We start from the raw sequence: 53,649 nt of genomic DNA, 5'->3' as shown, positions 1-53,649 counted from the left end.
GGGGGAGTGTGTGCATGGATATAGATACATATGTGTGTATACATATATGTGCCACTGGACAAATATGCCATATATATATATATATATGACTGTGTATATGTATGTATGTATATATATCCCTGGGCAGACTTACCCATGGATGCCTCATTTCCTGCAGTCCTTGCAGGCTTATAGGGTCGCGGTTACAGTGGGCATCCCATATGCAAGGTCAGAGCAGTGGTGATACTATCAAGCAGATAGTAGCTTGCTCTTGAATAAGGATTTGCAGTAAAGTACAAGTTGACTGTTTAATGTTAAACTGCTCCTGTAACAGGAAATCAGTGTAATGGCCCCATTCTAATGTTTGCAAACATATATATATATATATATGTCTAAAGTACCTATTGTTTTACTGAGGAGACAAGTTAGTCGCTGCTTAAAGGCAGCAAATGCTGCTTATTTAGAAGGAAACTGGCTGACAGAGTACTGCTGCAATAGTAGCATTTTGTGAACAAGGCAGGGGAAAGTCCAATTTGGGAAAGTCCAATCTAACTATAACACTAACGACTTGGTGCTTTTTCTCTCATGGGGAAAAAGCTGGCCTGATAGCTTTTTAAAATCTCTGGTCCATCGTCTAAAGATGTAAACTGCCTGCAGAGTAAGCAACTCGATCACTGCAAATACCTGGAGGGACTTTTTTCCCCATAAACTTTGTCCCCTCCTTAGACAAAGGATACGCCATGATCCCGTTGATTGATAGATTGGGAAGGCCTTTAAAGACTTTTGTTTCTAAAAATTCATAGATATGGTTACCATTCTTCTTTTTTTTTCCTCTCATAGTCCCCATGGAGAACTGCAGTTATTTTAGCTCTATCAGCAATCTCACTGTCTGTGCAGAGATAAGCATTGGGCAAAATTTAATAGACTGCAGCTTATAGTGTGTAATCTATTACTCAGAGATAAATTATAAAATAAGCAAAGTATTGACCAACTTCCACAACTTCTACATGTCAGCTATTATAGGACTTTTTGCTGTGGAATGCATTAAATCTTTCTATTAAAGTACTTCGTTACTGTTACAGTAGATAAGAGGATTCTGAAAATAATAATCTATTTCCCTGGAAACCATAGTCTTTCTGGGAGCTGCTGCCTTCAAGTACCATCCTAATCATCTTGTAAGAAAGAAGTGGGGAGGTAGAATTCAGCAGCAGGGAGGTGCTGAGACTCAGACTGAAGTACAAGTACTTCTTCATAGGTATGTTGGATCAAGAGGGCGTCTATAATATTCCTCTCCTGTCTTATAATGATTTGGAGTCATGTACAGAAAAAGGGTTTGCACACCATGAAGCAGGGTACCTCTCCTTCCTTTTCAGCCTTTTTGTAGCCATCCCTTCTTCTGCATACCTCAGCAGCCAGCCATCAATACCTTCTACTACTGAGCAGAAAGCTGGCTTTCTAGGGACAGATCTGATGATCAACTATGGTGTACACTTTGCTATCCTAAGTTGGGTGTCATATAGATATTTCAGATAAAAATGAGACTTACTCGGTAGCAGTCTTCAACATTTCATCAAACTTCTCACAAATCCTCTTGATACTATGCTTCATAGCATCTGGTTAACAGAATAAAATACCAGATAAAGACAGCAGTTATATTTGGTTATAAAGGGTAATGCTTCCATCGAAGCTGAAGGGGACCTCTAGAGATCAGGGAGTCCTAACACATTTTAGGGTGCAAACCGGAGAGCTTTCTGCACCATACAGGCAGGCAAAACAGAGACAGTCACAAATGTGGATCACTTCCATCTGGTTTCAGTCTATATTTTGTAGGTTTTAGAAGGAAAGTTCCTTCCTTTTGTATAGAGTTGTTGTTTGGATCCATTTTCATTGCAGTACTCAAAGTCCTAAATGTTGTTTTCCTGTTATCTTGCAACAGCATAAGGCATCGAGTAACCAGAATATTCACCCTGAGTGTAAATGCTAGAAAGTCTTTGGTGTCAGGCTGGATTTTCCAGAAGCCCTCCAACGAGACTGGCAGGCTTTGATTCTGCTACATGTGGGCCAAGGCCTAAACACCACAGTATAGTTCCCCCTACGTGATTTATCCTGTTGGCTTTGAAGGGATTTACATCATTAAAGCTATGATCTTGCTCAGTCAAGGGAATCCTGAAGATACTTGAGATAAACATCCCTGGACAGACAATTTATCCCTGCAACTTTAGTTATTCCACTAAACAAGCTTCTGTGCTATTACAGTGCATAGAGCGACATTTGTTAGTCGGAAACAATGTCTCTATAGATTTAAATTAAAAAAACAGTATTTTTTTAAAGACACCTAAGAACATCATGTGTTTCCTAAAGTACTCCTATGTAACGTCCTTCAGTACCTGTGAGTGACAAATACTTCTGTATTCCTAGAAAAACTCCTTTATATTCCTATAAATGAACAAAATGTTATGACTGCGGTGCATTTCTAATCTGTTAGTAGCTACCAGCAGTTAAATTTACATATATAAATGCCTACAGTTCTGCTTGCCTTTTAAAGCCGTTATGGTTCATTATTTATGAAAAGCATCTTTTATGAAAGCATATAATCAAAATCACTTTAAAAATGTCTTTGTTAAGAAATTACTTGCTGCAGAAGCTATTTTACACAGCTGAAAATTTTAGGAACTGCATTTGATACAAAGGAAAAAAATCAAATCAGGCTTTACACTTGCAGAAATATTCCCAGTAAGCTTTGATTTACTTGTTTTTGCACCAGTATCTTTAACTTTTAACTTTTTTGCTAGAAGAAATGTCACAGCTTGAGTAAATATGATAGACAATATTCAGTAATCTTTGCCATATGTATCACTTCATTTTTGTGAGTGATAAACTAAGCCTGCTTGTCTTTCTCACACATTCAGATCCACAAATCTAAGTACCTGAGTGAAATAATCGAGATTTGGACCTTTTTATATACTTGTACTCTATTACACGTGCTTTTTTAGTTCTTTGTGTTGCTCAGTAGTTGTTGAGAGAGGATTGTATAGGCACGGTGTTGATGCACAACAACTACATCTTCAGTGTAAAGCTCTCCTTTTGGCATATTGCATGATTAATTACAGGCTGGCACAGTTGCTTAATCAATTCATGTGCCTCAGTTTCCTCCCCCTAGAAATGGAGGTGTTACAATCCAATCCTGGAGTGATTGTAAGAGGTGCTTGGGCATAGTCACTTACTGTGTGATCATGGTGGATAGGAGTATTTAGACTGACTGTACCTCTGAGTTCCAAATGTAGTGAGACACTGAGGAATGGATATCTTTTTGATGAGAGATGTGCAAAGAAGTTTTTTATAGGATTTAGCCCTCAATAACAAATTGTTGTAGTTTAATCTCCTTTGCTGCTTTTTCATTCCGATGCCATTTTCAGATCCATTTTCACATGTAAGCTCATTTTCAGTGCTTAACACATTGCTTTCTACCACTGATTTTAAAATACATCAAGTGTTCTTCTAATTATTTGGCTACATATGACTGATTTTCAAAGCCACTGAAAAGATGGGAAAATCAAAGGGACTTCAAGGACCTGGAGTAATTTAAGGAAACTCTAATTTAGACATATTATTGCTAGAGAAGAAAGTTACCTACAAGCTGGAGAAAGTCTAGAGAAAAGCCAAGAGAATTCTTGAACGTTAGAAAACTTGACCACAAGGGAAGGTTGAAGTCATGGTATTTGCTCAATGTGGAAAAGAGTAGACTGGAGGCAGGAATGATATCAGTCTTCCAATTTATTTAAATAAATAAAATTTTTAAAAGGTTATTTTAAGGACAATGGTGATCCTTTTTCCATCTTTGCTGCTGGATGCAGGACATCAGCACAGCTGATCTTCAAAAGAAAGCCTAGAGTTGTTTGCTACTGGCCCGTGCAGTTCCATGACACTTAAGGTGTGAAAGACTATTAACTTGGTGTCCTCTTCCCTCCAGTTGTACCAGCTGAATTCAGCTACGTGCCGTATTCCTGGTGATTTTCATTAGTAGCTAGCCTCTGCCTCTTTCCTGTGGAAGAAGTTCCTTCCATCTTACATGCAATGATGAAGATTTCTGTTGAGCTGTTCACTGAAACATGGCTTCAGCCTCAGTGCAAACAGTTTGCTTCTGAAGAGTTGGAGAGGCCTCACAGCATAGGACTTGCTGATGAAGGTCACTCCAGCTTGTCTTTGCGGCTGCTGTTTTTCCAGCATGCCCTTGGTGACTACGTGAACAGGTCATATGGCCACAGCATTGCACTGTCATTTTATTTTGTCTCAATTCTGGAAGTGCTATTTTGTAAATTTCCTTACACTTACAGAGTTTGTGATATTTTTTCTTGCCTGCCATAAACCTCTCTCTGTATTGAAAATGTCCTTTGTCCAGATCCTGAGTTCTCTCTCCTTGTTAATTGTGCTCTTGCTCTGGTACATTCCTCTGACTTGGTGTTTGTCTAAGTAAGGACCATTGAAAGGCATCAGAATGCGACTCCAGATGTGCAGCGACCCCAGAAGAACATGGCGTCTCTCACAGTAAAGCAGTGCTTGCATGCCATTTTTTTCCCAGCATCAGCAGATAGGCTCCTTTTCCGGACATCTTTTTGCCTGGAAACTGTGACTGTTAGAGAGCTCTTAAATGTGTTGTTTTTAGAGAAGCACATTGAGTAGAACAGGACTGCTGTTTGCTCGGCAAAGAAGGGACTTCCCTGAAAAGTGGGCCCTACCTGTGTTCTGCATGCTGCTGATCTGAGCCACACCACATCTGTTTCCATGTTCAGCAGCTCTGAGCTGTGTCCAGAAAGGGCTAATTCTGGAGTCTCATCCCCAGGCCCTATGGAAGAGGATGAAGTCCTATTTGCCTGCAGCATCTCGTGCAATATCTAGGTGTCAAAGCTGGAGCACTGACACTACCACTGCTGGTTGTCCTTGCTGACCTCAGCTTCAGTTCAGAGGTTTTTTTCATTTTGTCCATCATCCTCAAGTCCTGTTTCATTTGAGTTGTTTCCCCCACTTCAGGTGTCTGCATGAATGTGGTTGGTTTTTCCTTGCTTTTGAAACAACTTCTAAATAATTTCTTTAATAACTAAAAGGCCATGACCTGGGGTTAGCGTGAAGAAATGATGCATGTAAACTCCTGAGAACAGGCAAGCTTATCCTTAGCAGCAATTAATGAGAAAAGTAGAAATATGCTATGTTAGCTGAGCAGCTTAAGAATACTTTAATGTTGTAAGGTTCTGTTTGACCTTCAGTAATGCAAAAATGCTGAATAATTCTAAAAAGCAATGAGAAGGAAAACTGGTAACTTTCTTCAGAAATATCTGACTAGCACATAATGCTAGCCATATTATGCTGGTTTAATATTCCTTTATAGAGCTGGTCTTGGGGAATTTGTGATTGTAACGAGATTATGCCTTCACAAATTCTTCCAATAAGTCCGAAATAAATCTCTTGTGGATCAGTAAATTTTTAAAAAGCTATCTTTAAAAAAGACAGACAGACCTGGGTGGTTTCAAAGATTTTCTGAGTTGTTAAATTAGTTGAATCAAGTGTATACACTCTGCCTAATTTTTCATAATGTTGGGAGATAATTTCCTCGATATTTTGAAACAAGCTTATTGATCATTCCATCTAGAGAGGAGTGAATTCACCTGGAAGTGTTATGTCAGTGTCACTGTCTTCCTCTGGATGAGGAGAGAGGAAAAAGATCTAGAGCACCCCAAAGGTGAAAAGTAGCTCATCAGCAAGTGTTGCCATGTCAGGCACATCCCTGGTATTCAGTGTGCAATATATTCATGATCTATGAAGAAACAGTAAATTCCTCCACAGATGAACATCAATCTGGAAAATGTTTTGCAAAGTACTAGACGAAGCTATCTTCTTGTTCTGCGTTGCTATGTGTGGCATGACATGAGACTGTCTTAACAGGTGGTGAAATATTCTGTTGGCAAGATATCAAACCATGCTGGAAACTTTCGGGTTTGTTTCCCCAGGGCTCCATTATCAGTCCTGTAATAAAGATTGCCCTGAGCCTGCAGAGAGAAATCCCATCCTTGCTGGACGTGAAGGAGCCTCAGGGTGGGCAGCACCCGCACCTCAGTGCATGCTGGACCAAATGTGGGCGTCTCTTTCTAGCCTCAGTCAACACCTTTCTCAAGAAATGTCTGTGGAAATGTCACAGCTCAGACTGGAGGAGGCAGACGAGATTAGGCATCTGTATTGCTACTTTGAGCATATGGATTAATTTAGAAGCCAAACTGATAAGACACAAAAACACTAGTAGCCTGTCTTGTAGATGTAATGGTGAAGTGGAAGGAAAGTAAATTCACCTGTTAACTCTTTGAGGCCATGGAATGAGAAATCTGTCAGCTCTGTTAATTACCCATGTCAGGAATGGCTGAACTCTTGTCTCTGTCATCATCTCTGCACGGTTACTGATGTAACTGCAATTTTGGGTCTAAGGATGTGGATTATAATCTCACAGAAAACCATAGAAAAACATATCAAATCAAAATATCTCTTCTAAATCAGATTTTTTATTCTCCCCAGGAATTCTGATTTTTTTTTTAACTTTTATCTGGTTCTTCCTCCAGGTTGAAGAAATTACTTTCATTTGTAAATTACCTTTTGTCTGCCTTTTGTGATGAGAAGTAACCTGGAGATACCTATAATGCTATCAAATGAGACTTATCAACTTCATATCATTCTATTTTGGGGACATTACATTTTACCACTAACACTTTATCTACTCTTTAATGGATAAAATCAATTTCTTTTATTATAAATTGGTTCAGTTTGAGTTTAATCAAGACCAATAGGAAATATTGTCACTGGATCTTGGAACTGAATACAGAAAATAGAGTACCGCAATGTGAATATAAAGGGAAATAGCCTGAAAAGCATCATTGCTTAAAGTGAAAGCCTGGTTTCCTTAAGTTCTTTGAGCCACTGAAAGCATATCATCAGAGCTAAATAAGGTAAACAAGAGTCTTCTATATATACCCTGTGGAACTAGACAGTAGGAGAATGCATGTGCGTTTTAAATTCAAGGTCTGTTATATTGAATGTGATCTTTTTTTTGGCCTTGTGACTGAAAAGCTTTTTGCTTGATTGTTTCTTATTTGACTCCCAGCTGACAGGAAGAACATCACATACTTGCTGTGATAAATCCAGAGAGACAGGCTGTAAAGGACAAAATTGTCTTTTTCCAGGTAGAATTTAAATGTTTAATTAAGAAAGTGAAACTATGGTAGCCACAGATAAATTCCAATTTTATATTTGATATCTCTCCTCTTGGCCCAGGAAAAGCTTGATTAATTTAGAGATAACAGATTGCCTGTCAGGTATCACTGCTGAGGACTTTGGTAGGATAAATTATGTTAGGTTCCTTATGCAAGGATGGGCTTTAGTGGCCCTTCTGCACGGGAGACAGATTTGTTTATTTCATTGTGACTGCTTCCAGCTTAAAAGGTTTTTGTGCTAAATGTCTTTGTAGTTGATTTTAATGTCCTATTTACAAGATCTCAGAAGTTAGTTTTGAAAAAAGTTCTGTATAGGCAATCTGCTCCGTTTTTTTTATAATTATCCAAATCTAATTTGAATAATTAAGGTTTTGTGAATGATAATTATGTTACAGTTAGTTCTATGCAAGTTTTTATGCATTGAAAATATGGTGAAAAAAGTTTTTCAAATGGCTGCTTTAACCTTTTTTTCCTAGTTTGTAAGGACTAGGAGTATCAAGTGAATAGACAGCAAAAGAACTAGCTGGTCACCGGGTGAATGTAAACATCAGAAGAGAAATTATTATTAATCATGTCTTCAAACAAATCAAGACGATGGTCCCCTTTTCTTTGGTGCTATACACATGTAAAGGATCAGATGGTCTCTCCTTTGAAAAGCTTGCAGCCCAAATAGGGCCGAAAGTGAATAGAAGATCAGGTAAATTAAGTTGTCACATGAACAGATTGAAACGTTATCAGGGCAGTAAACAACATATTTCTTCCATTGTTGTTATTTTTTGGAGGGAGCAGTATTAAGGAGTGTCTGCTCAACAGAAAGTGTAGAGAACAAACCAAAGGGGAGTAGGAGAGTGGAGAAACCGGTAAGAAAGAGGGAAATAAAGGGATGAGAAGAGTGTAAGTGAGCCTGGATGCACAGCCAGTTTCTACAAGTTTGAGATGCTCTGGTCACTACTAGAAAGATTTCCAGCTACTTTTCAGCTAGATGAGTAAGTTAAGTATAGGCAGAAGCAACAACAACTAAGAGGATTTTTTATTAATTCAGCAGAGTAGCTTTTTTCTTTATTTGGGATACAATAAAGGACACAGAAATTCAGCCAAGGGTATTATTGCTAATTGTGCAGGCAGTTAAATTTAGCTCTTGTTCAACCAAAAGAAGGAATCAATCTTTTCAAGAAGTGTGAGAGCAACAATAGCCAGAGAAGGGCAAACAGATTGTCTTTCCAGTTCTTTAAGATGCCTTTTTGTTCACTCTTCCTCTTCTGTATAGCCCTGATGCAGATAATCTGAACACAGCAGATTTCTGTACTATGAATCTCCTTTTCACAGGAGGATAGCCCAGAGGTTAAGATGCTGTCTAGAATAATCAGATTTGGTACCCTGCTTGTGATTAACTTCCTCTGAACTTGGTGTAGAAGTTACTTGCCTTTCCTGTGCCTTGTTTCCCCAATGGTAAAGTGAGCAAGGAAGGAACTATTATTGCATTAAGAGATTTTGTGAGGAAAAAGAATACTCAAAAGTTTGAGGATTGTAGATGTTGCTATGATATTAATAGCTCAATTCAGCTGCCCACACGTAGGCTGCTTGAGTTGTATCCTGCCTCGCCTCAAGCTGCTATTCCAGAAGACACTTCCATAGGTCCTGTGTCATGTTTGCCACCTGCACAGAGATGTTTGAGACACCCTGCGCCATCTGAGATGCCTACAGGAAGGCAAATGAATCAAACCCACAGTGTCTCAAAGTTGATTCTTTGATTTTAGCTTGGTCCCTATTCTCTCTTAGTGTTTTTTCTCCCTCTTAATTCTTTCTTTGGTTTCTCACACTTTTTTTTTTCTCTACATCTAAGCTTGGTCTATGTTGTTTCTTGTTTCTTTCCATTTTGTTTTCCTCTTTAAGTTACATCCCATGAAAATCACCTGCCATGCACCCTTCCAGCATCTCTACCTGGATGCCATCCTCTATTATACAGGCTAGTTATACAGAGCAGACTGGGGAAAGCTGGTCTACCGGCTTGCCTCTCTGTAGTTTATTTTTTTGAAGTATATGGCAGTTCTTTGAAGCTGTGCGAGGCTTTCACATCCACTAGGGATAAGCACCTTTCAGATTACATGTAGCGAGTGTCTGATGAGCCACCTTACCATGTGGGAGAGCTCCATAGCATTAAACCCTGTGAAGGTCACCAGAGACAAGCAGGAGAAGTCCCTAGCAGTACATTGTCATAGCTATTAGTATCCCTTCCCTTCTCACCAGCAAAGCAAGGCCTTGCAAACTCCAAAGCTCATCCTTTAGTCTCCTTAAATTCTACTGCCCAGCTAAGCTTTACTGCTGGACCTCTTAGGATCTCACTTTCACAGAATGAGAGCCAGCTACTGTTATGTTAAATTTTGCAAGGGTGCCTACTTCCAGTAGGCCAAATTTGCTGGATGTTACAAGGAAAGGGTGAGGAATGGTCTATGCATTGTAGTGCCCTGTGATGTGCAAGTCAGTGCTCTCTGTAAAGTACCTTCTGGTTTTAATCAAATGACCAAGGACTAATGTAGAAGTCTGTGGCTTCATTCTGAGAGGAATCATAATCTTGTTTATTTTGTGGATCTCTCTAGAGCATTTTTACATCATCTGGGCAATGATGTACAATTAGATTCTGTAATTTGCAGAAAGGTTATTATAATCATCTCTCATAGCATAATGTTCACATTTGTCATTTAGGCTGTGTAGAAAGACCACATTTCCCTCTTTCAATTTTGATTAAGAGAACATATCTTATCACAGTATTTTATGCTTGTCTGGATATTATTCAGTACTCTTCTCATTTGTTAGCAAACTGTTCCCATGCATCATGGTATTTTACAATACTCAAAGCACCAGCAAGCAAAAGCTGACAAAAAATTAACAAAAGAAAAGCAGCCATGAGAAAAGTGAACCTTCATGCTTCTTGAAAGAGCAATTACCTTACCAGAGCTTCACAACCAGCAGGACAATCCATCAATAAGAAAAATCCATCAATAAGAAAAATCCATCGGGGCTATAAAATGTAAAGAGACCACATCATGAATTCATTGAAATGCAGTTTGTTAGGGGTTGGGAGAGGGTTCTGCAGGAGTGTCACTGCACACTTGTCATGTATCTTCCCTAGGCATCTTCTCTGGGAGGGGGTGGAGAGAGGTTGGTGTGTTATATGGACAATTAATCTGACGTGTAGAGTCATTTTTATGCTCTTCCATACCAGAGAGTGCCTGGTACCTAGCAGCTGCCGTCTTCCATTGCTTGGGCCATACTTCATGCATTAATGCAGTTCAGGATATGACTTCTCTTTTACTTTGTGACTCTGTACGGCAGAAATTGTCATATATTAGGGTAGCAGTTGTGGACTTGCATTCCTCCACTAAATGGTACATTCCCAAATTGCAGTTTACCATGGTGGCCTTTCTCCTAGTATATGATCCAGTGTGTCAAACTTCAGCAATGAAATTCAACTATAAATGGTGGGCAAATGAGGATTATTTTGCCAAGTTTAAGAGAAGAGCTAAGTGGGAGGCTGGGGAAAAAATACCATTACAATAATAGAGATATAAGATACATTATGTGACAATGAAGATTGGCTGTAATTTACTGAATGCTCAGGAGTTCTCTGTATCATTAATACTGCAAGTGTGCACTGAAAAATGGGGTGGTAACTACAGATCACCTAATGTTGATCTGGAAACCTGAGCTAAGTTTAGTCATTTCCTAAGATCAGTAAGAGAAACAACAATCTTCAGATTCTGCTGAAGATGAGGAAGAAGAGAAAGCGGTCAGGGGAAGGTGAGAGCATAGGTGTTTCTTGCAAGTCTTCTGTTTCCTTCTGTGTCTGATTGAGCTCTTGTAAATTTATTGGCCATTTCCACAGCAATTCTTTCTTTAAAAAAAGTGTTATGTGTTCTGGGTTTGAGGCTCATTGTTTGCTCCCTAATGATTTAAAGCGTGTTTTCTTAAATTGTCATCTCTGTGTTTTATGCACCAGTGCATCTTCTTGAGACTTCAAAAACAGGCCACAGCATCACCCTTCTTGACTCAGCTCCCATCTCTGCCTGGTGGCCAGCTGCAGTCCTTGGGATGTCTGGAGTGGTTCTGCGATAAACCGGCACCCCACAAAGCAATTGCGTATCTGTGAAGAGCTTTATTGTAGTGTCTTTCTGCATTTTCTATAGCCTTCTTAGTAAAATGCTCAGTGTGCTGTTTTAAACAGGTTTTTAGGCTTTTGAATGTCTGTCAATGACAAAGGGATTTTGTTCCACAGCCCTCCAGCAGATATGAATGAGAGTGGAGGCTTGGGCAAACATTTGTCACTGTCAGCTGTTGTTTCTGCAGGAACGCAATGGTGGAATAGCAGCAGCAGCAGCAGCAGCAGTACAAAGGCAAGCTGAGTTCTTGGAAAGTGTGTAGTGTGGAAAGTGTAAAATTCAGTCAACCACTTGGAAAAGTGAAGCGATTGATCCTGTTGCATTGGAGCTATGTTGGGATCAAAATATTCATAGCAGAATTGAAACTGAGCAATATACTGTGCTATTTCAGACATGTGTATCTTAACTCCGTGATAAAATGGTAATTTATACTTCTTGGGTATGTTCTGGTTGCTGATCTACTTACTGTCAGGCTGTGGTAAGCTTGAGGTCATTATATGTTTGCTGTATGAGTTGTCATATACTATTTTGTAGTTGGGTAAGTTGAAATACAGTCATGTTTACTTCAAACTTATCTTATTGTGTTTCTTTTTTTTATCTCAGATAAGCGTTCTTGTCGTGCAACGTAAGAAGCTTCTTTCAAAGCTTCTATTTTATGTCGCGCAAATACTTCTTTCAGTTTTGTGAGCATTTGCTGAAATCCATGTAATATTTTGCACACAGATAACTCTAAAATGATTTCTCCTGAATGGTCTGCTTTCATTTTAACCGATTTCTGCCCAGAAGTACCATATTGAAACTCCTCTGGAAATCTGCACATATTACTCATGCAGCCCTAGTATTTCTTTTGGAGGTTGAAGAAGAGTACGGTATTAGAAAAACAGTATTGTGGAACAGTGCATGGGTTTACATCTGTTGAGATCCGGAGCACTTTGCTATTCTCAAAAGATTTTGGTCAGTGAGTCCATGACAACGGTTTTGGACTCTCACAAGTGTTTGTCTTGCTTTTCATACTGGGGTTATTCTGTAATACCCTTAAATAGGGCTACTTGTGGCAAGTTAGATTAGGTTCGGTTTTTCAGTGTTTCAGAGTGATAAACTCTTGCCCTGGGTAGTCCTGTCTGATCAGTCATGTCTTCCTGCCCTGAGCGACTTCGAACGTGTTGGATGTTCTTTAAGAATAGTGATGCATAACTGAGGATGATGCGTGTTGGGATGTCTGCTGAGGTTACTGTCAACTCCTGTCTACCCTGCTGCTGCTGTGCAGGGAGCTGAGCTGCTCTTGAGGCATCTCGTAGGTGGCCGCAGTTTACATCAGAGAATCAGTTTCTTTAGTTTCTTTTTTTTTCCCTGTTTTTTTGGTTTTTTGGGGTTTTTTGCCTTTTTTTTTTTCTTCCTCTAGAATCAGTTTCTTTAGTTTCTTTTTTTTTTCCTGTTTTTTTGGTTTTTTGGGTTTTTTTGCCTTTTTTTTTTTCTTCCTCCAATTGTCATTGTCTTGGGAACTTTTTTAGGGGAGGATGGGTAGGCCTGTCAGGGTGGTAGTCTCAGCAGCTATAACATTGTGATCCTTGCCACAAGACATGAGTTTTCAATATAGTCAAGCTTACTCAAGCTTATCTGTAATTTTTTCTGTTATATTCCTTTCCTCTATTTGGCACGTTGCAGACATTTAACAACATTTACTTCACAGTCATTGTACAACTGATCATTTTAATTCAAGATCAGCAAATTATTGACTTTTTCTTCCTAACACTTCAGATCCTCATAGAACTTAAATGTATTATTTGGTAAGTGAAGGTATTTAGATGACTTTAAAGGGGAACTGTGTAGTCTCATGTCTTCCAAAAGGGTTACTGAAGATACAACATCCCCAAATGGAAATATTCTTGCATTTTGTGTCTAGACATGTACTCTTGATGACATTTATGACTATCAGACATGCTTGATGTCCTCACTGAAATTTTATGTGCTTGTGTAGAATCTGTCATTTATTTATTTCAGTACCACGTTGCCAGACAATTAAACTATACATGTATTCACTCAACAGCATCTAGGTTTACCATCAGATCAAATTTAGCTTTTACTGCATTCTCAATGCTAATTGGATTTAATTATTTAGTTCATGTATTCCTAGTGACATGCTGGGTCAACACTGATATTAATTTTAGATCCTTAACGTAATTCAGTGCATTAAGCAAATCGTACGCTATCACATTTGGAGACCACAGTTAAATCAAGAAAAAAATAAAGCAGCTTTCAAATACTTGCCTCCTTTTTTTTTTTTTTTTGGTCTTTTTATGGCATTTTAAGAAAAGGCTTACTGGTAGTTGATTTAGTCTAATTGTATGAAATGGGACAGCTTTTTGCCTATTTCTTTTTTGGATAGGGTGATCATGTTCACCAACTATTTTATGCAGTCTTCAGAAGACTACAGAGTACTTGACTGTAGAATGTTTCTTGAGATTCGTTTCATGTCTGTTTCTTTAATTTTTTTAAAATTATTTTATTTTAAACGGTACAGGCTGTTGATACACATTGATAGATGTTCCTAACCCTAACCCCAACCCCAAATATTATTTCTCTGTGTGGGCATGCTAAGAAGAAAGAAAAAAAAAATGCTAGCTACCTGCCTTCTCTGAGTCCAGGCCTCGTTCTAGCCCTATGGGCCATTGAATGTTCAGCAACAGCTTTGGTTCCTCTGCTCTTTCTTTTCCTAATGCCTGAATCCAAATCCACAATATGGGTTACCTACCACATGGACCTAAAATAAAATATTAGCCACTTATCTGTCCAGAGCTCCTTTCTTTGGCACATTGTAGAGCACTCCAAGGGTGTTGTAAAAGACTGTCCATTTACCCTTCTTCTGTCCTGAGGGGCCACCAATGAACTGAGCTATTCCTGTTACTAAATCTGGTCCTTATCTAGAAGGGTGGCTGAACTGAGGCTTAAGGGGAAGGTTTGACACTTGCTGCTCCTGTGAACAGCCTTCATTTTACCTTTAAGGGCCATCAGATGCTTTCCAGTAACCTGGGCGTTTTAAGTCTACTTTCTCTTGACCAATATTTAAACCTAATAGCTAGTAGGCTGTCTACTTTCCTTTTCCTAATCCTAGCCCTAAACCAGACCCTGACTCTAATCTTGACCCAGGTACTCTCTATAACAAGATGAATAATGTGTCTAAAATTTATTTCAGCCTGTCCACAAAAGGGGTTGGAGTTAGAGGAACCCATGTGTAGCGTAGACAAGCCTTCATCTGGCCTAAAGCCTATCCCAAAGACACCCTATAGGTAGGAACCAACCTGAGCAAAAATAAACTACAAACTGTAGACTTTTGTTGACAAGAGACTTCCACTTTGAGATAAAGCGCACAAATAAGTGCTGAAAGGTAGATCAGTTTCTAAGACTTGCCCTCAGTCTAGTCACCTCTCTATTTAGACTACCAGTGGTAAAGTTATGCTTACAATTAGGAAAAGATTGGCTGTAAAAGGCTGTGCTACACGTTGAGTGGTCTGTGGGGCTATATGGATGGGATCAAAAGGGGCCTGTGAAGAATAGTTTATTCTAGCCCCAGTCTGCTCAGCTGTCTCTATGTAGGATTGTGGGGTTAGGATTAGGGTTAGGATTAAGATTGCATTTAGGAAAAGAGTGAGTGAACCTCAGTTATCTGTGTGTGTTCCATGGGACGCAGGACTTCCATGAGGGTGAGTATCATTAGCTGATGCCAAGCCTCTGGCTTGAAACTTATAGTTCCAAACAGATGGCATATCTATAATGAGTATTTACATTCTGGTTTAGGTTACAAGGGGAAGCTATGTTATTAATGGTTATTTAATGTAACCCTGGATTAAGATTAGGGTAGGTGTTTGCAGAGGCCAAGTTCTAACGCTGCATTTTAGTCTCAGTTCAGCTAACAACCTGTAGAGAAATGGAAAGTTGGAGATAGGATAAAAAAAACAAACCATAGGAAGTAAGTGCTGAGAGAAGTAGGTTGTTCCCCTCTGAGCCTTGTGCTATTGGACCTAAGTGCACATCTGGAGACACAGATATGTGCCATTAATATTTTGGGAAAGAGAGAAGAGTTTACAATTACAACCTTTCTTGCTGTGGCTTGTTACCTATGTTATGAATTGCTCAGACTCCAATTAACTATTGGAGTTTTTGTCTGCTACTTGTTCCTGTGAACAGGGCTTGAAGGTACTGCTGTGGTCAGGAGGCTTACCTGGCAGCCACCTCTTAGAAGAGGACATGTTGGATTTTCAGAGAGCCGCCTGGTGTGGATCAAAGTTCTGCCGCAGTCGGGGGCAGACTGTTGGGCTCATTGGTGACAAGGAGCAATGTGAAGGCCTGTGATGAGTCGAAATGTTAAATTAAATGATTCCTCTGTAAAACCATCTGTGATACTTTTTAATATTTGATATGAAGAGATTTAATATTTAATATGAAGAGATTGGTGATGAGAGGGTATGAGGTCTTTGGGAGTAGTCAGCAGGCTTAAAAGCAACCCAAAATGCCCAAATGAGCCAGGGGAACGAAAAGCTAAAACACAGCTATGGGCAGCAAAAGGCTGATCTTTGTCTTTTTTTCCTCTCTGATGTCATTCTTTCTGTCTTTCTGCTATAAATATGTCAAAACTTCCTTGAAGTTCCACATGCCAGGTCCACAGGTAGCATTGCATCACCTTCATGATGATCTTGACCCCCGGTTTCCACTGTGGCAATGCTCGCCCCACCTTTGTGCAGTCTGGTTTTATGGTGTGAGGCTGGCTGCGGTTGAGAGAGGCAGACGGTCGGAGAGAGAATATGCCAGGACGGTTTTGAGAAGAATAGGAGGGGGTGTTTATATGTTTATTCATAGTATCAGCTAATTGCTACTGATTCAATTTTGTGGGGTTTTTTCATTTGTTTTTGTTTTTTCCTGTGAAAATGGAAAGTTTGGACACTTTGTCATGGGAGAGCAATCCTAACATCGCTGTGTGAGATGGTTCATCCCACATACAGTACTCTATAAAGATTTGGGGGTTGCTTGACAAGAAGGGTGAAGCCTATTTGCAGCTAGTATAAGTCTTCAATATTAAAATGAATGGATAGTTCCGTGATTTAATAATAGAAGGCATTTATTGTAGTTAAACACAGTGTAAAGTGTAGCTGTGTCAAATAACTTTTGAGATTGCTATCACATGAATAGTCCTTATTGCTGACATATTGCAGTATATTTATTATCTAGTGGATGACAATCCACTGCTGAATTAATGAGGGGAGCAAATATGAACACCAATAGAAGTTTTAAATAAGCATCAGCTGTAACAATTTTTCATGCAGCCTTAGAGTTCTTTATTCTCACTGTGTAACTTGATGTTGAAAATCATGCAGATAAGGATAATGTTAATACCATTCGATGTAATGAGCCATAAACAGAAGAAAAACCTAATGAAATCTGATTTTTTTTTCTTTCTCTGTCTGAATGGGAGGACAACTTGCAGTGCCAGCAAATTTCTCATTTTTCCTTGCTTTGAAATCCTGGGATTCTTTGCAAAAAGAAAAGTTGCTTGGTTAAAAAAAACACATACCCCCCAAGGACTCCATACTTTGAAGTGTATTTCCACACACACATACACACACCATACTCCTGCTTTTATCCTTTTTTATTTTGACAAAATGGTTTCCTGTGTGAACTTCAGAAACAGTAGTGCACGCAACACCCACAAAAATAAAATGCTATTTAAACCCAACTGCAAGAACTGAAGTATTGAAAGTAGCAGCGGTTTTGTTTGTGACATAAATATTAAGTTATTCCTTTTTATTTTCAACATAGGTACTTCAAAAACTAGGAAAAGCAGATGAAACAAAAGATGAACAGTTTGAAGAATACGTTCAAAATTTCAAACGGCAAGAGGTCAGTTACTTTTTCTGTTTCTTTAATTGTCTCTTAAGAAGAATGCAGTGCATTTGAACTTGCCAGTCTTGAAGAAGATGTTACAGGGTAACAGGTAAAAAGATTTTTTTTTTGGGGGGGGGTAAGATTTTGTTCTGCTATGTTCAAACAGAAAGAACAGTTGAATTTGTGCATGTAGAGGGCTAAGAAATCATAATAAAAGGACATATTGTAATCATATATAACACCATCATTCTCGATCTGCTTGGGATCAGCGGAGAGGCGGCACATTTTCAACAGTGCAATTGAGAGCAGAATCCAACCCCGACTAAACACAGCTTTGTAGTTGCCTTCTTACAAAGAAGAGATGTATTTCCTTGGTTTCGTTTTGTGGATTGTTTTCATCAGTGGTATGTAATAATACCGGTTTTATACAAAGTGAATAGATGAATAGTTTCAGGCTGCTGTGTGTTGTTACGCTGCCTGTCGGTGCAGGGATGACAGGGCTGTGGCGGCAATGCTGATGAAGCACTATGGGGGAGCAGCGCTCAATTGCTCTTAGTGTTGTAAACACAAGACGTGAAAACGAAGGTGCTCTGAAGAGTTTATAATCTACTCCCAATGCAATCCTAAATTCTAACCTCAATTACTCCTTGCTTTGTTGGACAGACTTTTTGGCTCCGAGGTGATTAATTGCGATTGATTGTATAGTAGCTTTCTAGTACAAATTAATGCCTACCATGAGCTGCATTGATGCCACCAAGAAAATAGTCTTCTTATGTAAGTATGAACTGAGGTATCTGTCATCTTTGTGAGCTATCATTTAGAGCTCATATAGAAAGGCACTGGAGGGTGAGAGAACTACTCCCACACATTTTACACGATGTAAAAATTGGCTCATGTCAGTGTTTGCAATTTCTGCCCTGAATCACTTTTATCTGCCACATGCACTTCTGTCCTTTCCATGTAAACACAAACCCTGTATCCTGACTGCTGGAATGATTACTAACTCTTTGGCATCTTACGGTCGCTTAGCGTTTATTTTCCTCTTTCAGTGTAGAAAGGACAGAGGTTTCAGGAGCCACCGGCCTGTTGTGTAGATCTTTGCTGTTCTCCAAAGATGACAATGATGGGAAGTAAAAGAACCTGTTCTTCTGAGGAGGGTGGTTCCTCCCTCAAATTCTTGAGGTCAGGAAGATGGTGAGATTTAATAGGCCTGAAGAAGCACTCAGAAGCTTTGAAACTCTGCAGAGATGTTGTATTTTCCCTTTTCTTCCCCTTCCTCTTTTCCAAGTATACTGGGATATCAATGGAGCATTTCTTTCTTCTTGATTGACCTTATGTTGCTGCTTATCCTTGCTGTAGATATCCCAGCTGTTTGCACAGCTAGTAACTGTGTTACTAGAAATAAGGTGCATCTGTAAGGTTCTTACTGGGTGCAGAAGGAGCAGCTGGAGCATCCCCATGAAGAAACAGTTTTGTGGGATATTTTTTAGCTGAAAATTCTGAGTGAAATTAAAAAAGAGAGATGAAAGAGAAAAAAAAATTATTTTTAAGCAAAATTATGTCTCAAGTGTTTGGTTTTTTCTGTCATTTTCCAAGAATTTTCTGCAATGGTGATTTTCAGCTGAAAGTCTTGCTAAGGGCTAGGGAAGATCTTAGCATTTCTTCCTTTTTATTTCCTCCTCCTTTGATGTACAAAGAGGCAGTAATAAGCAGTCAAGGATTCTGCAGGAACTGCATAATGCTAAATCCGGATGCGAATGTGACTTGGGGCCGGGGGAGGAATTGGGTAGGGAGGAGTGAGTGCAGAGGGAACTACTACAACTCTTTTGAGGGGCACATGCAGATTAGGCTGGGTCCGCTGGCACACCAAATGAGAGAGACTGTATATTTATTAAACTAATTACATGTGCTTACTGTGCTCTGCTGGGCTCGCTCTCAGAGAGTCCTCTTGTGCTCAGTTCTTTAAGTACAAGGGGAAAAAATGCTGCAAAAGCACTGTTTCTGCTATGTTCACCAATAAGAAGTATATAAATTGCTTAAATTTTCTTAGTTTTGTCTGTGCTTTGATCTACAACTTACTAGCAACGCAAAGATACAAATCATTATAATGTTCATCTGAATTATCACTCTTACTGATTAATACCTTGCAGAACTGCTATCTTCTGTAGGCAGCCGTCTCTTTTTGGTTTACATTCAATCCTGCTTTCAAGATTATCTCTGCAACTCTAGAGACTTTAGAAGAAGAGAAATTAAATTCTAGGTCTTAAAGAACAAAAAGGCAGTTTGGGTGATTGGTCTTTGTGCTGAGGTCCACCGACCTGTTGGTGTGGGCCATTCAGGTGGCTTGCAAGCAGCACTGTCCCTGTTAGAGGCTGTCCCATCTTTTCCTGCAGGATTATTTGTCTCTATGGTGGTTGCTGACCTAACTGGTCCTTTCTATGGCAGAAGCAGTTTGAGAGAAGGTCCAAACTTTACTTTGTTTCTTGCAGTCTCATTTAGCAGTGATTTGGCTGTTTCCTGGCCATCTCATCTACTTACATTTGGTTTTGAGGAAGGCTGTCACTTTAGTTCTGTGTCTCTTTGTAAGTTAGTAGCAGCTGGTGCCAGTGTGGGCTCTGGGAATCCTGGTAAGCTGAAAGCTGTGAAAATGATCTGGTTTTCTTGTTTCCCTACCTTATTGAGCCTGCAACGCTTGAAAGGTAACTGGTCTTATGGATAGAATGATCTTTTTAATTAATACTCTCCAAAGATAATAAATGAAGACTCACAGTTCAGCTCAGGGAAAGGAAAGAGCATAGTGCTCATTCCCCAGGAAACAGATAATTGAAAAACTGAAATCTTAACATGCTATTCCTTGCCTGAATAGCGGATTGGATGGTGGGTATGTACCAAACTCAGCAGAAGGCTCTGTGTGAGGATATGTCCTGCAGACCTATCTGTAGGAAAAGCTCATTTAGGTTCCCCTGTGATCTGTTCCCATCTCTTTCTGAATACAGCTGGATAAGAGCCCCCTCTGGATTTGACAACCCAGAGTTGAATTACCCAGATGAATCACCATGGAGAAACTGAGTCATCTGGAGAGAACAGAGCACAGTGGCTTTGCAGAGCCTCAGGACTTTCCCTATCTGAAGCAGTGAGCTGCTGCAGCTGAAACCAACAGGAAAAACATTTTGATTTTTAACAGTGAATACAGCTGTTATTCACCTTCCACTTAAGTTGTAAACTGGAAACTCTAAATAAAAACTTGTGGAACAAACAAAACATATATAAACTCATGTATGACACAGATATTCAGTGTATTGCAAGAAATTTCTTGAGGCTTAGATGTTTCTCTCTGCACAGCTGTGGATGTGCTCAGCCTTTTAATGGCTGAGGCTTAGATGTTTCTCTCTGCACAGCTAACTGTGGATGTGCTCAGCCTTTTAATGGACCCTGAAGTTCAGAGAGGGGGAAAAAAGAGACAATTCCTGCATATTTCTCTCCACTGTGAAAATATCATCAAGTCCATTGGGGTTTCACCTGAAATTTCATCTCTGTTCTGTTGTTCAAGCAACTGTATCTTACACTTTCTTTTTTTTGACAGGAGGTAAAGTAGCAATTCCCTCATCCCCAAGTATATTTTAATGACTCACAGTGCTTGCTTCGTTTTTTTAAGAGCTCAATATTCTATTTCATGTTTATGCATATTTACATCTCATTATTTGTCCATAGGCAGATATGAGACTTCTTTTATTTTACAGACTACAATTAAAATATATTTTAATATTTAAAACCATTATGATTGTATATGTACACACAGATATACCAGTTGCTACTGCAAAAGCAGCTGCCCACGACAGAATAAAGTAAAATGTCAAGTACTGTTGTTGCACTGTTGGGCAGTCCCAAAGCACACTTCAGATACTGGATGACCACTAAACCAAATAGAAGCAATATAATGTGCAAAGTATTTTGGGGGCTGTGGGAGAGGGTTCTCTGCTGGTTACCATTTAATCCTGAAATGTATGTTTAATAATTATCTTATGTCTGAGAATTAGAAGAGACATAGTGTGCCGTTAAATCTCATCTCAACCTCACTAATTTCCAATCAGTCAGGATATCCAGGAAGGTGAGGTCCTCTGTTTTGTGCTACAAAATTATCTCTGCAGGAACAGCCCTTATCCATTCCAACTAATTCCTCACTTCAAAGGAGAGAGCGCTGATCTGATGCTTTGCTTTTTTGATTCTCCCTATTGATCGCTCCAAATGTAAAGTCTAAACTGTTGTCACACTGGGCTGGTTTTGATTGCCCCTTGGATTTAAGCTATTACGCATCTGCAGCTTTAGTAACAGTGCTAATTCTTTTCTCCTGGGCAGTGCAGTTGAATGATCAAGTTATTTCTGACTATTTTTAAAGCAGACTGGTATATGTTTCTTCAGGAGCCCTTTGGGGTAACCGGCCCTGGGAATAGTTGACATAGCCCAGCTCTGGGATTAACACATGGACTGAACATGATCCAGTTCACAACAAACAGTTCTGGACAGTTTTCTATCAGACCTGTTAATACATAGCTTATATATGTTATTTAAAAATATAGTTATGGATATGCAGCTATAGGCAGAAACAGAGGCCAACTACATATTCAGAAAGTCTAGCTTGACATTTAATATGTATAGATTGCTTTTAGGCATAAACTTGTAGACTCTGCACTTGCTGTCTTTGCACACCCCAAATTTTCATTAAAACCATTAGTCTGGGCCCTACTTTGAGGACCTGAGTATGCTTGTAAGAAGATATAATAGGTAACGAAGGTAGGATCCTAGCTTGGGGAGGGAGGCAAGAAGGTTGGGATTTCATTTAAGGAGGGCTTTCTGTTTTTTCTGTTCAGTCCTCATCTGAAACAGAGACCATTGGTTCAGTGAAAGGGTTAGTTAAGCATCACTGCAGGCACAGAGCTTTCTCACCTGACTACTGGGAGTCACTACTAATGTGGGGCAGAGCTCTCTGGTCTTACCTTTAGAGTTCATACTTTTTGGATTAGTCCAAATTGTCTGAGGAGCCTGTTTGATTTGATGCAGTTTACTTCAACTCACCATGTTACTTAATAACCACAATGATAACATTCTTGATCTTGAGCCTTCTTGGTGGCTGGACCACAAATTTGGTGCTGTCCTGGTAGGTACTGGGATGCCAAAAACCTGTGTTTCCAGAGAAGGTTGCAAACTCAACTTTTTTCAAAGGATGCACTAGACAAATAATTCAAAACCTAAGTCTCTTACAGCTTGTAGAAAGAGAAAAGAAGAAATGTATTTCTTTAAGAAAAAGATTCCAAAATTTGGGAGACAGTTCTAGGGACTACAAGGAGACTGAGAAATGGTAAAATAGGGTACTCTAGTACGCAGATATATTTCATACTGAATTACGCATTTGTCCCAATAGCCTCTTATTTTGTTAAGCTTCACTTAATGCAATAGTCCTTTGCATTCATACTTCTGAGTTCCCTAAAATACCTATCAGTAAATACTGCTTAAAGCGTTTGCAAACAGAGAGACAGTGCTGCTTTACATTGCAACTAATAACTGCACATTACAATAAAGGATGTCTTCCAGGTGATACAAAACCCACTTTCTTTTGAGTTATTTCCCTGATGTCTTAGTGACGGAATGACAAAATTTCAGTATTAGACTTAGAGCTGCATTAATAATTATCTGGTTTGTATTTGTATGGGGGTTATTAATTAACCTATGCTCAGGGTTCAGCATTGACAGTGCTCTTGACTCTCGCTAAAGTTGAGTGATTTATTTGGTTTTTGTATCAAGCACATGCTGTGCTGACCTTTTCTGCAAAGACGTATTGTGTTTACATCCTGTATGTGACATGATAGAAAAATCAAACTCTTCCTGGAAAGCTGTGAATAAATGATGCCTGGCAAATAGGTCATCCGATTCCAGCTTTCATGGAGGCAAGGTGGCCTTTAATTTCTGAGTGGAAGCAACGATTTTTCTGATGCATTAGGAAGCAAAAGCTGGTAAGACACAAACCATGTTTTTTATCATTTTAGTCATTAAGTTTTTGTAGGTCTCATCAGTCTTCCAGCCAACTGTGCTGTGGCTCTCTTTGTCTTAATTCCAGTGCTAAGACATGCTTAAATACTATTCTTTAAAAAGAAACCCAGAACTAACCATACACAAGAATTAGTGGTACTGAAAAGGCTTAATGCTGCTATAAAGGCGTGTAAGACCTGTGGCTGTAGATGACAAGATCCTGAAACACTGAGCCTCCTTATCTCACGGGGTGCACGTGTCTTTACTGGCTCCATAACACTGACCGTGTAGTAAGACCAGAGAGTAGAAAAAGGGAGCTGACAGCGGCAGTGACTGTATGCTACAGTGTTCAGAGTAACTAGTTGCTGTTAGGGACATCGCTGTGGAGAGCTGTGTCAATTTTCCTAGTGAGGGATGTTGGTTTGGGTTGTCAGCAAGCCTCCCTTGCTCTTATGTTCAGTTTAACAGGATTGCCTGACAGATTTCTGGAAATTTGTATGTTGAGTTTGACCAGGTGAGCTAAGAGTAGTGATTTCTGGTGCTGGAGTCTGCTGAGAACGCGTCTGCTGTTTTCAAACAACCTGATTGTGAGAAGATTGCTATGAAGTATGCTATTGAGATTTCTCTCTGGAGTTTTCTTGCATATTATGAAACTCTGACTCATTTTGCTGCCTCATGTAGAACAAATAAAAGAAATTGTGAAATGATAAAGGAAGCATCAGTGCTCTCTAGGGAAATCTCATTTCAGAGGAGCACATCTGCAAAATGACACCTATTTTTCATTCTTCTTCAAGAAGCTGCATCTCAATTAACAGAATTGATGGCCTTAATGAAGATACTTGGAACAGCGGTTTCAGAGCCACCAGATGCTTTCATCTGATAGATCAGAAAGGAGAAAAAGTGTATCAGTAAGCCTTGAGAAGGGTGAATATTAAATATGTGGCAATCTTAAAAACAGTGCTTTTTAAAACCACTATGGTTTGCCATGGTTTGCAAGGTGTGCGGAGCCAGCAATGCAGCATTTTCATCCGTGAATATTGATTAGTCTGTTAGGTGAAAAAAGTGTATCTATCTTCACTAATAGTGAGTTTACTATAGCAAAATGTGTAGACCAGAGACACATTTTGCATAATTCACAGGGCTGAGGACTTCTGATGCAAATTTTTATTTCTGGTATTTTATAGAAAGGTCTAATTCTGTTGCCACTGAAACTGAGAGATTTGCTCTCAAATTCAATGGGACCTGGCCCTTGCCCATGGATGCTTTAATGTCATGTGTCATACAATGTTTGCTAATGAGGAAAAATTCATATGGCTCTGTACTGCTTAGATATTTCCGTCATTTGTGGCCTCCTGACCTATACTGAGGGAGATTCATGCTAAAATTATTCTTTTGAATGAATTGTCGGAATTCGTAATAGCACACATGGCAAAATATTTGCATCATGCTTTACTGCTTTGACTTTTTCTTCCACATTTTCCTGAGCAGTGGTTGCTGATGACTCACGACGCTAACCAGCCACAATAGATCTCATAGTGGTTTAGGCTACCAGTCATAAAACTACATAGCAGTACAGTTATAAATATGGTGTTTGAGCAATGCGTGTCCCTGACATGCCATTTGTGGTGTGCTAGTTAGTGACAAAATGGCACGTGTATGAGTAAATATAGGCCTTTTACTGGACATGAGGATAGCTGACAGGGTTCTGAGCCATCCAGCTGCAGTTTGTTGCTTCTGAAACATCAGAAATTCTTCAATAACTAAAAATTGTTATTGTATGGGCACCTGTTCAGCTGGACCATGACGAAGAATTGAGTTGCTGTGAGTATCTACTTCCCATTTTCACTGCAAGCTATGATGCTATACTAGCGCTCAGGCCAAAGAAGATATGAATTGGAAAGACAATTTCTACACCTTCATGTGGCTTCTCAGAGTACAAGGGATCCTCCCAGCAGGAGACGGGCATGCATAAAAGGGGAACTTCTCTCCTCTTTCTGCTGCATGTTTACTGATACTCCTCTTCAGATCTTAGAGAAATTCTGTACCCGGGTTCAATCTCCTTTCCTCTGTGGCAGTGTTGTTCACTTAATGCTTCGTGGAAAGCTAACTTCTGTCATCTCTCTACCTCCCGTTCTAGGACGGAAAGAAGTAGAAAAAAGCTTCTGAAGTGTGTTAGGATGCTACCGTGTTATATAAGATGATAAAATGTGTTTTATGATGCGTTAGGGTAGTACTTTTTACTAAACAGTATGAAAATGTACATGTGTATATTTTCTTAAGGATCAAGCTACCACTACTTAAAGAACTTTTTGTTGTGCTGTAAGTAATTAAGCCTGAGGTTTAATCCACTGATTACTCAACTGGTGCCTGTCTGGCTCCCGCTTTGATATGTAATTTTGATCCTGAAGCAAGGGAAGTATTTCCTTTTCCTTGGAGCATCAAATATGGTCCCAAACCAGAGACAGATTGATGGTCTGAGTGCTGTTGTGCTCTTGCTATTACTCAGCAGCTTCTCAGATATCACCTTTGGTGGGTCTATTCCTGTGCTCAGAATTTAGTTGATTAATGGATTTAGGTTCAAAAAGGAGTTTTGCTTCAAATCAAATTAGTGCAAAAGCAACCTTCTGTTCATTGAATCCATAAAGTGAATTCAGTCTGCCCACTCAGGCATTTTTACCTTCTAAACCCTTTAGTATTTCCAGGACCTTAAAACACTTATTCTCTTCTTATGCTGCATTGCAATTTGGAGGCTTTTGATCCAGTTCTAAAAGCCTCCAGTTCCCTACAGGGAGCTGGGAGAGGCAAGTGAGTTTGGTAGATGTAATCTGCAAATGTGTGTACTGGGGAGGCAAGTGAGTATTTTTTGAGAACCACTGTTTGGATTTAACATGGCTGCAGGTAGATGGATTCTAAGCTCCAGATGGTCCCTTTCAACCTGAATTTCTTATGATCCTCTGTGTCTGAATGCTCTGAACATCACTGCTGCTGATGGCAAACCCTTTACTGACATCAGAAGTCCTTTGACTTAAGTGGAGTTACAACAGCTTATACCAGTCAAGACTCTGCCTTCTAAAGTATTCACACATGCAGCCTTTTGGGATCTAACTTTCACATGAAAAATAGAAGAAAAACTCCAAAGCAGTCAGTCATATCTTGCAGCTGATTTTTCCATATGGTGTAGCTGTATGTGAGAAAATGTGACTGCAAGCTGATATTCCTATAGTTTCCAACTGCTTAAATAAATAATTTGAAAGATATTGGGAACTGATAAATGTGGATTGTTTCCAGAATCTTCAGACTATTGAAGGTGTCCTGGACAACAGCTTTTTAGCAATAAAGTATGTGCTATAGTGTAGCATATATTTTATTGCAAATCCTAAGAGCTGTGAAGTCCAACTTGTCATAGTCAGAGATAAAGTAAAGCAACCCATTTTGTTTTGTCTATTCTGAGTTTTTCAAAGGCTATTCGTATAAGATAAAGAAAGATCATTTTGATGTATTTGCCAAAGAAGCAGTTGAGATTTCACAGCAGACTGCAAGATGCATTAGCCAAGCTAAACAAAATAACTAATGCTATTGTTTCTTGGCAGTTATTTGCTTGCAAAATATTAAAATGTTAAAATACTGGGAAAAATGTTTGCAAAAGTAGTAAGCCATTTATAGAAGGGCATGGATTTTCTGCAAGTCTAGACTGGCCTCATTTGAGTGGTTGTGGAGTGGAGGTGATTATACTTTGTGTTTGAGGTCAGGACATTGGCCAGGCTGACTTGAACTGGACCTTGGCCATAAAATATACCTGTCTTTCTTTGGTTGGAATTCTTCTGTGTCCAGATGACTGATAAAATAAAACCAGAAATTTTAGCCTAGAGAGTACACTATGCATAGCATCTTAGGCAGGCCACCTTTTCTGGATGAACCTGTGCATGCTTGCAACATGTGACACTATTCATCAGATAGCTCCTGAAATTGCTTTTTGTTGTTAAGTTTGACACACTGTATGCATGTTTTAAGGCATAAAATATAACTGAAATGTGTTTTCAATAACATAACTGAAATGTGTTTTCACTTCCTTGCTTTTTTTTGTTTCTTCTTTTCCAGGCAGAGGGTTCCAGGCTCCAGAGAGAACTGAGAGGATATTTAGCAGCCATCAAAGGTGATTTTTAGGTTTTACGTCATGTTTTCATAAAGGAAACTTTTTTAAAATTTGAGACAAGTAGGCTTGTTTAAAGTATACAAAGACAACTACAAGCAATATTGGTTTTGTCACTAGTAGTCCACATTTCTGCTTTGGATCTGGCACAGGCTTTTTAGCCTGTTGCTAGGGATTCTGCACCTTCAATGTCAACTCATGTATGTACAGTCTTGCATGCACAGCTCATCCTTGGCTGTCCTTTTTGTGCAGGACTGCTGCCCAGATTCTCATGTTGCATGCATTTTGAGCATCCACAAAATCTATACATCTTGTTACTCGTCTTTGCAAATGCTAGAATATGAAATACCCCATGCAAGGCAAGGGATTGCTTGACCTGCACAACTGTAACATTTCCAGGTTATTAGTAGCTGGATGATGATCTTCTCCCTCCAAAACCACACTCCCTGTGATGACGTGATTTTTTATGTATTTCTGCCTGTTTAATCCATTTTTTTAAAGTTTAAAAATCAAATGTGATCTCTTTCGATACTACATTGAAAATCCAAGTAGCAGAAGCTCACTGGTCAGCACTTAAATATTAGAGATTAAGTAAACAGCTATTTAAATCCTATCGGACATTTGTAAATCCAGCACGTTCAACTTAGCACCATACACAAAGTGTTCTCTTTCTCATGCCACCTCTCTTTGGAGGAGTTGGAGGCCAGGTGCTAAAGCGAAGGGAATAAGAGTTGGTGACTGACAGAGAGACAGTAATGGCTTCTTGAGATAAATATATATATATATGTGTGATAAATAGCTATATGTGTGTATATATATGTGTATATATTTTTTACCTGGCTCCAGTCCACTAGGGAAAATGTTACAAACCAGTATTAACATCCCTGGAAATCACTGTGTCATAATAAAGCTTCAGCAGCTGTTGACAGGTGGGAAAGAAACCTCTTTTTGATGGGAATTATAAAATGGGGAACAAAGCAGTAGCTTAATGTCTTTGACAATCTATTATTTGCTGGATGGACTGGGCAAGGAAAATCCTATACCAGACAAGAGTATTTTGCCTTGTAGGGATTTGAACAATGTCTTTTGTTCTTAGACGAAATTTCAGCATTGGTCATTTTTTCAGGACCCATTGGATGCTGATTTCACGTTCTCATTTTTCAATCATCCCTTCCCCATACCCATTATCAGATGGATACTCAGAAGCAGCGTGATGAGGCTGTTTGTTGGCCAGATGGCTTTTCTGTCACGTAGGCTGACTGTTTACATACTGCTTTGATTTCCCTGTTGGTGACAACAATCCTCCTCTCCATGTTTCATTTTCTTTCTCTCTCTTTCTCTCTCTTCTTTTCCTAGTACTTTGTGCATTTGCTGGTTTACTGTCTAGTGGGCTACTCTTTGCACCGAGTTTTGGTTTTAACTTGGCATGAAATTTTTCATTGTGCAAGCTTTACCTTTTTAGCCATGCTTTTCTGTTCAGCATCTTTCTCTTGTTGCAGCCTATAAGTCCATATTTGAAAATAATTTGGACTGACTTTCTTACTGAGAATGAAAAGTGTTTGCTAACACTTCAGTATCTTCATGTCTTAAAAAAGACTCAGTCATAAGCAGCTCGTGAAAGCCTTAAAAATGTTATTCTCCAAAGCCAACAAGTCACCAGTGGGCATCCTTGGCACACATGTTGGCACACCTTCATGCTGTGGAGTGGGAGGACAGCCCAAGTCGGTAGTCCACAAACAGAGCTCCGTCTGGGGCTTCCCCAAAGCTGACTAGCTCAGCAGTGCCATAGGCCCTTCCAGATTTTGAATGGCAAAAGCAAATCCAGCAACTGCTACAGCCCCTTTGTTGCTATTCTTTGAAGGACTGCCATTGTTAAAACATTTGGTGTGGCTATGCACAAAAGCATGGGAACCCCCGCATTTAGGCACTGGAGTGGGATTTCTGCACCTAGGGACATCTGAGCTTTGGAGGCATGTTGTCATCAGGGGCTCATTTTGCAGGGAAAAAGGTCGGTCATATCATTGGAAAATAATGCACTTGACATCCTTGTACTCCTACAGGTGTGAGAAAAGCAGTTCATTTTAAAGGGTTTCAGGAATTGACAAGATATCTAACTTGAAAAGCATTTTATGAAGCTGGTATGTTGTGAACTCTGGTAATAAGTTTCATTTTGCTACATGAGTGAGTGACTGGATATTGGAAGTTGGAAGTACGAGATCTGGGCATGATTTAAGCAAGGAATGGTCAGTTGAGCCTTCTTATGATCCTCTATGCTTTCATTTTAATATACTTGACAGTTTGAGGTTTGGTGTCACACAGTCTTAAAATAAAAGAATTTTTGCTGTATTCAGACTTCTTCTCTCGCTCAGCGGTGCTTCTTAGTCTTAGCTGGACCTTGATCTTTACTGCTGGTTACACAAGGACTCGGAGGAACCATGTCATAAAGCTGTTGAAAGCTGTTGAACTTGGGAATGGCTTTTACGTGCTGTTTTATTTCACCTGCCTGATAGTTTAACGTCTGCTATGTATCAGTGGTGTTTGTACTGACGAGACTGTGTACTCTTCCCCATAGCTATAATCATCTCATGCCTCGGTATTCTGTCTCTTCCAGTCTCCTTGGCAACGTCTGTCTGGGTTCTCTACTTCATGATTTTTTTTTTTAAGCTTTTGAGAGCTGTAGGTGACTTGAATGGTTTTATGGGCCAATTTTTAAAGCAACCCTAAATCAGCCTCCCATTCTTTACCCTGAGCTCTTTGCAAGTACCAGTGCAGATAGGGAGATACAGACCTGGATCTGCACGCAGGTGGCAAGGTGGCAGAGGTGAAAAGGAATCCTGCATCATGAAAAAGAAGCACCATACTTTTCAGGTGACTTAAGGCAGTGAGAAATAGTAACCGGTCTACAGGAAGGGAAGGGGAGGTTTTGGAGGTCTGTAAGCAGTTTTGCTGCCTGGTTGTCAGTCTGTGACTGACAGAACTGCACATATCCTCCAGACACACAAATCTTAAAATCAATCATGTAATTTCTTAGAAGCAATGAAACTATTCATCGTCTTTCTGTAAGATTTAGTAATGAATTATGAAATGATTGAATTGTTCCAGTGGAAACCCTAATGGATAACTAGCAATATCAGATACAACTCTTATGGCAGGATAAGTCATTTCCCTGGAGAGCCTCACATGAAGCTCTCTTCCCCACTCAAATAATTAAATATCAAAAGCCAGACCAAGGTGCCTCGCTCCATCAGGAAAATGGAATTTTCCCCATGATTCAGTCTAGATTTTCCTGCTGGGGAGTGAGTCCTACAGCCAACATGGAGTCCCAGGCCAGTCTCAAATCTCCATGGGAGCTTCAGTACATTGGAATTGTGATGGCAAAGAGTCACCTACCCTCTGCCATCTCTAGGGCATTGTAAGGGGAATGTCTCTGCACCACCCCCAGGATCCCTACCATGTGGGGGCCTCTAGGAGTCCTTTGGTGTTCCAGGGACAGGGGCTCTTTCCCATAGAAAGAGGAATGATTTCATGCAAGAGCCTCAGACTTCAGTAACTGGATTATTTAGCATCATTTTTCCTAAGCGATTCAATCATTTTGGCATTTGTAGTTATTAAATAAGTGACCCAATTACCAAGAAGAAGCGGTACTAAATGAAACAATTCATATTAAATATAAATTTCTAACTGTTCATCAGCAGTAAAAATTCTTTTCACATTTCATAGTACTTTAATTACTTGCTTTAAACAATTCATCTTTCTCCGTGATAGCAGTTAAAAACAGCAGAGACAGACAGCCTGCAGTCTATGGCTGTCACTAATCCTCTTAACTTTAGTGCTGAATAATGCATAAAAGGTATCAGTGCATAAGAAACAATTCTATGTGAAAACCAGCCAAATAAAAAATCATTGGACATTGTAAGTTTATGCCCACAGGCATGAAAAAGAATCGGAAGCTACCAGGTTGGTATTTACCTATGTGCTCATTTGGGGTATTGCAGTAAAGCTAGTACAGATGCAGTATTAGGGGGGCAGGATGGATGATCTTGGTCTGTGAAATTTCAGACTGAACCCCCGACGGAGGAAGCCAAATACTGTAATACCCCACTTGCCTCACACTGCAGCTGGCTTTGATTGATATTTTTTACAGGAATGTGGTAGAACGAAGGATTACCAGATTCTCAGAACTGAAACAAGTGTAAAAGTTGGTGCAACCTTGATATGACTCAAGCATGGGATATTGTGTCTGTTACTTGTTCTCTTAAGCAGATATATGCCTGAGTCCTGTAGTATTTAAAAAAGAAATTCTGCGTGGGAAAAGGTGCTCTACCCAAGCCTGGTGTGTGACTGAGCTGAATGCAAGCTGCAGGAGGGATTAGCAAGCAGCTGTGCTAGCGTGCCTACCACAGGAACGTACGTGGGAGGTTTAGTACGCAGCGTGCTTAAGGGCAGAAGTTCAGGTATCAGAAAGGATCAAGCGTGAGCAGGGATGTGCAAACCTTCCTGGTCTGTGCGTTTGCCCTGAGTGGATCGAAGCAGCTTTTTAAGCACGGCGATACTGTGCTGGTTTTGCCTTGCTTCCTGAGTTGATGAATTTGCAGTGGCATTAAAGATTTTAAATGAGTCCTGCCTGGAAAAATATGTGAAGATCATTTGTATTTTACTGTAATCTGACATATTCTAGGCAAAAAAGCCCCTTCATTCAGGAACCCTTTCTTAGCTACTGATACATTATCCTAAGCATTAACCACAAAGGAGAAAAGAAAGAAATGCGTCTTAAGTTCTTGTGCTATACCAATTCTCTGAGCTGAGCTGTGTCTTTAAAAGGCACCCCCAAGACAATCCCTGAGGAGATCAATTATTCTGTTTTGGCACAGCACCTTTGGATTTAAGGGTGAAAGCTTGTAACCTCTGAACACCAGGGTTTCCTTTGTACTTGTTCTCCCCCTCTCCCATGCCATTCCCTCCCTTGAACCCAAGGTCTGAGAATAGCCATCTACTTTCAGCTTTTTCAGTATCTTTTTTCCTATCCTACCCATTCCGTAGACCACCATTTTTATATTAGTAAGTGTGCATTATTGCATTTATTTTCCTGTCATATCTTGAGTGTGTGTTTTGGAGTGCATGGTGGAATAGCTACTGACTAGGTCATCTGCTCTTCTAGACAGTCAAGTTTCAAGTGAATTCTCCTCTTCCACTCCTAAACATTTCTTTGTGCAGAAAACAGAAATATCGATGTCATTCCTAAATTCAGCCAGTGAGGAGTTAAATCTGAAGATCGCGCTAGAGATATTTTCAATACAGCACAGATGTGCTGCAGCAAACAGACTTTGGCTGGAGAAAAAATGTGTTTTTTAAAAAAAAGTTAATGCAAGGTAAAAAAATTGACAGAGTTGTTCAGATTTTGCAAAGAAGTTGAAATAAAGTTGTCATTTTAAAATTACTGCTTCTGAACTGCCTCTTAGCATGTTAGGTGAGATCAGTTTTGTTTCACTGGATTCAGAACCATGTTCAACATCTAATGTATTTGTGCTCCATCAAAACAGAAAGGCAAACTCTGGTGCTTTCACTGAGGGCAGTAATTTATTCACTGGGGTCAAACTGATCTCACTGAAGATAAATTTAGGCTCTTTCTTGTAATATCATTGAAGCTACTTGACATTTAAGCCAGCTCCTCTGTGTATTATAGAGTGATAACCATCAATAGTCCCCGTTCTTGTTTCACCTGTGGTAGCAAGAGCTCCAAAGGTGACTGATGCAGTTTGGCTCAGCACACTTCTCTGTAGACACCACCCTGCTGCAAGTGTAAATAAGCGCTGGGCTCCACATATTCTAAACCTACCAGGTGTGCATACAAGATAATCATTCTTCATAAAACCAGGTCCATTACGGCACTCTCCCCAGGTTCAGATATCTCTTTTCCCTAGACTTGTGGACACTGCCTCAGCTCTTGCCACTCCTTTGCTTCATTATTTGCTTATCTTTCGGTCACCATCATTATTGTAGGCACAAGAATAACAAGCTGCTTTTTCTTAACCACTCACTTTACATGTGAAAGCTCCTGAGACTTAAATATCTTTGAAAACAAGGAAACAGAGAAATCCTGAGATATGTTCTGCCTGTGTGCAACCTCCCCCATTCTGGGTAGCACTTTTGGTTACCACAAATCCCTTCTAGCTTTTCTCCTAAGTCCATTTTTATAGCCAGCAATTCCCATAAATCTCTGCCATTTTAACCATGCCACCCTGGACATGCCTCCTTTTCCACACAGGTGGGCATGGTACTCATTACGGACAAGGTAGGAAACTGTTCTGTAGGGTGGAAGAGCTGAGAATAACAAAAGGCACGTTTCTATTTGATTGCCTTCTCAGTGACAGTCTTTCAGTTGGGTATTAAACGTCTTTAGTGGGCAGGACTACCCTCCGAGTTGTTATTCATGTTCAGACATGTTTAGTTCAGAATAGAAAATGGAATCCCTAATCTGATAGAAACTTTTTTCCTGCATATAAATATGGGTTAATCCTTCTGTGAGGGACATGTCTTGTTAACCTGGGGGAGCTGGGTGAAAACAAAGGTTTTGTTTCAGCTCTTGAAAACAATGTTCTAAACATGCTAAAGGGAATAGTATAGTGGGTACATGTGGGTCAAAATAAAGATATTTAGCAACTGTTTCTTGTAGTTTGCAGTTATATGTTCCTCCTTCTGTCTAATTACAGGGATGCAAGATGCCTCAAAGAAACTTACAGAGTCTCTTCATGAAGTTTATGAGCCAGATTGGTACGGACGAGAAGATGTGAAAATGATTGGAGAGGTAAGATGTCTGGAAAGAGGAAAAAAGTATTTTGGCTGCAAATGGATTAATCTGAGCTGTTGAGGAGAAATGTACATCCAAAATTTCCCTTAATTCTTCGTCGTATGTTAAATCCTGTTTTTTGAGCATAGAAATTATTGGTCTTGTGAAATGCACCTCCTGCTGACCAGATGCCGCATTTGCAATGTCTATTTTATGATCTAGCTGATGTAAGATCCCACTGAGGTCAACATCAGTGTGAGCAGAATTGGTCCTGATAGCAACTGATTGACAAGTTTGTGCAAAGTATCTTACGTGTGGTTTTACAGTCAGGATTCTCAGTTCACCTGAATGTTGAAAATTATTAAATCCGCTTATCCTTGCGTGCTGTGTAACAACTGTTGAGCCAGTGGCACTAAACAGGATACCTGATGGGACCTTTCTCTGACAAGAATATGGAGCTTAAGGCTAAATTAGACTGCAGGGTACTATTCATTTTAGCCTTTCTGAGGTTCCTTCAGTGATTAGAGAAAAATAGGCTTTTCTAGAGGACATTGCAGGAGCTTTACTGGAGGTGCTCTGAATTGCCTGCTTAAGAGTAAACAGCCTTGATTCTGGGGGAAGTCTGTCAACAAATGTGCTGGTGGTGACAAGAAGGTGTGAACTGTTATCAATGCAGCTTTTAACCACCTGGCATTCAGTTTGCAAGGCTTCCTGGATAATACAATTAACAAGAAACTGGAAGGCAGAGCAATCTTCCTGAATCTGTGTAATGATTGCTTTTCTTCTCTATGGCTGCCTCCCTCTGCCCTTTCCTGCTGCTGAAGGCATGATGTGTTTTTAATTTTAAAAGCACTCAACTTCCAAACTGTATAAGTTGAGATACCATATCTTTTATATTGTCTTAGGTTAAACAGCTGGAAGATCTTCTGCTCCATCTTGCTGTAGCACCTCATCTTGTATCTGTAGACTATTAGATTTTAGACTCAGAAATTTGTAATTGTGTATGAAAGGACCAACATTTGGCTCTTAATCTCTATTAGATACAGGGATAAATGTTAGATGTGTCTTCTTAATGAGAGACTCATGTGGACAACATTACAAAGTTTCTGCTCCTGATTTTTTCCCTATACAATCACAAATGTAGATTTATGCATCCCTCAACCTGCAATAAAAAAGAATGATACATTTGTGCAGTCCACGATATAAATGATCATTCCAAAAGGGATCCATGTAAATGACCTTATTCTGTATGGTAGGAAAGATGATGGCTTAAAGGACTCTTCAGCAATGTTTTTTGAGCCCATTAGCTTTCAGAAAACCTCCTTGATTTTAATTTGTCCAAAATATGTATCAGCAAGATACAAAGGCAAATGCACAAGACTAGCAGTTGCTTGCTATGATCTAATGTTATGCTGCTCTGTAGACCACTCTGATTAAATATTGTGTTAATAAATATTTCTTTTAAGCATGATTAATAGATTGTAATAATTCATTAGGGACTCTGTTAGGGTAGAAAATGAATGAGCTGAATGCGGTCATCACACAGCATTTATAATATGCCCTATCGTGGCTCATGATAAAAAAAACACTAGGGAATAGCTTTCCGGACTTGCCGGTGAGGATAACAGCCCTGCAAAGCAGTGTTTGCCCCTTTAGCCTCCCTCCCATCAAAGAGGGGAGTTCAGTGATTTTTGAAATGTGCAAAGAAAAAGGGGATCAGGGTGTTTAACACATGTTAATGACTTGTTCAGTTGAGAACCCTGGACCTCGAGCACTATATCTCTATGTAACAGGATTTGCTTCTGGCAAGGAATCTCACCCTGCTCCCTGCGGGGTCCTTGTCACATCAGCTGCATTAACATGTTCTTAAAAACCGGAAAACAAACATGTCTCCCGGTGACTACCCCAGAGCTGAAAGGGGATTGGGGAAAAGCACTGTAGCTCCTGGGGGGGATTTTGTTTATTTTGGCTGCTGATGTTGGCATGTTGCAGATCTGGAATTGCAGTTCTCTAGCAGTGCGAGGTAGAGTTCTTGTCTGTGCATCGTCCATTTCATCAAATGTACCTTAATGACACAAGAAGTATGGGATGGAAAGACCTTTCTTAGAGTGGATCTCCACAGATTTTATTTTAAAAACCATCAAGCAAAGCTAAGCTTACAAATCCTTGTAATCGATGGGAAACCTGGTTTATCTTTTCCTTTATTTTATTTACTTTTCTATTTTTAGTTGTACTTCTTTTCTCTGTACAGAAGGTTCATCACCAGTGAACATACTTAGGCGTAAGAACTAGGGCAGCTTCAGATTCTGCGTTGTTGACCCTCAGGGACCTGAAATCCTGAGGAAGACCTTGAATCCTTGATACCCTTATTTTCACATAGCAGTTACTGTTTGAAAGAATGAAAACACAAACTAGTTGTTAAGTTAAATCTTCTTTTGTTGTGAATTAAAACTTGCAATGTCAGGGTATTCCTTTTCATGTACCTTATAAGTGCACTCTGATTTATTGTCACAAAGAACATTTTAAAACTTCAGAAAGATTGATCTTTACCAATTAAATTTTTATTTCTCCTAGGTTTGGAGTGGAATTAAACTATTAAGTGCATTTATCTCTTTTCTACCTTTACAGAAATGTGATGAACTTTGGGAAGACTTCCATCAAAAACTGGTGGATGGGTCGTTGTTGACCTTGGATACATATCTAGGACAATTTCCTGATATCAAAGTACAGTGTTGATTTCCTATAAAGGACAATCTGTAAAATTACTGTTGTGTCATAAAATAAATAGAAAATGAAATTACAAGCAAAGACAAATAAAAAAAGGGGGGGAGGTGGAAGTCATTCTCTTCTGCAATGTAAAAGATGTTGTTCTGTAAGTAAATCCCTGACATTAGGCTGCACTAATTTTCCAAGTGAACAAAAATTTTTTTCATGCAATAGTACTTGGAAGTAAATTAGCCTTTGTAGACAAAACTTTTATAATGTTTTTTTCCTGCTGCTATTTATTTGGTATGAGATAATTCTCACTGACTTCAACAGGGACACATCAAGCTCTTCAACTGTTAAAAAGCCAGACAAATTACAAGATGAAAAGCAGGCCTTTTATTATTGGCTAGATGCACCTGTGGGTATCTAAATATCTTTCTCTTAACTAAGCCATGGTTCCTGTCTTTTAATTAGTTATAAAAAGATTTTGTAATACACATCAGGAGGGACTGTTATGCAGGTTCTAGCTTCTCCCAGATGCCTGTCCAGTGTACAGTCCAGGGAGATAGTTGCTAAATGAAAAGTGTGGGCTTAAAGAATCACTACAGGTGAGAGGTAGATACTTTTATATTTGGATGGGATTTTGTGAACATAGCTGGAAATTCTTTGTGATGGTTTATAATTGAGTAGGTATCACACAGTCATCCCCTTTGTCATTTACATCAGGGGTTAATACCAAAATAAAAAATCCCAACATTACTGATGCTCAGTCTCAAACTTGATCGTGAATCAAACCGTGCTTATGCTCTCTCAGCATGTGGAATTTACATATAATATACAGCTTTGTAAATTCAGTATATATCAAAGGACTTTTTTTTTAGTTATAAAAGAATTACAGCAGGTAAATTAGAATTCCTATTGTATGTTGAACTCCAGTTATCTTAGTTATGTGTCAGAGCAAATATACTGAGAAGTATATTTTAAGCATTTTTCCAACTCTAGAAAAAATTATGTTAATTATTCCTTAAATTTGCACACTATATATAAGGGAAAAAGATGGTGTTACCATGAGTTTAACAGGTCCACTTATTCTGGAGAATGAGACAAGTCTTGCATAACATTGATATCTCACTTCTAAGGCCTGTAAGCCCTACACCCACAAAAAACCCTTTCAAACCATCTGTAAATGGATTCCTTATTTAAAATAGGGTGATTAGTTTGTCTCTTTTACCATGCCCATGTTCCTGTATGATATTATAGTAAGTCAGATATGAACAGCAGATGGGGGAGAATAAAAATATATCAAAAACTTAAATGACAACTTAAATAAAATAGCTTTTAAAAAAGCAGCATTTGTGCTGACTTTCATTTCTACCTCTGTACAGACTCGCATTGCAAAACGAAGCAGAAAGCTGGTGGACTACGACAGTGCAAGGCATCATCTAGAAGCCCTGCAGAGCTCAAAAAGAAAAGACGAAGGCAGAATTACCAAGGTAGCACACTAAGAAGGATGCTGGCAGAAGACATCAGGAGCTTGGGTGGCATTTGTTTCTGTGCAGAGACTGAGTACAAAGTTTCTCTTCTTTTTCCTCTCTCAGAAATGGAACTAGCAATATCCTTAAGCATAAATGTGTATTAAGTATTTTGGTGGGTGGGGAGGGTGCGCTCAGCCTCTTTCAGGAATGAGTCCTGTTTGACCCCTAACTTTCTCTCTTGATGAGACTGAGGGGACAGCAAGTCCTGTGTTGGACTGTATGGCGTGGGACTGAGTCACATCCTTTGTTAATAAATATTGTAAAAGACCCACAAAAAAATGCAAAAACTAACCTATGCAGGTTTTGCTATATCATAGTGGTTGCAGAAGTCACCCTGTTTCATTTTGTTTTAGGCAGAAGAAGAGTTTCAAAAAGCACAGAAAGTGTTTGAAGAGTTTAACACTGATTTACAAGAAGAGTTGCCATCTCTGTGGTCACGGTAAGCCTAGGCAGATACTGTCTGGAAGGCCTAAAGGGGGACTAAGGGAAGGGAACCAGGGGATTTTGACAAGCTGATAGAAAATGTTTTGATGGCTTCTTGAAGATCCCATCCATTATCTTTTTGAAATAACAGGGAAAATACCTGCAAGTGATCCAAAATTATACTTATTGTAAGTGTATTTATGCTTATTTCTTTCAGTGTATCTTGGCACTTAAGATTCTTTATCATATCTTCATTCTGAAGTGCAAAAAGGTCTCCATTTTATGGATAAAGAACGGTGGCAGAGCACAGAACAGCTGATCGTGACCACGACCCACTGCTTCCGTCACCTTTCTCAGAAATCTTGGTGATGGATACCTGATCCTTTCAAGGAAAAAAAAAATGCCACTTGTTAATAAAAAGGATCAAATGTTTCCACTGTCAAATGTAACCGTACAGAGCAGCTACACCTTTTTCTACAAGATTTGCAGTGGGTCTATTTCTAGGTCATTTTTCTGTAAAAGGTATTGAAATGAAGAACCTTACCAATGTATAAAGATTTCATGGTAGTTGTCATTTTCAAGTTCCTATAAAGTACTACCAAAGCTGTAGAAGAAGGGAAAAATAATATTATAACTACTTCAGAATACACATTTCATAGTTTTGTGCTGACCATGTCTGCGATGTAAAAGCATTTGGTGGCATAGATTATTCATTTGGGATGTATAATCATAGACTGTGTTTATACAGAAAATCCAGACCAAATGAACAGGAGAACAAAAGCGGTAGAAAAATAAGCATCTCATTAATATGCTATATACTTTAACAAATGACTGTCTGGTGTGGAAGTGTGTTGTGAGTCACTGAAGTACCCTTTGTCTTCTCTGCCTTCTAAATCAAATTCTGTTAAATTTCAGATCAATAGAGGGGGTTCCTGCTGTGTTTCTGCCTATTTCAGTTGAAAATCTTCTTAGCACTTCAAGATACTTATTTTATGGGCTTACTAAAAGTAAAACCTGCATATGAATGATTTAGAGTAAGGACCCTTTTATTTCAGTATGTGTGTTGCCCACTAACTAGTCTCAGGGAAAGGTAGAATTTAATTTGAGCAGTAGGCATAATTTAGAAAGCAATTACTTCCAGAGTCCTTTTTTTTAGTTATTACAATTCTTCAGGAAGAAAATGATCCATTGAGTTGACATTTTGCAGGCTTATTCTTATGCCAAAGGTGATTTTTGTTAATAAAAGTTTGGAGAAATTACACGTGAAAGTTTTAAATAGGAAAAAGAATAATTCAAAACCTAAGAAAACACCTTCTACTTTCGAAGCGTACAAGAGGTATGTAGTCACTCACTCCAAGCAAGCAGATTTTTGACTGCATGTGCAAAAATGTCTAGTCTATATTGGAAACTATTTTCTCTTACAAACATATGTGTGTATTTCAGGGCTGATTTCTTTAAGGAGGGCTGAGCATGGGACACCCACCCCCAGGCCATACTGAGCTGTATACCTTAAAGCTGCCTCCAGACACACCTGCATCACCTAGGTGCTGTGGTAGCATCTAGGGCGCAGGCGCTCGCAGTGCCGGAGTGGTGCCTCTCTCTTTTCAGTCATGGTTGCCTGCTGTCCGGTGGGAGACGGGGTGCCTAGAGCACCTTGCCTTCCGTGTGCTTGTGCCACACTCGTGCCAGTCCTTTTCCAATCTTCCCCTTATCTAAAACAAGCTGAAGCCCCCCGCTGTGGAGGGTTGGTTCATGCTGAGTGGTGTGAAATATGATGGTTCTTAACACAAACAGAAGTAGTCATGAACGAACTAGTCTGAAATATTGACATTTGATCCAATTTGCTTTGCTAAGAATAATCAAGAATGTTGCTTGTAGTCTGGAAAAAAATTGATTAATTTTCCTCTCTGGCCCTCCCACCCCTATCTTTCATTCTCTTTTTCCTTTCTTTGTGCCATCCTCGGTAGACGAGTTGGCTTCTATGTGAACACCTTCAAAAATGTATCCAGCCTCGAAGCCAAGTTTCACAAGGAAATAGCTTTAGTGAGTAAAAATGAATATCTCATGTAAAATGTATTATATGATATGCATAACAGCAAGCAAATGTCTTGTAATGCAGCAGTAAAAATCTAGCAGAGGCACACATGAGAATTTGCCCTAGATACAGATTTGTAGCATAACCTTTGTATTGGTTTCTACTTGCCATTTTTGTACTCTCCTTAAGGAAAGGGCAGCCCGTACAATTTTGGATTACAGTGCATTATCAGTTGTAGCGCTAAATTCACTTTCTATTTTGATAACTTCTCCTTTCTTTTTAGCATACTGTTGCCTTCAGTATTTTTTCCGTGTCCGATTGCTAAGCATCTCATTGCTTTAATCAGTACAAGAAAAACATGTCAAGCATTCCCTTCAAGACTGCTATATACATTGTCAGCAATGCAACATTATATCTGGGACTATTAAGCAAGTTGAGCAGTTCCAGTGAGGATCTTTTGAATGTACCTTGCTAAGTGGTAGTGTATTATCAGTAATAACCTACTAATAGGAACAAAAATGGTATGGAAAACTCACTTGACTGAAGTCCCATGTAAATTTGGGTTAGGTTTTTGAGGGAAAAACATGAATCTTCTTGGCTACCCATGTTGCTTTAAACTTTAGGCCACTTCCTTCATCAGAGATCGGGTAGCAGTCAGTTACACTTATAAATTTGTTCTCTGAAAACCAGCTTACATTTTTGAAGAACTGTTGTTATATTTGATTCTATGGATTTTGATAGGTTTCCCCTTAGGCTTTTGATATACATGGCACTGAGTATTTTTGGAAGGGATCTATATGCCATTTTAAAGTTATCAGATTATATATTATCAGGTTATCAGTTATCAGACCAGATTTATCACCTGTGTGTTTTAATCATGGTTATAGTGCTTCATATGAACTCAGGCAAGTGTTTTGTTTTCTCAGCTATGTCACAAACTATATGAAGTGATGACGAAGCTGGGAGATCAGCACGCAGACAAGGCCTTCACCATTCAAGGGGCACCAAGGTGAATTTATTGCTTTTTTTAATAAATTGCATTGCAGTAGGCTTTGTGGGTTTCAGCATACGTAGTAATCACCTACACCATGAGTAGCAATTGCTGCACACCGTGATCACTGGGTTTTTTTCTTCAGAATACTAGATGAAGGTACCTTGGATGAAGTTCTCAACATGAATAAAGGTGCAAAACTTCCTTCACCACCCACTTATTTTTCCTTTCAAAAAATGAATAAAGGCCAGATTCTCAGCTGTTGCAATTTACCCTGGTTCATTTTAGACTGTTATACCAATTTGCACCAGCTATGTATATAGCTCATTTATTCTTAGATGCTTAGTCTACAGCAATGTTCCTCTCATAAACTTTTTTAAAGCCTTGAAATATTTAGATGTGTTTTTAGCTCCTAAAGGCATATGATTAGGTGAGAATCCCAGCCTTTGTAAGTCAGCTTTTATCTTTTCTGCTCTTGGGGAAAAGTCAAGAAATGTGATCTGAGAGTGCATCATAAAAGCTGAAAAGCTGAAGTAAAAAGAATGTCACAAAATACCATATTTTAATGACTTTCAAGAGAAATCTTGTCTTAAAATAAAAACAAAAGCAATAAAAGTTTAAAATCAGATGGTGCTTTCTTAAGGTCAGTGGATGTCAGTGCAGTATTTCTGATCTTTTGCTTGCAACAAATGTAGCCTTGTGCCATAATTTGATCTCTCGGTACTGTAATAGTGATAGGTAGAAGAGGTTGAAATTATAAAACAGTGAGATTTATCAGAACACAATGGTATTTAGAGTGAATACATAAATCCTGAATTTCCAGCCAATCCCAGCTCATCAGAAGCAATCAGAACAATGTTATAGCTGCTGCTAATTTGCCCTCAAGCTGGACCCAGATTAGCAACAAATAAAACTGACCAAGCAACATAACATCTGCCTCAAATATATGGCTGATATTTCTACATTTGTTTTGGTCTCACTTAGGAAGAACAAAAAATAAAATATTGAACCTTCTGACCTAATGCAAAATTCAGAACTACTTTATTAAGAATGTGTCAAAATTTTTTGTTTTGGATTAGTTCAGTGTTAATCCATGCTCGTATATACTTACACACTGCCGCCAAGGAGTTGTTAGCTCATGCATCATCATTTCCAGCCCCTTTAGGATGGATTCACGAGCTGGACTATGTTTCCATAAAGCATTTGTAAAATACTTTTATGGGATGAAAAATAATGTAGTTTTGGAAAACTTCAAGCATTTTTTGTAATAAACAGGTATTTTGTCCACCTGTGTCCCCTAGACCACGTCCAGCATGCACATGCTCGTTCCCACTGAATTACTCTATCAATGAGAGAAAAAAATAATTCTTGCTGCAAATGAGTACACATAGGTTAATGCGGTATGATCTTCTTAACTAATTTTAAAAATGCTTTTTAAAAATACGTTATTTTTTTTAGTTACCATGTTACTCTCTTTTCCTGTACTGTTCACAGAGCCTTATGTGAAAATCTGGATAGATTTTGACTTCCATTATTAGTTATGGTGCTCTAAAAGACTACTCAGGAGTGGGTCTTTTAGATACATGAGAGGTAGATACTAGACAAGCACAGTACTTAATCTTTCCTTTAAAGAACTGTATAAAACGAAACATCTTAAAAACTTGAATGCTACTGAATACTCTATCCTGAAGGGCAAATATTGTACGTGGGAAAGAAATTTCTTAATAACTGCTTTTTCTTTCTTTTTTAATATTTCCACAGAAAGAGGTGGTGAGTGTGAGCTAAGTCTGTCCTTTCCAAACAACAAATTTTTCTTGTGGTAGCATTAGGAACATGTTTATGGTGTGTTCTCCTCAATCAGGTAGCGCTTCTGTTCTCCCTGAAGATGTGTAGGAGTCGCTCTTCTCTTACCGAGTACTGTGGTCGTTGAGTGCCGTAGTTTATAGCCTCCGCAAGTTGTAAGCTTTCAGCATTTCTAGGTAGCTGAATATGTCTCAGTGTTTGTACCAGGTCCTTTCATGGGAAGGGCATATCCTTTCTCAGGACTTCATCAGATCTTTTCTTAGTATCAGCAGAGCTCTGCTGAAGTCACTTGACTACTGCTTGTTTATAGTTGTAGTGAGTCGTCCCTCTAAATAGTGATATCTTCATAATAATCTTGGTTGTGTTTTATTTTATTTGAAGTTGCTGAGCTTTTAAAATTATTTACATTATTCATTGTTATGCCTTCCCCTGGGATTTTTATCTTTAGAGCCTTTTATTCTGAGAACTGTGTGAAATGAAGACAATAATTCCATCTCACATTTTATGATCGTTACAAACTTATAAATGAAATATTATTTCAAATACAGAATCTGAAAAAATGCAGGTACTCTGTTTTCCTCAAGTTAAAATAAACAGGTAAACAGATGTTTCAAAAATCAAGATCACTCAAAATTAAAACTTCCTTTGACACTGTAGATCACTGAATTCTCATTGAATTTAATTGCAGTTTTAGTTTTAGTCATTATATAATGGCTCAGTTCGTCTCCAGTGTGTACTGCATTTTGTGGTCACTGGCATTACATCAGGGATGCAGTTCAACTATTGCATCAAGCTGTCAAGGTAATAAGTCGGCATGGTATGTATGTCCTCGCCATTGCTTTGTTTCTGTCTAGTGATTCAGGTCCACTCCGCATTGCAAAAACACCGTCACCGCCAGAGGAGGTCTCTCCCCTGCCTAGCCCTACTGCTAGTCCCAATCATATGCTGGCACCAGCATCCCCGGCACCAGCCCGGCCTAAGTCACCCACACAGGTAAGTGGAAACCTAGCAGGAGAAACTGGCCTGTTGTGCAGTAAAAGATAGCTGAGATGATGTATATGGGGGATTTTTCATCTCGGCTGTGACTGAGAAATGACAGGGAGGCCACTGGCTCTGTTGCACTCTGTTCTGTTCATTGGTTGTTCATCCCTGTGTCATGAGCATGGGTGGAAAGTGGTTTTTATGTAAGGGAGAATGAAGAAAATTTAAGGTGCCTGGTCAGCTGGGGGGACTTGTGGTAACAAAGCAAAACACTTCTTAAAAAGTTGCATAGTCTCTAAGGACTCATATCCCAGCAGTGATAGTTCGAAAAATCTATTTCTAAAACCTGCTCGTGAATTTCAGTACATTATGTATTTCTACTCTTCATTCATCTTCAAATTTATGCCTACCCTGGAAAAAAATTAGCCAGTGAGTATCACTGGTCTGGCCAACCTCTAAAATAGTAAATAATAGAGCTAGCTTAAATACTGCTGTGATAATTACTGATAATTAAAGGCTTATTGGTTGTTATTAACGCTGGATTGAGAAGTTTGACACTGTTGGAGTCACTGGAGTAATTTCTGTTCTCACCAGTATTGGTGAAACAGGAATCAGTTTCATGCATCAGTTTCATCTGTAGCATAAGAGTTGTATGTGATACTTCGTGAACATATCAAAGACTTGTGTTGATGTTACTGATGTTTTCAGAATTGGGATAACTTCTGTGCTGATTGTTATTTCTATGGTGGGAGAACATCAGAAGAAATTTAGGTTTGCATTTAGTCGCATGTGAGCACACTTGTTTTCTCTGGTCTCCCAAAATGTGACACCTCACTGCCTGAATATTCATCTGGTAAGACTCAGTTTAGTCTTACTGGTGCCAATGGTGTTGTGTCACTACACCACCTGAGGATTCTTTGTGGATTTTTTTTCGTGGTATTTTGACAGATTTTAAAATTAGCCAATAGCATTTGGTATTATTCCAAGCAATTAGTTTGTCATAGTTATGTGAATCTCTGGAGAGCAGGGGCAATTAGTAACCTAAGCGCCTTTGAGGTGCTGTGGTTCCCAGAGATGATATGGTCTTAGCATTAAGTAGGCTTTAAAGGTAGCGACAGGTGGGCAAGGACAAAATCCCAAAGCTAAACAGGAATGAACTTAAGAAGCCAAAAAGCTGCAGAGGCCTCGTTTTGTGCAGCATCACCATTCCACTATGGGCTGCATAGGAGAAGAAGGGTCTTGCGCTATATGCCGGTCACAGCAGAAAAAAATCAGTTAAGAAATGCCTTTGTATGAAATCTTAAACCCTGAGCTGGAATGAGTTTGAAACACAGAGTTGTTTTGCTTTTGCCACAATGTTTGTTTCAAGGCATTTGGTGGTGAACAACCAAACAGTTCCTTTCAACCCATGGCTTATTCCCACATTTAAGGTGAAACAGCAGAGACAAAAACCTAACACAAATTGTTTAGGTCTAGCTTAAAGCTCTTTCTTTTATCCCTGAACATAGTCTGTGACATTTTTGCTGTCTGTCTAGCTGAGGAAAGGTCCACCAGTCCCACCACTGCCTAAGCTCACACCCACGAAGGAGTTGCAACAGCAGAACATCATTAACTTCTTTGACGACAACTTTGTCCCAGAAATCAATGTGACGACCCCATCACAGGTAAACTTCAGAGGATGGTGTATGGGTCCAACCTTGCAATCACCCTAAGTTCTCCAAGATAGTGGCCTTGGGGCTGATCTCCATGGGGAGGGAGGATGTAGGTAGAAGGCAGAGGCACGATTATCATTTTATGTTATCTTGAAAGGGTCACACATATGGTGTTTTATAGGCCACACATAATCACTGAAAAGGCTAACATTGCTAACATATTGAAAAAAATTAGAGATTTCCTGAGAGGCCTGACAAAAATACTGTGAAGCAGCCATGTTTGTAATTTAACTGCATCCAGGTTGCATTGCAAGCTGAGAGTTCATCTAAGATACTTTTTTCCTAATCCTAAGCATCTCAGGTGGCACTTTACAGTGATCCTTCATTATTTCTGTTTCTTCCATCAAAATCATGAAAGTATTCCTTTTTTCTTTTGAGTAATTTAAAGAAAATGGAACTTGGCTGTTTTAATTAACTTCTTGCAGGTATAAAAGGTTGCTCGAGCTAGATTATTCATTCACTTGGTTTTGACTCACAGAAACATTAGTTACACAGCAGAGAAGTGATCAAAATTACTTTTATCTCATTATTATGAAATTACAAAATTTTTAAAATTGCATATAACAAACAGAAAAGCCAGAGTTGTGTAAAATAAGTCTGTATAATTTGTATTCAGTTATTCAGCTTTCATGCAGTTATGGTAACTGCTGGTAGTTCAATAATGGAGCCTTTCTATTATGGTAATTACAACTCTGAAATCTGAGCCTGTGTCTGATAGACTGGGGAGAAATATGCAGATCTGAAGCTTATGCAGAATGTTTATGAATTTTTGTTTTTGTGTGAATTATTGTTTTTGTACTAATTCATTTGACAACCCAGGAGAATGTAGGCACAGCAATGAAAAACAAAATTATTTTAGAGAATTTGAACATGTGATGTTTTGTTTTCTTCTGGAGGGGAGAAAAAGGCATTGCCATCCATAGGGATCTATTTGGAAGAGAACATAGTTATTTATAGTTAAGTCCCCATGCAATTAAAGAATTAACGGCAGGTCCCCCTATGGTCTGCTGAAGGGAGATTGCAGGTCTGTTGCATCATTGTACCCTGACTTCATGGGAGTTATCACTCTCTCAGCGTGAGCCTTGACATCCGTGGTAAAAGTCGATGTACCCTGTGCTAGATATGGCCCCCTGCATTAAATGTTGTATCCACCTAACCTTCACCTGTCAGGCCAGCCAGGGAAGCAGAAATGGAACCGGTTTGCTTTTCCATTAACAGCTGGCACTGGAACAGGGCTTTAAATAAGTGTGAGACACATTTCCAGAATCTTTACATCCTTTCTACGAGAGATTGGTATAAAAATGGAATGGCGTAATAAAGGTGGGGCATGCTTCTGAGACCTGAAATCTTTCCCTTGTCTCTCAAGGAAAAATTGGTCTCCCTTCAGTGAGTGATTTATGTCCCTCCCTTCTCCACAGTCAATGACCTGGGAATGACCTAAGCTATTCCCTGGCCACCTTCTCATGAATCATCTGCACTTCTCCCTCCACAAAAGCCATCCCCTACACTAAAGCATCCTTACTGTGAGATCTCTGAGTATGTACAGGCATACCCAAATAGTGTGATGTATAGGTTTTATATCCTTCTGTAAGAGAACCAATTATGAAAAGATACTGCATGAAATCCACAGGAAACATGGACTTCTTATTCCTCTTGGTGCTTATGGCATCTCCTGTACTCCCAGAGCCCTTGTTGGGCAGTATAGAGGAAGCTATAGAGCCTGCAGAGCCGTCTAATGGTGCAGGACTAATGGTCTCAAAGGACCACCACTGGTGTCCCTGGCACCATGCTCACACAGAGGCACAAAACCAACAGGCTGATGAATAGAGCTTTGCTGCTTTAATCCCATGTTTCAGAGCGGATTACAAACAGGCCAAACACTTTTCTCCCCTGGAACACAAACAGCCTATAATTGTTGTTCGTCTTTCTTTACCAAGCAGTACTAATGCATTCAGTGTTGTGCAAGATGCTGAAAGACAGTTCTGCTTGATGCTGTTGAAAATTTTGGCCCTGATTCAAAAAAGCAGCTCACACTTCCAGTTTATTCACTGTCAAGAATGGATTTAGTTACTGCTAAGTAAAAGGAAGAGGTGAGAAGATGTGGTATCTGGGTGACCAGATGAAGGGATCATTTAGAAACGAGTGTTCCTTGCTTTATTTCATGTTTTCTTCACATCACATTGCTCCCTAGCGTCCAGTTACTAGCTTGGACGTTGTAGGCCTTTATAATATGCCCCCTCCAGGTACTTAACATGTCTGAGTGTGTCTGACAGCACTGAAGTGAACAACCCATATGTGCTAGGGCTATTTTAAGGCTTGTACAGACTGTGTGCAGAGAGGGGTGGCAGTTCTGATGGTCCTTGCAGGTTTCTTGTGCCTTCTCCATCCCTTGTGCACACATGTCCTCTGAGAGGTATAGCCTTGCTTCTGCCACAGCCTCCTCCTTCAAATGTGGCATTTATTCATGCTTTGTCATGCTGTCGTGGAATTAACACAGGATGATTGACAGGCCTTCCTGTCACAGCTTTGTGCCTTATCAAGGGATTTTCTGAGGTTCCTGTTTCTCCTAAATCTCCATCTAACTTGATATCTCAGATGCTCTATATGTTTATTTGGGCCTTTGTTCCTAAAGTTACATCAAATGTTCTCTTCATTTTGGTCTAGGGTAACAGGTAATGGTAATTTTTGCAGTCAGTGATCAGTATCCTGTCACTACAGATACCTTAGCTGTCATCACGCATGGCCTAAGTGAGACTCCTATTCATTTGATTCAGCCCTCATAAATAACAACTTCATTCTCGAACCTCACTGAAAGATAATTAACTTTTCCATCTCCATCCATTTCTGATTATATGCTAGCTAATGCTGTATTGTTTCATCAAGCTGTATGACCGTATGAGTACTAGTGCCTCAAGGGCATATGTAATGAAATCTAAATACATCGGATGAAAGGCACGACAGAATGAATGTAATGCTGGTTACTGGTGGGGAGGGCTATTTTGGTTTTGACTTCTTGAAGTGTGAGACCATAACACTGGCTTCAGTGTGTCAGACCAGTTATCCAGTTATCTGTCATCACCAGTGGTCAAAAGCAGAGGCCAAGGGAAGAATATAAAACAAGGCAAGCAAAGTTGGTACTCCTCACACCCCCTTCTCCTACAGTCTCCCAGCCTCCAGCCATTTGCAGCTCAGGGGCTTCCTCAACATGATTTCTACGTATTTAGTCATCCTGAACAGAATACTTTGCCAGAAGTTTGTTCAGTCTTTCAGCACATGTAAATTTTTCACGTTCACACTACCCGATGGCAAGGAAGTCCCTAGCTGAACTCTGTGCCACGTGGAGCACCACCACCTTTTCTTTATTCCACATCTGCCCCCATCAACTTCACTGCCACCTGCCTTCCTGCTTGGGAGGAGTCATGGAGCAGCCAAATCCCTGTGCCTCTTATGCTGGTATAGAAAGCGCTCACACCACCTCTAGCACTCTTCTTCCAGACTGAGGAGTTCCAGGTCACTCCGTCATTCCTAGCATGGGAGCTGAAGATGACACAGAGAGCTCAGATGTCTTGTGGCACATGGATGCCGTTAATTACCTATGTTTGAACATCTGTTTACCAATAGTAACACTAATTTGGAAAGTTTACACTCTTAGATGTTTTAATAATAGAAAAGCTTTGTTTATTTTATTATTATCATCATCAACATCTTTATTATTATTATCTCCTAGTTTTGCTGTTCTTATGACTGCCCTGTTGTAGGAGACTTCCTTTGGTATACACTTCGGTCACAGTCAGGAAGAGGACATTGGGCTATGGGGTCTGACCCTGTGTTACCGTTCTTACATAAGATTATATGTGAATGTCTATGTACAAGTAATTTCCTGTGGTATCGTTTCCAATCTGAACACTTTTCAAAATAACATTCTAATGAATACTTCACTATCTATATATTCCGTACATCAGAAGACAAGCTTCTTTTACTATTTAATAAACATTGAACAACTAGCAGTAGGCAGTACTAGCCTTGTTACCAAAACCAAGATGCTTGCCTAGAATATTTGTCATTAGAGATAATTAAATCTCAGCTACAATTTCACACTAATGTTGAGGCACGCTAATTATTTGTTCCTGTTGCTTTACAGAGGGAAAGACCTGTACCCCATTGAACCAATCTGTATATTTATAGTGACCTCAGAGGCCTTGGCTAATTCATTAATTGCAAACGAAGAAAGGCTCTACCACGTAATCCAGTTTTGTAAGAACAGATCAGTGTAGCAAGGTTTTGTTAGTGTTATGTAAGATGTTTCCTAAAGTTTAGAGCTAAGGACAGCATTAAATGTTAATTGGTATTCATGTTGAGAATTGAAATTAAATTCAAATGCATTTATGTCCTTCTATATTGGCTTTTCACTAACGTTTGTATTTGGGGAGAGATTCACCTATTAGAATATATGGACATTGGGTGCCATTTATGTAGTTTTTAATTTTGGTGTCTGACTCAAAGCACTTTAAAAGGGCCTTCACAGTCAAACGGTGAACACTCAGCACTTTTTCAAAAGGCCTGCGATTTGTTTAGCCTGAAAAGGCAAAGCTGCACTACGCAGAAAACAAAGACGGCGTAAGAGTGACGCTCATAAAAATAAAATTAAAAGTTACACTAAAGCTCAAGAAAGTCTTCAAGCTTCCTCCCTTCCTGGCTTGCACTGTAGCTAGAAAGTCTGTGATGTAATGTTTTTTTTCTTGGGCCTCTTAATATTTTGCTGCACAGGGCAGCTTTTGAAAGATGAGTTTTTCGAGAGTTATGTTTTTCTTCTAACAGAATGAAGTTCCTGAAGCTAAGAAAGAGGAATCTTTGCTAGATCTGGACTTCGACCCTTTCAAGCCAGAAGTTGTATCAACAGGAGTTACTCATTCACCCATGTCTCAGGTATCTCTTTGCCTTGAGGAAGGCAAATCATATAAATGCAACGTGCTGTTTGGTAGCAAAGATTTGCCTCATGTACTTAATGAGCAGTGTATATGCAATGTCTGAAAAACTTGATCTTCCTGAACAGCTCTTGTCAGCCACCTGTCTTTTCCCTGCAGTAACCCTGTAGTTGAGGATGTACTGGAAAGAGAGGAAATTGTCAAGTGGTAAAATGAGATGCCTGCCAATGAGAATGGTTGCTGATACCTTGGCCTTGACTTCGGCATGCTGTTATTTTCCATCTTTAGAATAACTCTTAGTGCCAGCATTATAATTCTCCAGCGTCTGTTTTTCTGACAATTTTTCTGACCTGGCTTTGACTCTTCGTGTCTGGAAAGATGCCTCAGGGGACCTAGGTCTCATGGAGCCAGCATGTGATTGCTTTGCTGTGATGGAATTTCTGTACAAAACCAGAAATTTTGTACAAAAAATTTGGGGGATATGATCTGAGTAGTTTTGCTTTTTAAATCTATTTTACACCTACTTCAAGGAAAATGAGAGGATGGAGTAGGATGTTTCCTTGCAGGATGTTGTGTTAAAGAAATTCTGCATTCTACGGTAATAATAATATTTGCCATGGTAGTTTCTTGCAGGAATATGAAAAAAAGAAGAAAAGAAAAAAAAAAAAAAGGCTGATATATCATGTTGCTAATTTTCATTGACTTGCCGTAGGGGACCTGCTATTTTAAGATCCAGAACTTGCCCTCACTACCCATAGGGCTGGTAGTACAGTAGGGAAGTTCTCGTGGCCAGCAGAGCCGGAGCTCTGTGTTGTACACCAAGAAGGAAACAGTATTAACATACTGTTAGCAAAATCTTTTATCCCTGTGGCTATCACTAACCTGGCTTGTACTGTGAGACATGAGAGGACTAATCAGCTGTTCAGGAATGCAACACTAGGAAAGGAGTGAAAAGACAAGAAGCTTTAAGGCTGAGACAGTCCTGGTTCTCTGTTGTTCTCTTCCTCAGTTAATTAATTTCTTATTTTTTGTGCAGTCCTAGTTATATAATGAGATCTGTAGTGATCTCTGATGGGTTATGCACTGTCAGATAAACAGTGTATTGTCAGCACTCTGAACGTTAGCTGAAATTTCTCATTGTGGTTTGCTAGGAGGAATGTTTAATTATAGCAGAGGCTTCGTGCATCTTGTTATTTTTCTTGCTCCCTCTAAACAGGGAAGGGGAAGGAAATTTCCTGACATTCAGTATGACAGAAAACTCTAGCTGTGACTTTGCTAACTCTACACTTTCAGCTTGTCTCGTAATAACGCTGATTAGAGCAGTGGGGTCATTAAACCAAAGACATCTAACTTTTGTAACAGGGCATGTTTATCCTGACATCATATTGTACAGATCATAGAAGAGTTTATTACTTCAGTGGAAAGGAGTTAGTTTAGATTCAGCTGTACCATGAAACACAGAATATAATTCAGTGTAGAAAAGTACATTGTATTTTTTCATCTAGGTGCATAGGAAGCGCCTTCAGTCTCTCCTCTCCTTTCACCTTTCCTCCCAACATACATATATGAGAAAGTATGGTCCACATCCACAAGAGCGTGAGGATGAGTCAGAGCACTGTGTTTTTAGAAGAAGAGAAGACAGCTCTGCTGTCTGGGTCTTAGTCTCACTGGATGTGGCAGAGTCACTGCTATGGCAGCACAGACAGAATTAAGTCACTGGACGCAGTCTTTGGAGAGCCCTGTGCTACTTTGCAGGGAGATTAAGAGGAGAGCCTTAAGTGGTCATTCTATATGCGTATAGTTTTTGCCTCAGTCATTGATATTTTCCCTTCAGCAAATTGTGCTGAAGTAGTGACGTGAAGATCATCTGTGCCATGATGCCTCAGGAGGCCTGGCATGACTTTCCTATTGATCATTTAATTAATTACCTCCCTCCACTGCTCTGCCAGTGTGATCAGATCACAGTAAGTGAGCCGCAGTCTGCCCTTCCTCACTTGCATTTCTGTTTCTATGACTGCTTCAGAAGTGACCTTTCTAAATGTGCTTGGCCCTCATCTCCGTTTGCTAGCTGTGGTCTGTCTTGCCTTTCCCTCAGTATGTTCCTTCCCCCTCATGCTCAAAGCCTCATCAGCAGTGAAAGAAAAATGAAAAAATGAAAAATGAGCAATCTCTCCTTCCATGGAAGTCTGTAGGACATCTAGAGTCTGCACCAGTTAGCACTATAAGAAGAGACCTATCATTTTTCCTTAAAGCTTGAATGTTCAGCTAACAACGTTACAGCAGAGTAAGCATAGAATCATAGAATCATAGAATC

General features: G+C 39.4%; 1 protein-coding gene across 1 annotated transcript; it reads left to right on the top strand.

The window, feature by feature from the left end:
- Positions 1-17,197: 17,197 nt before the first annotated feature.
- AMPH (amphiphysin) lies at positions 17,198-51,336 on the top strand (the record flags this gene model as incomplete). Its single annotated transcript, XM_009584579.1, has 11 exons — positions 17,198-17,278; positions 27,386-27,440; positions 34,148-34,242; positions 36,853-36,948; positions 38,316-38,423; positions 38,819-38,904; positions 40,856-40,931; positions 41,850-41,932; positions 44,572-44,710; positions 46,234-46,362; positions 51,229-51,336. Coding segments are annotated over 11 exons (1,056 nt in total), but the record flags the coding sequence as incomplete, so codon positions are not given.
- Positions 51,337-53,649: the final 2,313 nt, after the last annotated feature.

This window comes from Fulmarus glacialis, unplaced genomic scaffold, assembly GCF_000690835.1.
Source record: "Fulmarus glacialis isolate BGI_N327 unplaced genomic scaffold, ASM69083v1 scaffold11419, whole genome shotgun sequence".
Lineage (NCBI taxonomy): Eukaryota > Metazoa > Chordata > Aves > Procellariiformes > Procellariidae > Fulmarus > Fulmarus glacialis.
The sequence above is the reverse complement of the archived record's forward strand: the minus strand, read 5'-3'. Positions and strand labels throughout refer to the sequence as shown.